The sequence below is a fragment of the Coptis chinensis genome, chromosome 4, assembly GCF_015680905.1.
Source record: "Coptis chinensis isolate HL-2020 chromosome 4, ASM1568090v1, whole genome shotgun sequence".
NCBI classification, from domain to species: Eukaryota; Viridiplantae; Streptophyta; class Magnoliopsida; order Ranunculales; family Ranunculaceae; genus Coptis; species Coptis chinensis.
In genome coordinates, this window is record NC_141459.1 from 22,003,622 (window position 1) to 22,056,027 (window position 52,406).

Sequence of the window (52,406 nt, forward strand, 5' to 3'; positions counted from 1 at the left end):
AACAACAAACCACAACACAAAGATTTACGTGGTCGCCAATGATGCCTACTTCCACAAGAGCGGTTCTTAATAAAATGGGAAGGAAGATTACAATCTCTCCTTCAGTCTCTCACCTTACTAGATCACTCTTATCTCTTTCTGAGGGTTGTATCTCTGTAAAAAGGTTCTCTCTCTTTGTTTTAGTGCGGATTCCAATCAACCGACTTGTTTGGTTTGTTAGGTTAGGTTTTCCAAAACCTTGATTTTGGTTTTATCTCCAAAACCAAATTTCGCGAATCTTGTAGCAAGGCCCACAAAAATATGCGGCTTTGGTAGCGCTCACTCACTGGAAGCGAGTCGTATTTGAAGACTGGAAATTTGGCGCTGGCACTTTCACTTTTTGTGGTTAAGCCCTATGTTACTAGAACTCGGCGGGTCGAGCGGGCCATCAATGGCTGGTATCTTCTAACGGCGATTTGAATTTGCCGTTTGTCGGCTCGGTTTCTCTCCTCATGTGAGGGATAACTCGACAATCTCCCCTCGAGCGGTGAGGGGATACCTCCATGCAATTGCCAAATCAGCGGGAGGAGTGTCGCCATTCGGCAATAGCACTGACAAACATCAAACTTACCTTCGGTAAGACTTTGGTCATCATATCCGACCCGTTCTTGTCGGTATGGATCTTCTCGATACACAAATGCTTGTCTTGAGTACTTCTCTAATCGATGATAGCAGCGTGTATGTGCTTGGATCTAGAATGAAAACTTCGGATTCTTGCTCAAGTGGATGGGCTCTCGATTATCACATAGAACTACAAACTGTTTTACGTTTTAGCCCGGTTAAATCGAAGAACCTCTTCATCCATAGCAACTCTTTGCAACACTTTCGATGGCTGCAATATATTAAACTTCGTAGTGGAGAGGGCAACACACTTTTGCAACTTAGATTGCCAAAGCTGCTCCCCGCAAAAGTAACGGATAACCCGGAGGTGGACTTCATCAGTCGACATCACGCCATATGCGCATCGGTGTAGCCTTCAAGTAAGGGCTTACTTCCACCAAAGCACAAACATGATTTGGAAGTGCCTTTGAGATATCTCAATATCCACTTAACACCTTCCCAATGCTCTTGACCGGATTTGTGAAATCGCTTACCACCCCACTGGCGAAAGCAATGTCGGTCTAGTACACACCATGGCATACATCAAAGCGCCCGGCTGCGGATGCATAAGGAATCTTTTCCATCGACTCTGCTCATGCTCACCCTTAGGACACATCTCTTTGGTCATGCGGGCCCGCCACCTGGCGGACAAACCGGTGGCCCGGCTTGATCCATGTTGAATCTCTTCAACACCTTACCGATGTAGCTTTCTTGAGAAAGCCACAACTTTCCACTCTTTACGTCACGGTGATCCATCCCAAGTATCTGCTTTGCTTGACCCAAATCCTTCATCTCAAAGGACTTACTCAAGTCTTTCTTCAGCTTGGATATCTTGTTGATGTTTTGGGCCAACTATCAACATATCATCCACATCTGACAATAGCCACAATGAAATCTCCATCACGGAAATCTCACGAACAAACGACACAATGATAGGAAGCGGACTTCTTGTATCCTTGCTTCACCATAAAGGAGTCAAACTTTATGTACCCTTTGTCTCGGTGCTTGCTTCAACCCATACAAGCTCTTTATTAGCTTGCATACTAGGTGCTCCTTGCCTTTGACCTCAAACCCCTACGGGTGGTCCATGTAGACATCTTCTTCAAGGTCTCCATGAAGAAAAGCTGTCTTAACATCTAGGCTGCTCAACCTCTAGGTTCATACTTGCGGCCATACCCAATACCACCCGGATAGAAGTCATCTTCACTCTGGGAGAGAAAATCTCATCAAAGTCGATTCCTTTCCTTTGACCGAATCCCTTCACAACAAAGGTGAGCTTTGTGCCTTGGGTGAGGATTGTTCTCTCATGCTTGACTTTGTATATCCACTTATTCTTGAGAACTTTTCTCCTGTGGGTTTCTCAACTAACTTCATAAGTGTGATTCTTATGCAAAGAATCCATCTCGTCATGCATGGCCTTGACCATTTTTCTTTATGCGTACCTTCAAGTGCCTCTTGATAGTACATAGGTTCTCCACCATCCGATGGTAGCGCGTGCATTATGTGGTGGATACTTGGTTGAAGCTAGTCTCTCTCTGTCGGACCTCCTTGCCCCATCTGGCGGTGCCTCGGGGAGGATGCACCTGCTTGCTCGGTGGTGGTTCATGCATCTCATCGCATCTTCTATTCCGATAGGTTCTATCCCATCATGAGCAATAGGATTCTCATCATGAGCTTCAAACTCATGGTTCTCTGCATTCTCAATGCATACGCATGTTCCACGGTAGGAACCGGTTACGAATCAACAAGATCATTGGTGAAAGCACGTAGCTTCTCACCCTCCTCAAAGTCTGCTATGGTTTGGTCTTCTAAGAACACAACATCTCGACCGGATTACCTTCTTGTTAATCGGATCATAGAGTTTGTAACCAAACTTTTCATCTCCATAACCCGGAAAAATGCCTTTGCTTGGCTTTGTCATCAAGCTTGGATCTCTCATCGCCGGAATATGCACAAATGCCCCGCACCCAATACCTCAAGTATCCATAATCAACATCTGCTGACCATACTCTCTGCGGATAATCACTATTGAGGCTTTCTTCGGTGACGGGTTGATCACATGCATTTTGACGCATTGCTTCTACCCGGTAGCTTCTAGGTAGCTTAGAGTGAGATAACATGCATCTTATCCCTCTACAATGGTGCGGTTCATTCTCTCGCTATTCCATTCATTTGCGGTGTCTTGGGAGCGGTGCGCTCATGGCGAATCCCATGACTCGGCAATACTCTTCAAATGGCCCAATGTACTCACCCCCATTATCGGCGAATACACTTCAACAACTTCCCGGTCTCTCTTTCCACCATCTTTGTGGAATTTCTCAAACACGCCAAAATACTTCTTCATCGGTGGTCTTGGACTATAGACCCATATCTTTCTTGGCGCATCATCAATGAATGTCAAAGTCACGAAACTCCACGGTGGGACTTCACTCTCATAGGACCACATAAGTGCGTATTGCACTAGTTCAAGGGCGGTGTCCTTTACGTGAAGACGGGAATCTTTGGAAAGACACCCGTGTTGCTTTCTACCAAACAATGAGTACATGTATTTAAATGTGTACCTTTAATATGCGGCATGGCCTTTTGCTTAGCAAGAACTTCCATCCCTTTTATGCCCATGTGACCGCGTCTCTTGTGCCCACCGGTTCGGATGAAGCTTCTTCTTACGCGCGATTTAAATACGCTTTACACAAACTAGCACGTGTTTTGTAAAGAGAGCAAGTTTTCTTTTCCTCGCGGGCTTCTGAATGGAACCTGCGCTTTCGTTTCCATACCCGTTACCAAAGCGAGTTTACAAAGCCATCATCATCTAATTTCCGGCCGAAATTAGGCTTAACCGTATGTCGGGGAACATGTCTTACATCCTTGAGTGTCAAGGTGTAGCCGACATTGGTTTCTATATGAACATCTCGATGCCTATAATCTTGAGGGACTCCTTGTTACCCATCCTCACTTCACCATATTCACCCACGGTGTAGGTAGTGAAGAATCCCCGTCGCGATTGTGGCGTGATAGGATGCTCTGTATCTATCACCCGCTCGTATCGACATGAGGTACTTTCGGGCGACACACACCACAATCGACCACAATTCCCACTAGGTCATCGACTAGTCGCGGTAGTATCTCTGCTGTGTTTCCGTTCCTGCGCACCATGTCTTCATGTACCGCGGTTATTCTTCTCATCCCTCTTGATTGTTACGCACTCATATCTGAAGTGGCCTTTGGTGGCACAATAGTAACATTGCCTCTACGCCTTAGGAGTTCTAGCTTCACCCCTAGATTTATACGTCATCACCTCTAGAGCGAGATGGTTTTCGCCCGACCTCTCCCCGTTTCTGCGTGAAAGGACCTGCGAGTTAGAAGAGTCGCTTCTTGCACTCCTTCTAGTCTCCTCATTCAACAAAGGCGTGGTAGCCATCTCCATGGTAACAATTCCATCCTTGGGCGCTCCATGTAGAAAGCGCTAATGTCTCCCAACTTTTGGGTAGAGAGCCTAATAGAAACAAAGCCTCAACCGTCTCCTAAATTGATCTTCATCAAATGCATCGATTGATGATATTACGTACTTCATTAAGATGCTTTCGGACATTGAAGAACCTTCTTGGTGCCGTGTGCGCAAACTTCTTAACGACTAGCACTTTGTTTCCACCGACTTCCTCTCATAAAGGTCTTGAGTTTCTTCCATAGACTGAAGGTGTAGTCTCTTGGGCCACATGGTGAAAGACAACGTCGTCTATCCATTGTCGAATGTACCCGATAGCTTTTTACGTCAAGCTTTTTCCACTTCGGCCTCATCGGTCTTTTACGGTTTTACTCCCTCATTCTCAATGGGAAGTGCCAAGTCCTTGCGGTAAAGCAAGTCTTCCATCTTGGCTTTCCGGATGGTGTAGTTCTTCCTATTCGGACTCATCAAATGCAGTGTTCGCGGAATGGTCCATCTCTACAAGTTATTTAACCTCAAATCTTCTCTCGGGAATTTCGTCAAACACCCCGACAAAGATTCGGATAACACCCTAGGCTATTCCAACCAAGGGCTCGATACCACTTGTTGGGGATTACACCAATACCAATCGGTTCCCCACTACCACGGATAACTTGTATGAACACACTTCAACTCCGGACAAAATCTAAATATCAACTACAACCTATACTAACATGCCCTTCACTAAACAACTATCAACAACATATAATAATGTAAAAGCGGTTAAACAACAAACCACAACACAAAGATTTTACCGTGGTTGGCCAATGATGCCTACTTCCACAAGAGCCAGTTCTTAATAAAATGGGAAGGAAGATTACAATCTCTCCTTTTGATCTCTCACCTTACTAGATCACTCTTATCTCTTTCTGAGGGTTGTATCTCGTAAAAGGTTCTCTCTCTTTTGTTTTAGTCCGGATTCCAATCCTTCCGACTTGTTTGGTTCTGTTAGGTTAGGTTTTCCAAAACCTTGATTTTGGTTTTATCTCCAAAACCAAATTTAGCGAATCTTGTAGCAAGGCCCACAAAATATATGCTGGCGCGGCTTCACTCTGGCGAAGTGTCGTTGAAGACTGGAAATTTGGCTGGCGCTTCACTTTGAGCTGGTAAGCCCTATGTTCTTGGAACTCGGGCTGGGCGCTTCATCTGGGCTGGGCGCCTAACGATTCGAATTTTGCCGTTCTGAATTTGCTCGGTTTCTCTCCTCATGTGAGGGATAACTCCAACAGTATCCTGCATCGTTTGAGCTGTAAACTATATTGCATTTCCTATTTCTGATATTCAGTCAAACCTTATTTGGCTGTGCCGGTATGTCCAGAACAACTCTCTTAGTAGGGAAATAAATCCAAAAGTGTTAATCAGAAACTTGAAATTCAAGTGCGTATGTTTTTCTCAGGTGTATGAGAGATTAATTCAATGAAGAATGGATTTGGCTTAAAATGGATGGTTTTTCTAAGAAGGATTCTAAGAAACAGTTGCATTATCTGAACTAGAAGAAGCTACACAAAATTTCTCAAAGAAAATAGGTAAACGGAGCTTTGGACCTGTCTATTATTGCAGAATGAACGATGGAAAAGAAATTGCGGTAAAGATCTTGGCTGAGGCATCAAGCTATGGGGAACACCAGTTCATCACCTTTTACATATGCATCAGAACGAAGGTCACATATTTCAGGTTGCATTGTTGTCAAAAATTCATCATAAGAAATTGGTTCCTTTATTAACTGGATACTGTGAAGAAGCATATCAACGAATTCTGGTCTACGAAAAACGATTAAAAAGGTTTTTTTTTTTTTTTGCACAAACTTTCCATTCCATTAACCAAGAGCAAAAAGTTCAAACAGACATGACTTGACATCATAGAACCCAAGTTTCACTGCCTAGGAACTTGGCTGTTACATACTATCGACAGATTAGATGACCGATCTTTGCCATAAGATGGGCATGTTTGATCGACTCTCTAGGACAAAAAGACAATTTTACGTAAACTGAAACTAGTTTTGAGATGATGTATCTCTTGCAAAATTCCAACGAAGACCAAGAAACATCTGGCGATACTCCATTCGGCTCTTGGACGATGCTCTTATTATCGAACGGACGACCACTTTGCTAACACTTAGCCGACGGGCTTGTTCAATCCGGTTTTCTTGTTTGCAGCTCTGCCTCTTGGCTGATCCCGCTGCTGACGGGCTTGCTTCCCGCGATAGCAAATATCAGAATTCCATCTATTCATTGTATAGCCCACACCAGCTTGCAAAGAGATGGGGTCAAAACTGCCATCACAAGCAAGCATAAAAAGCTCAGAAACATGCCCTTCTGGAATCAAATACTTCAAAACTATAGGAGGAGTGTTTGAAATAATACTCCTACGTGCTTGCTCAAGCATCTGAGTATGAGAAATGGCCTTATAATGAGTATCAAAAACCAAAAAATTTCTATCTAACCAAATCATATATGCGATAGATGCTAGAATAGATAAATTATGAATAATGCTATCTTTTGAGTTACCATTGGAGATAACTTTTCTAACCACATCAGAGACAGAAAAGTTTGGAGGCCAAATTTGGAAACGCATGGCAAGGGGGAAGCGAACCAAATCTTATCAAGACTAGGGCAGCTAAAAATAGCATACTCTAAACTCTCACACACAGACTGACAACGAGGGCAGATGAAAACAGAACATACATGCCTTTCAAATAACAACTTCCTAGTAGGCAAAATACCATTAAGTAGCTTCCACATGAAGAGCTTAATACGATGAGGAGTTTTAGTGTTCCAAACATGACTCCACATAGATTTAATAGATACCATAGACCTGATAGGACTACAATCTTGAGATTGACTCAGAAACCAACTGTAAATAGATTTGACAGTGAATACACCATTTTTTTCTAACGGCCAAAATTTTTTCTGGTCTAAATCCAAAGGAAATAACTTAGTTTGTAAAATCTCATCCACAATAGCTTTAGTGAAAATCGTATCTAACAAACTAGTATTCCAAGAATGAGAAACATTATCAATCACCTCAGAAACATATCTAACAAAGGTTAGAGGGTTGGGTTGAGGTCCAAAAGGCTTCTTAAAATGAAGAGAAGGGATTCAGTTATCATCCCAAATGCTAATATTATTACCATCAGCTATTCTCCAACAATGAAGGTGAGAGATATCATTTCTTACCTTGATAATGTTCTTCCACCACTTAGAAACAGAACTACTCTTTTTCGCATGCAAGAAATGAACATGACGAAAATATTTAGCCTTAATAAGCTTGACCCATAACAAATCAGGCTCTGTCAAGAGCTTCCAACATAACTTAGCTATAAGAGCTTTATTTTAAAACCAGGAATGCTTGAATCTGACACCACCCAAGCTTTTCTTAATTAATAACAAAGGCGACCCAATTTAACAGATGTAGCTTATGACTACCATGTTCATTATGCCCCCACCAGAAATTAGCATTTATCATGTCTAAAGAATGGCAAAAAGCCTTAGGAAACAAAGTGGTTTGCATAGAATAAATAGGGAGAGCAGATACTACACTTTTAATGAGAGTACTACGACCCGCCATAGACAAAAACTTGTTATTCTAGTTGTTGATACGAGAGAGCACATTTTTCATAATGCGAGAGGTACTAATATGATTAGGTTTCACCGGGTTAAAGTCTATACCTAAATAAGAATTATTAGTATTAGCTAAAGGTATTTTGAAAATCTTAGAGATAATTTTTTTAAGCTTATGATGCAAGTTATGACTAAAAATCAAGGAAGATTTACTAAAATTGACAGATTGACCAGACATAGCACAATATTGGGTTAAACTAGTTAAAAATTGATGTGCTTCTTCAATATTAGCACGCATGAAAATAAAACAATCATCAGCGAACATAAGGTGAGTAACAGGTACTGCTGATCGAGAAATATGAATACCATGAATATGCTTTGAAGTTAACAGAGAGGAAATCTTCCTAGATAAAAACTCAGAACATAAAATGAAGATGAAAGGGGATAAAGGATCCCCTTGTCTAAGACCTCTAGACGCAGTAAATTTACCAAAAGAGGAACCATTAAGGTTAATGGAGAAGGAAGTAGAGGTTAAACAAGTTGTAATCCAACTAATCCATTTTTGACAAAACCCAAATTGCTCCAGCATCTTCAAAATGAAAGCCCACTCAAGTTGATCAAACGCTTTATGCATATCTAATTTAAGGGCCATACAACCATGAGTACCTTTTTCCTTTTTTAGCTTGTGAAGAATCTCATGCAGGATGATAGTATTATCTGAAATCTGTCTCTGCTTAACAAAAGCAGACTGCATAGGAGAAATTAGCTTTCCTAGAAAAGGCTTAAGCCTATTAGCTAGAATTTTAGATATGATTCTATAAACAATATTACATAGACTAATAGGTCGATAGGAACTGACTTTATTAGGATGAGGTATCTTAGGGATGAGAGTAATATTTGTGTGGTTAAAAGACGGTAACAAATTATTATTAGTGAAAAAATCGTGTATAACATGTAGTAAATCATTTTTAAGCAAATCCCAGTTATCTTGATAGAATAATGGAGTAAATCCATCAGGGCCAGGAGCCTTACCTGGGTCCATAGCAAAGAGAGCAGCATGTATCTATGATAAAGAGATAGATTGCGTTAGCAATTCATTATCTTGATCTGTAATCATACTTTCTATATAGGGAATATGGTCAGGGATGGATGGAGTAGAGGAGGCAAAAAGCTTTTTATAATAGTCAACAATATGAACACCAATGTCTTGCCTGTTATTCAACCAAATATCGTTTTCATTTTTTAACAAAAGGATTTTATTTTGATTTCTCCTACCATTGGCTACATTATGAATTTTTTTTTGTGTTATTATCACCCAAAGAGAGCTTTAAAAACATGGATTTCTCACGCCAGTAGGTTTCCTGTTTAAGGTTAATCGCACTGATCTTGTGTTTGATCTCATTTTCTAGAGCAATTGTATTATATGAAGGATTAGATAACTGAATTTGACTTAAGATTTGTAAAAGATGTTGTATTTCGAAATGACTTTTGTTGAAGTGAGATTTATTCCATTTTAGTAGTCCACTCTTAACATAATTCAGGTTAGTAAGGAAAGTAGAGGCCTAAGTTATAGGAGACCAGTTTTGTTGAACAATTTCTTTGTAGGAAGGATCCTGTGTCCAGGCACTCTGAAAATAAAAGGGTTTCCGTGTTTTAGCTTGCTTTGGATTTGAGTAAAAAAGAATCATACTATGATCAGAGTGAATGATTGGAAAGGTGAAAAGAGTAGCATTTGGAAAAGATTGAAAAGCAAGTTCATTTAAAAAGGCTTTATCCAGCCGCTCTTTTATTAAACTGAGGAGGTTTTGATTGTTAGACCAAGTGTGAGTGACTCCAGAAAAACCAATGTCCTAGATGTTGGCATCATACACTAAGTTTGCAAACTCATTTGAAGATTTTGAATGGTGATAAGGTTTGCCAAATTTTTCCCATGGATGTAAAAATTCATTAAAGTCCCCTATCAAAAGCCAAGCATCCGTCATGAAACATTGTTGATGTCGAAGGTGTTGCCAGAAAACAAATCGTTCTTTTGGTTTTGGTGGAGCATAGATGAAAGAGACAAAGAAAATTGAAGGATTTTGAGGAAAAGACATTTTTGCATGAATAATGTTTTGGGAGGCAAAAATAATTTTCAAAATAATGTTAGAGTTCCACATAAGCCAAATGCTGCCACTGCGGCCTACTGCAGGAAGAATAAACTTATGAGGAAAAGGTAATGCATGAGTACGCGTCTTACTATCGGGTTCATTCGCTTTAGTTTCGATTATATAACATATATCAAATTTATGAAGTTGGAATTGCTGCTGGATATACTGAACTGTAGAGCTCTTTTTACTGCCTCTACAATTCCAAGATGCTATCTTTAAGTGAGAGAAGGAGGTGGCCATTGAGTGTAGTTAGAGGAGTCCGAAAAAAAGAGATTCACAGATAGGTATGCGTGATAATCAGAAGAAGTTGAGCTAACAGATAAAGGATTATTGGGTGTAGTAGTTACCTGGTGATTGGTGGGGAGTTGCAGTTCAAGATTGCTCGGAGTAGCCAGTTCTTTGCATGCAGCATCAGCATTGCCATAAGAAGGTTCATCAACATCACTCTCACTGGAATCACTGGCCAAAACAGACCATGGGAAATCCCTAACCACTTTTGAACGAATTGCATCTTCAGGAGTGAGAAATAGTCTCATCTTTTTGAGTGGAGGAGAGTACTTAAGAACAGTTTTGTAATCTTTGCCATCACGTGGGTGTTTGCGAGAAGTAAGAAAATGGGTGGGTGGAGTGGAAGCAGAAGTTAGAGAGCTAATGGAGGTAGTAGTGGAACTAGTGGAAGCAGAAGACATAGTCCTATGTCTTCTTTTAAAGAATTTTAAGGGCTTAGAATGGGGAACATCAAAGGGTTGGACTTGGGAACTGGAGGAGGCTTGCGAGGGTGTAAAGTAGTCGTCTGGGTTTTTGTCTGTAGGTAAGTTGAGTGAAAAATGGGCTTTAGAAAAGTGGAGGTTAAGAAATTGGTAATGATTAATGTGCAATTGTGCATGGTATTGGTCTGAAAGACTTGGTTATTAACGGTATGTGGTGAGGAAATGAGCGGTTTTTTACCTTTTTGGGTTCCATTGGCATGACATGACAAGGGCTGGATTTTGGCAGGAGCAATGATACTCTCCTTGGTTACCTCATCAGTTTGCATTGCATCAATCTGGTGAGCCAGAGAATAAACCTCTAGATTATGATTCTCTTCCTGCTCCCCATGTGATAGATTATCAACTTGTTGTGGGTCATCAACTTTCAAGCTGTCAAACTTTGGGGCTGCATGGGATAAAACTGCTTCCAAGTGTTCCTTAGAGGCCTGGCTCGAGGAAACACTAGAATTGCCCTTTTCGTGGGACAGTTGATTTTGTAACGCAGTAGTGTTTTGATTTTCCTTGATTATCAAGGAAGCAGTGCCACTTGGCAAGTGTGCATCCAGAGGATAAGCAGCAACATCACGTGGTGAGATAACAATAGAATTGCCCTTTTCCTTCTCTGTTGACAGGTGATTTTGGGACACAGAAAGATTCTGGTTTTCCTTGATTAACAAGGAATCATTGCCACTTGGCAAGAGCGCGTCCAGAGAATGATCTGCTGCATCACGTTGTGAGGGCTTGTTTGGCAGTCTTCTCGTAGTTGCCGGTGTGTCTTTTTGGGTTTTCTTGGCGACACCACCTTTGAGCCAGCTTGTGTAGCGGCGTTTGCTTGTGAGATTCTTGGCCCAGCTAATAGTTTCCTTTGCACTACAAGCGTTTTTTTCATGGCCAAGGCGTCCAAATTCATAACAGAAAGCCTCCAGTCTTTCGAGTTTGATGGGAAAGGATAACAAGTGAAAATCTTGATCTTGAGCCTCTGCGAACAGAGGAAGTGGCTTATTTGCTTGTAATATAACGCACACTCTCATGTAAGCACCATCAGTATCAAAATATTGTTGGGGATCAACTGAGATAACTTCTCCAATGGATGAACCAAGTTGTTTACCATTTTCTGCTGTAAATCGTTCCAATGGCACCTTGAAGAGTTGGATCCAGAATGGCATAAGAAAGAAATTCATCTTTTCCGGTGGTTTGTCCTTTTCCCACGCTTTGAAAGACATAACATGACCACCAATAATCCAAGGGCCATTGTGAAGGACAAAATCAATCTCCTGCTTGGACTGGAATTCAAACAGGAATAGTCCTGTTTTGACGATGCAAAACGTGAAGTGGGAGAAATTCCATTGAATCTTCAATTGTTGACCTATATAATGCTCAGTGAAGGTCCTGTGGGTGAGGAGTTTGCCATATGCTTTGAGTTTCCAGATTTTGATAATGGAATCCGCAATGGCGAGTAACTTTGGCAAATGCTGCTGCTTGCAATTAATATTCAAGGTCGAAGTAAACTCCGGACTCAAATCATCATCCAAGAACTGGCTACCAGAACTATTTGACTGCGACATCCCCACCAATCCCCAAGTAAAATCTGAAAGGAAGATGGAACGAAAGAGAAAGAGCAAAGATCAAAGATCAAATTAAAAACGTTGGATTTCACGTATTGTGGTATGAAAGGTAATGAAAGGTGGATTGCACGTATTGTGGTTTGAAGATTGTAAATAGATAGTGTAGAAACAGAAGGGAAAGGCTGTAGGGAGAGAAGGGGGTTGTGTTCTCTGAAGGAGGACGTTTCACGAAGAGGGGTTTTTCTCACTCAGAAGAGGAGGAAGCCATTTTTGGCCCTTAGAGTTATATTACTCACTTCCAGCCGCTGATTAAAAAAGGTATTGAACTTTACAAGTTTTGATAATATGTGGATTAAAATTTTTTTTCGGTCAATTTGGGAACTAAACTTTTTAATTTTTGCAATGTGGGGACATGTGTAATATGACATCTAAATTTTTCACACGGTATTTCACAATTCAAATTAATTTCCATGGTCATGAGGTTGTAGAATGTTAGCACGGTGTATAACAATGTATGTAACTTGTGAATTATGAAACATCGTGTGAGAAATTTAGACTACATGTGTAACTAGTTCCCACATTGCAAAAATTAAAAAATTTGGTCTCAAAATTGACCGAAAAAAAAGTTTAGACCCCATATTGTCAAAACTTGTAAAGTGGGATACCTTTTTTAGTCGTTTTTTATCTGGTCTATGAATACATGCACAATGGGACTTTGCAGGATCAAATACGTGGTACATTCCTAATTCCGACGAAATCATTTTCAGTTTCTTGTTTTTCCAACTCTTCCATCAGACTCGTAATATAATCTTTTGAGCAAGTTCAGTTACCATAACTGCTTGGACTGGCTATCTCGCTCGTCTATTAATTGCAGAAGATGCAGCTAAAAGTAAGGTTTTGAATGAAGCACGATAAATTTAAATGAGACCCTGGCAATCTCACTTTGTAGAGGAGAACGTTCATGATATAGGAAGCATACATGCAGAGAGGGCATGGACAATTTTACCACACTCAAGAACTTTCATGAGAGAATTTGCCTAAGAAGACAAATTTCATTAAGTATTCATTTAAGAGTCCTGATTCAGTGAGGGTAACCGCACAAGTCAACTTGTGTGGGCCGCAACTAATCCCATTAGATTAATTTTGAGATTAAGATTAGATAACGAGTGATTATTAACACCGTTTTCTATTACTTTAGCTGTCAAAATCTTTTATTTTGTTCACAAATCCAAAATTCAAAAGAGAGCCCGCCCAAAAACTCATCTTCTTCCCTCCTATTGGAACCCATGCAACTAACAAATGAGCCGACAAATTGATTTCGTAAACTAGAAGCTATGCACACCGGACCCCGTTTTTGCATTTCCCGCCCCCATTGCCACATCTTTATTTTTCTTGCATAGAAGTGTGTACACGCGTCTAAAAGACGTATCAATCAAAATCCCAACTGCTTAATAAACATGACAATTTTGCTGAAAATTTCTACCTACTAACCATTCAAACCAATTTAAATGGGGGTAGTAAGGGGGAAAATCTTCCCAATTATAAAGTTTCAATGATACATAGCAAGCCTGAACTAGAACAACTAATGGGTGCTCATCAGATACAAACAACAACAACAACTAATGGGTGCTATTAAGAAGCTCTCCAAGATTCTCATTCCATAGGCATCAGGTTCTAGCCTAAACAACGTACAATCCCATTGGAGAAAAAAAGATAGCTATATATCTCTGGTAAGGAGAATTAATTGATTTGATTCTATTTTTTCTCTTCTGAAGGAAACTTTCACCACAACAAAAAGTAGCAGCAATAGCGACCACAAGATAGCCTACCTCATGGGCACGCTATTTCAACTAGCAATAGTAGCGAACCTAACCTGCTCGCAATTAAAACAGTAGCACACGTAACCTGCCCGCTATTTCAACTCTTCCCAAATAAAAAAAATAGCGTGCCGCAAGTGAAACCAAAAAAAGAAATCACAAGCACAAATCACTCCCCGGGTTTCCAAACTCTTGAGACCAGAAAATCGAGAAAACCCATAAAATCAAGTGTCGCTATTTTCTTTTTCCTCTTTTTCACTCTTTACTCCTCACATAAAATCGAGAAAACCCATTTCTATTTTGTCTCAAAAAAACAGGAAAGAGAAAACTCATTTCTCGAAGCAAGCTTAAAACGAGGCGAGTGAAAATTAGGGATTTCAGATTTGATTATTTGGGATTTCAATGGTGATAAATTGATAATTAGGGATTTCAGATTTGATCATTTGGGACTTCAATGGTGATAAATTGATAATTAGGGATTTCGGATTTGATCATTACTAATTTCTTACATTTTTATGTAGATCAAATTGAATTTCGAGGCAGATCGATCTGTTTCTTCATTAAGTTCGAGGAGATTTCGAGCTGTTTGTGTTGATTGATTTTCTGCTGTGTAGGTAATATACATATTTCATATTTATTTCATTTCATTATTGATTTCATTTGGTTATTGATTTCATTTTATTATTTTGATACTAATATTGCTAGTTCAAACAAGAGTAGTGAGAGCATGTTTGAAACAGTTTAACTATATGCTTAGTATTGCATGGATTCATTGACATTGGTAGAATTGTTAGTTGTTTGAATTTCGAACTTTTGTTTGTTTGACTTTGAAAATTGAATAGAGAGAGAGAGAGTGACGTGAGAAGATAGACAAGGAGTGGATGTCATATGACAGGTAAAACAACACCTTGTGTCAGTACCTTCTCACTTCTTAAGTAGTTAGGTTGTTGATTCTGTTTGTTACTTGTAGAAACACCAATGAGTATAAAATTTGGGGTTCAAGAGTTTATATTGTTCGCTAGGGGAATGCTTTGAAAACCGGAGAAGACCTAGATAATATCTTATGCCCTTGCAAAAGCGATTGTAAGAACCTAAGGGCCGAGTTGTGAAACCGTATGGGATCACCTAATAATTAAAGGGATGGATATGACATATGATACTTTAAAATCGTCATGGGGAGAAACCAAATAAAGTCATACCAAATTTTGAAATGTCGAGAAACATATAACTTGTGTAGAGTCGCTTTATATGGAGAATGAGAGGAAATCGAAGTAATTGATGATGATCAAACCAATGATGAGTTTAAGAATTACATGGAAACTGTTGAATCACCTTTATATCTTGGTTGTACAACGTACACGAGATTATCAGCAACAGTGGTTTTATACAAACTTAAAACTATCAGTGGCTAGTCTAACAAGAGTTTTAATAGGCTATTTGACATATTGTGTGAAATGCTTCCAAATAACAATACACTACCAGATTCTCTATATTCGGTGAAAAGGTTACTAAAGGAGTTTGATTTAGAGGAGAGGAACATCCATGCTTGTGTGAATGATTGTGTTCTTTTTAGGGGCGATCTAGAGCTTGCAAATACATGTCCAAAATGTGATTCTTCTCGATGGAAAGTAGATGATGACAGATCGATAAGGTTTATAAGAAAGTTCGAAAAAGGTGTTGAGGTACTTTCCTATAATTCCAAGGTTTAAGAGGATGTTTGGGTCGGGTTGAGAAGGTGAACTTTTGAGGTGGCATTTTAATAATAAAAGTAAAGATGGTCAGTATCGCCATCCGGTGGATTCCTTTATGGGGGAAAAAATCAATAAAAACCGGCCTTCTTTCTCAAATGATCCCGAAATCTTAGACTTGTTTTTAGCGATGGAATGAATCCTTACCGTGGTCTAAGTTCTAAGTATAGTATTTGGCCAAGAATGCTAGTGATATACAACTTACCACCGTGGTTATGCATGAAAAAAGGAATACATGATGTTGGCATTATTAATACCAGGGGGATAAGCAACCGGGGATGAAATAGACGTGTACTTACAACCACTTATAGATGACTTGCTTGAGTTGTGGGATAAATGGGTTCAAGTTTATGATGCATTCACCAAAAGCTTTTTTAGTTTGAAGGCAGTTTTGATGTGGACTATAAGTGATTTTCCAGCTCTTGGAAATTTAAATTTGGATGTACAGAGTTAAGGGAAAAAAGCATGTCTGTGTGTGCCAATGAAACCTATTCATGCTGGTTGCCTTTTAGTAAAAAGTTTGCATACATGGGCAGTAGGAAATTTCTTCCCAGTAACCATCCTTATCGGCAGAAAAAGAGTTGGTTTAACGGGAAGGAAGAACTTGGAGAAAAGCCAAGTATATTGGCTGGCACTAAAGTTTTTGTAGAGGTTGAGAACATTCAAAATGATTTTGGGAAAGTCAGGATAGGAATGAAAAGAAAGAAGAAGTGTGGGCACATGTGGAAGAAGAGATCAATTTTCTTCGACTTGCCGTATTGGGAGGTAATAACTATCTTCGATTTGTATATAGTCCATATGTTTTTTTTTCCTAAGTTTGTAATAGATTTTCATTTTGCAGTGTGATAAAATAGTTCTTCATCCTGTTTTTCAGCATCTAGTTTTGTTACACAACTCGGATGTGATGCATATGGAAAAAAACGTGTGTGAAAGCATTGTCAGGACATTATTGAATGTGAAAGAAAAATCTAAAGATGGACTTCATTCTCGCCAAGATTTACAAGTAATGGGAATTAGGTGTGCATTGCATCCAAAAGATAATGGTAAAAGAACCTTTCTTCCTGCTGCACCTCATACTTTATCAAAGAAGGACAAAAATATCATGTTAAAGAGATTGACGGACTTAAAGTTGCCGGATGGTTATAGCTCAAACATTGGAAAAAGATGCGTTAAGATGGTGGAAGGCAAGATAATTGGTCTCAAGTCTCATGATTGCCATGTTCTAATGCAACAATTGTTGTCTGTATCTTTGAGAGGGCTTCTTTCAAGAGGTCCAAGAGACGCAATATTTCAATTTTGTGCTTTTTTCAACAAGTTATGTCAAAGAGTCATACATAGAGAAGAGATGGAAGCCCTTGAGGATGAAGTTGCTGAAACTTTGTGCATGTTAGAAAGGTTCTTTCCTCCTTCCTTCTTTGATATAATGGTGCACTTCACTATTCACTTAGCACGGGAAGCACGAGTGGGTGGGCCAGTTCATCTTCGTTGGATGTTTGCATTTGAGAGGTAATTACTTGCCTTTACTCAGATCAATTTTGTCAAAATAATAAAAATTAACATTATAAGTTACATCTTACATATTTCTTTAGATACATGAAGATGCTTAAAGGTTACGTTAGGAATCCCCGACGCCCCGAAGGTTGCATAGCGAAAACTATGTTGCTCATGAAGCTATGAGGTTTTGTAGTGAGCATATGAAGAAAGTAGCTGAAATGGATGTAAGAGAATCTCGACATGAAGAGTATAATGAAACGATACTTGAAGGACGCCCTACTTCTAAGGAGAGACCAGTTTCATTAACAGACGAGATGCTTGAGAGTGCACATCGTTATGTGCTATTTAACATGGCTGTAGTGGAACCATATGTAAAGTATGTATAACTAAATCTTTTCTATTATTTAATTTTTAACATCAAACACGTGCATGATTGTTTTTGAATTGACCAGATTACACTTAGATGAACTTAAGCATTTAGAGCCACGTCTCTCAAAGAATGAAAGCTTGTTGTGGGCCAGACATGTAGCAAGTTTTTCTAGTTGGCTGAGGCAAAAGATCACAGATGAAGAGAAGAAAACCAAGATATCCAACTTATTGAAGTGGCTTGCTTATGGTCCTCGCAATCAAGCAATGTCATGCTCGTGTTATATCATCAAGGGACAACGCTTCCATACCAAAGAGGGAGAGAAATCTACTCAAGATAGCGGCGTTTGCATCAATTCGAAAACATTGTGCCGATCTAGTTCAAAGGATACAAACCAAGTTTTTGAGACGGTTCCGTATTATGGTTATATAAAAGACATTATTTTGCTTGATTATCATACTTTTCGAATTCCTGTGTTTAATTGTTATTGGGCAAATGTTACCAGTGGTGTTAAAGTTGACGATGGGTTCACCTTGGTTAACCTTCACCAAGGACAAAGCCAACAGAAAGAGCCTTTCATACTAGCATCACAAGCTAACAAAGTCTTTTACTCTAGGAAAAGTGATTTATCTGCCTGGTATGTCCTATTGAAGGTTCTGCCGAAAGGTTTCATTGAGTTGGTGATGCATGAGAACATTGTTGACATTTTCCCACAAGCACAAGATGTTTCTAGTCAGAATTGGAATGTCAATAATGATGATGATGAGACTTATGTGAGAAAGGATTGTGAAGGCGATTGGGTATAATAGTATATGCATGTAATTGGTGGTCGATTTAGTTTTGTTCAGAAATGTAATAGAATATTATGTCTCGACTTTTTGTTGGAATTTCTTATATGCTATTTTGTATTATTGACAAGTATGTTTGATGAATTTATATTTTGTTTGATGAACTTTGTGTATGTATTATATATATTAAAGGTTGTTGATTGAACTTTATATAATGACTTCTCTGCCCTGGTCACATATTAGACATCATGGGTAAATCTCGGCTGTATCGCAATGGGGCTCATGGCAATGAGGAGGAAGAGAACAAGAAGAAAATGAAGAAAGGTAAGAATATTGATGATAGAGACCCTGAACCACTATCAAGCAGGGGCAAAAAGCGTGAGAAGGTAAGTTTATGTGAGGGTACTTGTCAATGTGATATATAGTTTTGTTTTTGAAGGTGGAATTAATTAATTACATTATATTGTGTGTGTTTTTTTGAAGGAGAGAGCTGATTTTAAGCAAATTCTTGCTGATAAAGGGGAGGAGATGTACATGAAGATGAAACAACGAGGTAAGGGTGTTGATAATGGGGAAAATCATGAAACACTTGCAGACATGAAGAGAAAGCTTGAAAAGGTAAGGTTATGTTCCGTACTTGTTAAATCTAATTTACTGAAATTGCTTTTGAAGATGAGGTTAATTCAATGTGTTGTTTGTGTTTTTTTTTATATTGCAGAAAGGAGTAGCATGTCTTGGTTCTCATAGTATATTGTCACAACCCAATGAGGCAGAAGCAGAGGTAAGTATTTTTAATGTAAACCTGAATTAGGAAGAACATATTTGGTGATCTAAGTCTGACTTATATTTTATAGAGTTCAAAGAGTGCAAGTAAAAGAGTTAAGAAAGAGAGAGATGCAATTCTTGCTGCACTGTTTGGACATTTAGACGGTGGTGTACACATTTCAAATTCTCGCAATGATGTCTTTACTTCAGGTATACATGCATCCTTATATCGATTTGTCCTCACTGTTGATTTCATGTTAAGTTTTTTATACTGTTTTGATGCAGACCAGAATATTAGACCAACTGAAGGAATTTCTAATCATCGATTAAATGATGAGACTCACCAAGGTGACTCTTTTGAAAGCGGGCTGAACCCATCTACAAAAAGATTAACAAAGAATTCAACCAAAGGGGGCCCTGCTGTATGCAATGTCATACCAGCTGAAAAAAGCAAACGGTTGAATCCTCGCAATGATGTCTTTATTTCAGGTATACATGCATCCTTATATCGATTTGTCCTCACTATTGATTTCATGTTAAGTTTTTCATACTGTTTTGATGCAGACCAGAATATTAGACCAACTGAAAGAATTTCTAATCATCGATTAAATGATGAGACTCACCAAGGTGACTCTTTCGAAAGCGGGCTGAACCCATCTACAAAAGGATTAACAAAGAATTCAACCAAAGGGGGGCCTGCTGTATGCAATGTCATACCAACTGAAAAAAGCAAACGGTTGAAAGTCACATACAACGAAAGGGGACAACCTAAACATGAAGAGTCTAAGAAGCTTGTGTCTTTCTTGGGAGCTCAAGTACGGCTGATGGTTGATATAAATATTGACAATTGGAAGAAAGTTTCAAATGAAACGAAAGATTCATTGTGGACAGTAACAAAGGTATTGTTTAATGTAATATTGCTAAATTTTGTTTAATGTTACATGGTTATTATCAGTGCTTAAAATTTACTGTACTTTTTTTTTATTTTGTTTTGTAGCAAAAGTTTGTCGTTCCTGAAAGTGCAAGACATATTACCATGAGAGAGTTGGGCTACTTGTGGAGATTCTCAAGGATAATAGCATCATGTGCAAATGAAGAGGAAAGAATGGAAAAAAGGCCTAAGAATATTAAGCTCGAATGGTGGAAAAGTTTTGTGAGAAAAAGGCTCTCCAAAGAATTTCAAGTATGTATAGTTTATTGTTCTTAATAGTTTTGTTCATAAGATTTTAAAACTTAAGAGGGAGTACTATTTTTTTCCCTAGACGATAAGTATGAAGTTCAAGAAGATGAGAGCAAAACAGAATATTCTACACACATGTAGTCAAAAGGGATATGCTAGATTGGAGGCTGAAATGGTAAGATAATTCAATTATGATTATGTCATTTCTAAGAGAATAGTTAGCTTAACATGTCTAGTTCATTGCTTAACTTGTTTAAAATTATATGTAGAAAGAAGAGAGTTCCAACCCATCCTCTGTATCGAGAGCTGATGTGTGGGAGAAAGCACATACTAAGAAGAATGGTGAACCTGCCAATGATGCAATTGCTGCGAAAGTGGTAAAATAATACCGTGTAAATATACTTGCATTTTTCTATTGTTTCATTTATTTAGTTATTGATGGTAAGCCAAATATGGATGTTCAGGAAAAGATACAAGAATTTAGAGAAACCCAAGCAGAGTCATCTTCCTTATCTCTCCAAGACGATGCTATTTCTCATTTTGTTTGGACCTCGAACGCCGGGTCGAAAGTGAGAGGATATAGGTTTGGTGTATGTCCATCGATGTTAGGACTTATTGCTCAAAACAACTAAACAAAGGCCCAACTGCAAGAAGTAGCTTCGTTTTTAAATGAGAAAGTTGCTAGCATGGAAACTTTGAGACAGACATGCAACACCATATAATTGAAAAGAGGGAAATGCAAGAACAAATGAAAAACATGCAACAAGTAATGATTTCGCCTTATGCAAAGTCGAAAGTGTGTAAAGTAGTTTGGTTCCAGTTATGTTTCTCGGTTTTAGATATTTGTCACATTATTACTGATTTACAATTAAAACAGGGCACTTCATCATTTGTCCATGCTAATAAATCTCCACCCTGTATACAACCTTCATTTGATGTAGTTAAGTTTGATTTATATTTGAAACCGGGTTTGATTGTCTACTTATATGAACTTTTGTGTATAATTGTATTTTTTCTTGCTCTTGTTTTATGATAGCCATCTTTTGAAGGTATTGAGTGCAAGTTGTTCAGGATGGATAAAGAGGATATAGTTGTCAAGGAACATGGCTAATAGATGATCCGAATGCAATCTGGCAGTGGTGTCAAACTTGGGCCGTGCTTGCAAGGTTTGGATAACTAATGCTTTGAACCTAGTGCAAAAGTTTGGAAACCATCCAATGGATTACTTAACGATGGAGCAGGCTGTGACAAGATCGATAGCATGGCCCAAAGTTGATCATATTATTAAAATGGGTATGCTTCATTTTTTTTTTGGACATGACAATGACGATGACGATCATCATCACCGAACCGCTCTTCTCACCGTAAATGATTTTGGTCATCCGAGACTTTGTCCGCTATAGGGTGTAGTTCTATAGGTTGTAGTTCTAAACAACAATGTTTTTGTTTGCTTTCAGTTGGGTTTTGTGGTTATTTTGTCTGACGAAAATTCTATTTTCATGGCCTGGTCACAAGCCATTGGACCTATGGATTCTCTTAACCTTCTTTAGTGAATCATCAAATAATTGATGTCTACAGTTTTATTCTTTAAGGAACATTGAATGTCTTGGAAAGAATCAGAACTAGGGTTTTAAATTTCAATGATAAAGTCCACGCCATCACGGCCAAAACAAAGTGTAGATAATTTTGATCGTCATTAAATTAGTGTAGATAATGGTTTGAGCTTGAATTTATATGGTTTAAGAATATGAAACATATAACCAAGAGGACTTTCAATTAGTGCAATGGGTATTTGCTTAAGAGCTCTGTTTCTTGTTTGGAATGCAGGTTGACCAATTGTGGTGATATGTGCTAGAACTATAGGCTGGCCTCTGTGGAGCTTGTTGTTTGTTGACGTTTTAGGTTGACCCACTTCGGTGATTTGTGACTTGCTGGAACTGTAGGCTGACCTCTATGGAATTTGTTGCTTGCTGAAATTTTAAGTTGACCACTATGGAGGTTCGTGGAAAAGTGAAGTATTGTGTCAAGGAACATAGTTGCAGATACTGTTAAACATTGTTTTTCAAACACCGAAAAGCATTTGAAAGTCAGATTTTTGTTGTTGTTATTGTTGTTGTTATGATTGTAGGATATATACATATGAGTGTATAACCATATATTATAGTTTTAGTGATTAATACAATTAGAATTTGAGTTTAAGTTGTCTTTGCAAATATTTAAATTCCAATATTTGTAGTGAACAGGGTAATTCAGAAGCCACTGCAGGACAAAAAAAAAACCAAATAACAAGTCAGTGATAGCGTGCAGTGGAGTCATCTTATTAATGGCTTGCACTTTAGGCTATAAGTGGTTCAGCAGCCATAGCTTGTCAGGGATGCTATGACTTGGCAGCAAAGATAGCAGGAGCTTCAATAGCTTGCACCACAACGCTATTATAGATCTTTCATAGCTTTCTTTGGAAGCTATCGTTGCTATCTTTTGTTGTTGTGTTTGAAGAGACTTCTTCATAAGCATGCCATTTGGACTATGCAGTTGAGATTGATTGAAGGTATGGTGATGCAGGTTCTGAATGAGAATCATGTGGACTTTCCAACTTTTCATCAGTTTCTCTCCTTGCATGGTATATGATTGCTCTGTCCTGCATTTAATTAAAATCAAATTATCAGTAAACTTAATCTTTAAACAAAATTATCACTAAACATTTGAATGTGAACTCCTCCACACTTCAATTTTTCAGGTCGATTTGGTTGTCACACAAATAGTTCAGGAGCACAATAGGAGGGAGGAAGATGAGTTTTTGGCGGGCTCTCTTTTGGATTTTGGATTTGCGATTTTGTTACCAAAATAAAAGATTTTGACAGCTAACGCAATAGAAAACGGTGTTAATCACTCGTTATCTAATCTTAATCTCAAAGTTAATCTAATGGGATTAGTTGCGCGGTTACCCTCACTGAATCCGGACTCTTCATTTAATTGATGTTTTCCTTGGATGAAAAGGTCGGTGCTCCAATAAAAAGGAAAGGAAAGGTTCGGTATTGAGCAATGGCTACTGCAATGAGAGCTGCCCGAAGAAGCTCCCTTTTCTCCACCACTTCCATTCTTGCTGCTGCACCTTACTCTTCATCCGCAGCACCTTCTCTTGATGAAACTAAAAAATATAATATCATAATCACTGGTCACCATCACTTCAACAAGTCTGATTATGCTTGGAATCCTCTAAAGGTTAAAACTTTTGGATCTTTGCTGGATGAGGCACTAGAAGCTCCCCCTAAACTTGGAGATAAAAATCATTGGCTTGTTCATGTGGATGGCGTATGCAGTAATTGTCTAAAGCATTTAGACTCCTTTTCAGAGGAAGAGTTGTTTGATTTTTATGCTTGGACAATAACTTTACCTCTTGCCATTCCCATGTATTATTATTATACCCTTCTTTTATCGTCATAATATGTTAACTTAACGTCTTAACCAACTTATTATATATTATTTGTGTTTCTTAACAGCGAACAAGCAAGACTGAAAATTTACCTTGTTTCGTGTGAGCGACCATATGGTTATGGCGCTGAGTTCAATGAAGCTACCCAAAAATGTCTTCAAGGTTAGTTGGTGCTGACTTCGATATCTCATGTGTATATATATATATATCATCATCATGTATGTAATGGCTTCTTCACAATTAAAGCTAATTATATATATTTTCCTCAATAGATTGCGGAGGAGTTCAGCTTATCAGGGAAGATTGCTACTATAGTGCTCGGATCAAGGACGGCAGTGGTAAGCTTTTACTATTTTACTAAGTGCTCTATTATGCTCTGTTTGGTTTGATACAAACAAGTGCAAATAGCAAACAAGTGTATTTGCATTTTAATGCACATTTCACTTCACCTGCTTGGTGAGACTGTGAGAGTAGTGCAAAGCACCTTATGTCATCTTCACAAATACTATACATAACTAAATAACCATATGATTTTCACATTATCTTATTAGTTTCAAATACCCACTTTAGAATTAGCATGTAATTATAACAGTTCCATTTAAATGTAAAGCAATTCATTTTCAGATCCCATCTAACTCAAGAATAATTGAAAAAAAAAACCCCAAAAAACTATCTCAAAAATCTAGTTTTATTTTAATTTTTGGTTTAATTTCGTGGGAGATACAAAAAAATTAGTTGGTTTGAGTTGGTTTGATCTTCATAGAGGGGAGATTAATTTAGATGTATCTAAGCTTTTATTTTCGTTGCTGGTTCGAGACGACATTGATGGAGTTTTTTTGGGTAACTGACATTGATGGAGTTGTGAAAGAGGAGAAGTGGAGAACTTGTAAATAGTTGCACGGTTTTTTTTGCTGCAACTAGGTGACTCCTCACTAGGCTGTCAATGGATCGGTTTGGGTCGGGTTCTAGAAAATCCGAACCCGAACCGATAAGAAAATTAGGAACCCGAAACCAAACCGATAAGAAAATTGAGAATCCGAAACCGAACCGATAAGAAATATTGCAAACCGAATCCGACCCGACCCGAAAACTACAAAATCAATTAAATCTTAAATTAAATCAATTAATTTCAATCACATAATTGATAAACATATACAAAATTAATCATAAATAGTACTAAAATACCATCTTATCGGTTCGGTGGAGGGCAAACCCGAAACCAAACCAATATTTTATCGGTTCGGTTTCGGATCGGTAGAAAATAAATCAAATTATTCCAACCCAAACCGTTTTTTATCAGTTTGGTTCGGATCGGTTATCGGGTTATCGAAACCCATTGCTATAACTCCCACTTTGCATTAGTGGGCCAAACACTAGTAAATGGGGTAGTTAGTGGGAAATGGGTGCAAATGCATCCCATTACAGCGAACCAAACAGAAGCAATCAAAAGTGACTTTGCTACGCAAGTAAAGCTGTTTCGGAAAAAAAAAACTGAAAATCAAAAGTGTGTTGACTAACTAACGTTTTTCGTAAGTGTATTTTCTAATAATCTTTAACACATGGAGTGGGAGGGAGAGGTAGTTGATCATGATTGATGGTGATGTTTAAGGAGAAACAAATAGGGTGGATATGAAGGAAGGGTGTTGGGCTGTTGGTGGTTGAAAGATGGTGGTCTGGATGATGCTGGGCTTTGAGGTTCTTTAGTATGTCTTGTATTCATGGTTTCATTTAGGGCTGTGTGTAATGGCGTGTGATACATTCACCGTACATTGGTCCTGGTAACTGGCCTTGGTTCGATCCAAAAGAAGAATAAAACAAATGGAGTGTACATAACCATACCGGTGAAGGACTAAGTGGAGCTATTAGATCACTTGTGTACCAAACATGCGTTGGACTAAACATCTGTGCAGCCTTTACCCCTTTGGGCTAGGCGTCTTACCAGCTTATAATGGCACTAGTAGGATCCATGGCCTTGAGCCTCATGATTTGGTCGGAGTTTAGGTTGCCCACACCCATGTTCTGATGTTGCGGTGACCCAAAACCAGTTGGTTGGTGGGGAGTGTTTGTCAGTCAGTTTTGCGTTTATTTTTGTTAATTTTGTTTGTTGTATTTTGCTCAAGTTGGTGTTCTTAATTTGGAACTATTATCAGTTTTGATTTTGGACTTGTTTCCTCTCTTGCAGTCCAACCAGTCGCTCGATTTACCGCGTTTAATCCGGATTATATCTCTTATAATGATCTCTACAGCTATCACTTTCTGTGTGAACCTAACATGGAGTGCAAATCTGATTATTGGATTGTTCATCTAAAGCAACCTGAATGTGTGATCTCAAATTACACTAAATGTATTCATTATTGTGTTAGATTGTTAGCCCAAGTTGTTGGAAGGTGAGTGGGAGAAACAGTATATTGTTTTAATTTATTTGATTTAGGGTTATATTTACAAATTCCACTGAGTTTTTAGCCACTAATTTATTCCCTTTTAATCTGTTAATTATTTTGTTTTCAAAATCTTGACATTTATCAGTGAAGATGAAGCAAAAGAGAAAATCTACATGGTTTGGTGTGCTCCGCCATTTGGATTTGCTGCTGAAATTGATAAGGAAACCTTAAATAAGCTTAAAGGTTAGTGTATTCCTGGTTTAGGAATGATTTATTAAATATTTTATAAGTTAAAGCGTTGTTTCTCTGCAGTATTGCAGGATGTTCTGGCACTGCTTCCGGATTATTCAGTTAGTCCTAAGACCGAGAATATCAGTAAGGCTTCTATGTCATCGTTTGTTTTAGTAAGGGACATTTCTACCAACCAACTTCTTTTGACTTTGTCGTTCACCATGTCACTGTTGTTTAGATCTTAAATTTATTTTTTTTGCTATTTCGGCATTATAAGAAGACAAATATGCCTTAGAATTTGAGATCGCAATTATCTTAGATGAATTTTTCGTTTGTTTCACATCTTTATTTGTTGTTTGTTTTATGGGTACGTCATCCACACATTTTTTAAAAAAAAAAGATATGTCTAATTTATAAATTTATAAACAATATTAAACTTTTTTTTTTTCTATTTTCTAAATTGAAAATTTATACTGACTTTCTTAATTTTCGTTGAATTTACTATCTATCTCTAATGAAATTTTTGCCTATAGTTGGAAATTACTCAGCTGTTTTGTGTTACTTCTACGATAGTACGATATACTAATTTTTTTGTGATATGCTAAAAGTGCTTCCTGAGCAAGTAAACTCTGTATTTTTTTTTCAATAATAGCAAGTTAACTCTGTTTAATATAATTTTTATGCAGTTTTACTTATTGCACCTCCTAAACGTAGGAAAATTCAACCAACCATAGTTTCTTGTTATGATAAAGCGGATATCTTCAGCCGCAAGTACGGAACACCTGTGAGTGACTCTGTCAGATTTTAGTTCACAAGATATGCCTGTAATAATGACGGTCAGATTTTAGTTCACAAGATATGGCTGTAATAATAAGTATACATTTAAATGGGTATAACTCTGGTTCCAATTCTGTTGGGCTTTAAATCCAGTCCTCAAGCTGTGCGATTTAAAATGATGACCGATGAGTATTTTATGGAGCTGTCTTCAGTACTTGGGTGTAATTCGTATTTTGTCCTAAGCGCAAGTCATTTTTTCCCATACTTTTATCATCTACGACGAGAATGGATTCAATGGAAACTGTTTGTTTTGCAAGTTGACAGAAACGATCGTGGGTCATGCCACAAGGCTATATACCACATAAGAAACCTCAATTATTGGAGGAAAGTTAAGAGTTAGCTGTGGCAATGACGAGGAAGTCGAGCAAATTATATAGGCAAAAAGATGGGAGATACGTTGAGATAACCCTTGTTTGATGAATGAAGGCAACGCACTTGTTCTGCCAACATATGGTGAAGGGAATACAGATCCCAGACATTAACAAACTTGTTGCATCTTTTAGACGTACCACCGAGTTAATTAATTACCCGATCCAAAACCAGTCCAAAACCAGCAATAGCAGCTGTATCTTCATATTCTAGAAGACTAGAAGAGTAATCTACATTTCTTTTTTAGATGCACTGCGAGCGGAAGTGACCGACGCATGTGGAGCAATATGTACGACATACTATACTTCTATACTACTATGCCATTTTAGAACTCCCTAGATATTTCGGTACTTTAATCAGGTCGTCCATATAAGCAATCTGTTTAAAGGAGAGGGTGGTTGAATTGTTAGTGTGGACCACTCGGAATATATAGTTTGAGGATCCCGACTACAGTCAGAGAACAAGAACATGTGTGGTTAGATTCCATTTGTTTAGCTTTCACGGTTCGCATGGTGGCACATGTTTAATTTCCTTGGTCCACTAGCAGCAGACTCTCCCTGTTTGTATGTCCAGACATTGATACCCTTTGCATGGCCTATGAAAACGCAGGGGTTTGTCCTAAATTCTAGTTCATGTTTGGTATATGGCTTCAACGAAAGATAGCAAGTACATTCAGAAGTATTCTGAAGGAAAGTATATTAATCATGTAGACTGCTTGAAAAACTTCAAGCCAATATTTCATATGTTCAGAAGAATGAGTCATGAAAGTTCTAATGTCATGTATTACACAACGATCTCATCTTCATTAGCTGCAACACATTTATCCAGATCTTCACCATCATAGTGATACATAACCATATTTGACAAACATCGATCAAACTACAGTTTTGTAAGAAAATCACAAATGGTATGCAACAGTGTAACAATTTGTAATTAACTAACTACTTAACAGCTAGAGGTGACCCCGCCTTTAAACATAAAACAATCGAAGTCAGTGAGATGGTTTTATTTAATTGTGCTTAATGTAAAACCTAAAAATCCGAATAAATAATCAAGAAAAGGGCGAGTGTAGCAACTTTTTCCACATTCGCTAATTCGTAATGGATGGAAAAGATACTTTCCTCATTAACCCAGCAAATTTACAATCTTCTTTTCTGTACGCTGCTTCATGTATACTACTCGCAATAGTTTACCAAAACCAATGCTATGACCAGGTACGGTAGCATATTAAGTTATTAACATTGCCATTGCAAAACAACCTGAAAGTAACCTCAGGAGACAAATAGTCCAATTGAACAACCCCCGTTCTAAATTAGAGCAACCCGCTGCAATGGAATAAAAGACAGTATATCATAGATGTGAATCAGAGACAATACAATGTTGACGTACAGTATAGTATAGTCTAGTCTGCTATTCAAATCTTGTTATCCACAATAAAATGCACTATAAAACATGATATATCTTGTTATTGCTGCTTCCGAAGAATACAAGCCTTTTGAAAGTTCCTAAGCACAGCATAGCAACAACAGTAGGACAACTTCAAACAAAAGAATGATCATCTCAGACTCTCTCAACTTGTCACAAAAACTCCTCGTTTCTAGAAAACATCTACATAAAATCAGTGGGGAACAACATATACGAACAGGCATTGCGGATATGAAAATTACAAAAAATAGTCGGGAGTCTTGCGTGTCGTGTCAGGTTCAATTTGTCGAGGGGCAGGATCAAATCGAAGAAAATTTTGATCCATGTTCTCTCCAATCTCAAGGATTGCTGCCATATTCCCACAACGGTAACAGTAATTTGGTGCACTAAATACTGTCACCACATTCTTCTCCTACAAAAAGTTGAGTAAGACAACTTAATAGACTTGAAAATAAACCAAGATGAAGACAACCTAAAATCTGCTGACGTTTTCACAGTACAGGGATATATGAGTTCACCCACCTGAGACCAGTTGTAACCTTCCATAACAAGCTGATGGGCCCTTGAAATGAGGCTAAGCCCATTGGTATGGTTAAACTGAGCAGCAATATCCTGTCCAAATGTGTACCCAGCTCCACGAGGTGATATTCCCCATCCACATCGATCGTCGGGGTCAGACCACAGCAGATCACACATTGGTCCTTCATGTGGAACCTAAAGCCCAAACAAATAGTCATCAGAAAAGTTATAGCAGATTTCACTTTTACCCCTCCAAAGGCAAATTGTACTACAAGAAATGTACCTCCTGTATACGGTCCAATGCCCTTATATTATCTAAAGTGTCCAAAGATGGGGAGAGTCCACCATGCAAACAGAAAACCTACAAGTTCCCAAAACATACCGATCAGTCGTGTTCATAAAACAAAGTCAAGACTGAAATGATATTCACAATTCTCAGACTCATACCTGACTTTCGATGAGGGCTGTGAGGGGTAGATAATCAAAAAGGTCAGTGAAATACTTCCAGACATTCGCATTTCCGTACTTTCTCAAGCATTCATCGTAGAACCCATACCTGAAAATAAAACCCTGGAAATTAGTAAATAAGTGTAATTTTCATTAAAAAATCCTACCAAATGAGATATTAAGGTCAAAGTTTTCATAGATAGACCAGCAAACTTGATATTATTTTATATCCACTGAAAAAGAATGATATTGTATTGCATTACCCAACAAAACCAGGAAGGGGAAGGCTGCTTAGTAATAATTTGTGGACATAGCAGGTGCCGACTAGCAAAGTCGGTAAAACCTTTGGGTGATGATACCAGAGGTCTGGGGTTCGAACCCCGCCAGCATCAAAAAGTTACTGATCTAATTTAAAACAGGCTTACCAATAAAAAAAATAATAATAATAAAAAATTGTGGACATACAAGGATGTGGAGCACTTTTCTTCCCACATACAGATGGTACAAACTTTTGTTTGAAGAATACCAAAACAACAACAAATCAAATTAATAAAGGACAAGAAACATGAATAACCGCACAATATTTGGGTCTCTACGAAAAAATGATAATAGAACCATGATTGACTTAGAATTTCTGAAGTTGGGTACCACAACAGATCATTACATTGCAATGCTCTGCATATGATGATTGATAAAGGATTCCATAAGACCATGACACACTAAACGGAATATTCGAGGGTATTAGCAATGAAAATGGGAGCCAATTGACATGATTAAGGTGTAGTTGATAACACCAAATGACCTCTTCGTCATGCATCACCAAAAATGTATGGTCAAGTGTTGACCCTCAGTATAAATAAATTGTAATTAAAAACATATTCAACTCCACCCCATCGATTCTCAAACTTGTTTCAACTCCATTATTTGTTCCAAGTTATTTTATACATCTTGAAGTTGAAGTACATCATACACCTCTTTAGTTATTTCAACATATCACTTAGCAAATTTTCTCATCTCCAGCCACAATAATTAACTCCCAGCAGGCCAACGCACTGCCTCTATGCCTTTTCTACGCCAATATATTATTTTTCTCTAACCTTTTCCAGAACTGCTGAAATCACACAACAGCAATGTCTGATTTATAGCTTCAAACCAAATTGATTCCTCAAAGTTTATTGCGTACTAAAATTTACTCCTGAAAAACTTTAATATATATTCATAACCCCAGCACTAAACTGCTTTTCCAAGGTGTCATTTGCAATCTTAAGACGCTGGTCAAAGTTAGCCAGTTACCAACATGTACAAACTGTCAACCAAAGAAGTGCATTTTGTATAGTAGACTAATAAAAACACTAGCACTAACACAACATCTGATTTCAAGAATATATTTCAACTGAAGACCATAAATTATTGTTTAAATCTAGGTTACATTGAGGTGCCAACTAGTAAAGTTGGTAAAACCTCTGGGTGATGATAATAGAGGTCTGGGGTTCGCACCCCCGCCGCACCAATGAGTTACTGATCTCGTTTAAAAACAGGCTTACTAATCAAAAAATATATATACATATATCTAAGTTACATTGACACGGATACGTGTGTCCATATCCGACATGGAGAAATACCAAAGAACTGAGGTAATTACATAAAATATGTACTTGTCGTGTCTGACACGTATCTGACATGGATTATCTTGTAAAAATGGTGTGCCCATGTAACATAGGTTTCAATTATATGGCACAGTGAACTTCAACCAAACACAAACCAAACTATGATTCAATTATGAGGAATATCAGCTCTCTTTAAGCAATTGGATCCTAGAAACCAAAAGGGAAATGTAAAAGTGCTTTGTCTTAAAAATGAGTTACTGAAACCGACTTACAATTGATTATCAAAAACCCCAATGGTCGCACAAGTTTTGAACTTCAATACTATAGTTCATTTTCTTTTTTTAGTTCCAACCATTTTTCTGTAAACCATACAGTCCCCGTTTGACCCCAAACCCAACCTTCAACAGTTCAAAGGCTTGAACAGTAAGCCACTGGACTACACAAGCTTTCAGTTTAAAAGAACAACTCCCCTGTCTCCTCACACACACAATGGAAATTCTTCCTCAATTAGCGAGGCAACAGAGTCCTTTTTCTTTCGTTTTTTTCTTACTTGTAAAGCAGTGTATTTTGGCAAAAGGCCACTGATAAAACAAATAAACAGCTATGCTTGAATATAGAATGTCTTACACTTGAGTTATTTGCCGACTTTCATGATTCCCTCTAAGAATTGTAATTCTATCTCTATAACGGACTTTCAAGGCAACCAAAAGTGTGACAGTCTCCACTGAGTAGTATCCACGATCTGCAAAAGCATGGAAAATTATTAAAAAGATGTAATCTTTTGGATCAGCTAAAATATAAAAATTGACATACCAACGTAATCGCCCATGAAGAGGTAATTAGTATCAGGAGAATTGCCACCAATACGGAACAACTCAATCAAGTCATGAAACTGACCATGTATATCTCCACACACAGTCACCGGACATTTAACCGGCTGAACATTCCATTCCTCAACTAGAATCGTTCTCGCCTGTTCACATAATGTTTTCACTTCAAGCTCGGGTAATGGCTTACACTCTTTTAAATGTGAGATCTGTCTGTCTAGATCCGAATTTGAAGGCATCCCCTTTCGACGATTCGATTCTTTTTTTTGTTCTTGGGGAAATCGAGGAAGACGATGGGGAAAATGAGGAAGGGTTTGTTTTTTCTTTGTTTATTGTGTTTAATTTTTTCCTAAAGTTAACTAATTTTAGCTCCTTGGAACGTTGACTTAATGTTGACCACTCAATTTGTTGACTGTTGTACAAATCCTGAGTCCTCAAAAAATAAGTAAAAATCAGTATCACAACCAACACAAAACTTGTAGTGTTCCGTAATTAACTATAAAATACCGCAGATTAGATTACATAATTTTAAAATCTTGTAGTATCTAATGTTTTGGTATACAAAATCCATTTTTTCTAGGGCCAACTATTCGGTAAACTTAAACAAAACTAAGTGTTAACTTGCTAGTAATACATGTGAAGTACTTTAAGCATTGCGGTTTTAGTGAAAGTGTAGAGCTTTCTTAGTTTGCTGCACAAGAATACTATGGGATGACTAATTCAGATACATTAATTATGTGTAATAGAAGCCAGAAAGAAAGTATAATATATAGATTGGTTCACGTATATTATATTGTAAAGGTGTGATATGGTTTTCCCTTACAAACAGTCTCTGGGGGACTGGAATAGACTATTGGATGAGACCGAGTTCGACTTGAGAGCTTAACCTCACGATCTTACCGGGTTGTATGGGGGAGAGTCGAATCAGGTCTGGCGTAGTTCATAGGGGAGGTATTTATAGAGGTTGAGAGTGTATCCTTGCTCACCACGTGTCAAGGATGTCCCAAATGAAGGGTGGAGATTAGGATCACATGTGAGAACCGCCTCCTAGGTCTACCTTGAATGATGTGGAGTGGCGGTCTGTACAAGTAGCTTGCGGCGCGATGATCGGTCGACGGTCAAGATATGTGTAAGTACACCTTTGGTCATGATTGCTTATGGATAGGGAATCCGTGTCACTTCCTCGTGTAGTTCGGCGGATATCGCGATCCAATGCGTAGCGTTCTACTAGCTTATAGATGCGACACTGATATACCGTGTCGATGTGTCATTCCCACCATGTTAAAGCGTGTTGGATATAGAATATCACTCCCCTACCACGACCCCTCGGTAGGGTTGTGAGAACGACCACCGAGAGAGATCGGTGAGCTTGGCGTGGAGTATGTGAGAGGTGGAAATCTCCAACGACCTGTGAGGAATGGCTCGTGTTAACCATGTGAGCTAGTGGGTGCGAACGTTTGACGCGTGTGCAAAGACGTGACATGATCCGATTCTGCAGAGAAGAAACGCGTGGCCCGTTTTTTCGGGATGTGAAAAGCGGGGATGATTGGTTGGAAGTCGTGGGGGCAGCTAGGGCTAGGGTGTAATCATGATGCCTTGAAACCGGAGGGCGGTTGCTCAAAAATTTCACTTGCTCGGTTGAGACTTCATTTGGTCGCTTCCGCCCGTAGAGATTTAACTTCATTACCGCATCATCCTTCAGGTTAGTTCTCTGCCATTTTTGAACCTCTTCTTCTTGTTTGGTGCTAAGCCTCTGTGCTAGAGTTGTTAGGATACCCTGTTAGATACTAGTAGCTAGATTTGTTAGGGTTAGAAGAGACAATGTCGGACTCCGATGACACTCGATCTAATGAGGTTCGCGAAGTTTTTCTTGACTGGGACGACGAAGGTGAGGAGAAGGATGAGTCTGCGTGTGAGATGGTTGAGAGTGATGATGAAGGCGAGGCGGCTAAGGGGGCTAGCAGTGAGGAAGATGTGGCTCGATCTGCGTCAGTAGTCTTTGAAGCACTTCGTGTCGTGGTGAGGGGTCGTCGTCTTCGGCCGCGCCGCGCCTGTAGTCGCGTGGATAGACATGCTTTGGCGTTCCCATATCCGAGAAAGAAATATGGGATAACCATGTTTATCCGGAGATCCATGAGCCCGATCGAACACTCGGGTTTTAGTGAGAGGTACACCCCACCCAATCATGGGGTGATCATCCGTGAGGGATACCGAGGGCGCACGACGACGATACCGTTCTCCAAATTTGGTTTTGCGAAGTTCCCGAACCGTTGTGGCAAAGGCTGTTCGTTCGGGTTTGTGGGGAACACGTGGCGATTATTTAAGGTTTTGACCTCTTGAACGCCCGGTGGAGTACCGAATCGAGGTCGTCGATGTGATTGAGCACTACCTCGTAAAAGCGATCTAGGTCATTTGAACTTTAGCCTACAAAACACGAAGCTACTGGTTGCCGATTACGGACGGTAAGAGTAACGAGTTGTGGGACAAACGACCGCTGCTCCTTGTAGGACGCTACTGTGCTAGCGGGTTCAGTGTGAACCATAAAATATGCAACTTTACTGGTGGGTAGCAGCGCGTTGTTTGATTAGGTCAACTTGGTTTTGTTGAACTTTTACTGAAACTGTTGTCTTGTTGCCTATGCAGATATCCGCCTGAAAAAGGAGTCAAGTCGACAAGTGATTGAGAAGTTCGCTAGCTTGTCGCGAGCTGAAAAATAGGCCAAGCTACCAGAAGTTGCACATTTCTTTGAAGAGTGCGGAGGACCTGCCATCCGGGAAAAAAGAGTAGAGCGCGAGCCCGAAAGGGGTAACGGGAGTGGGAATACGTCGAAGAAAGCTGTTATGGAGAAGCGTAAGAGCGATCTGGTGACGCGGGAAGACAGGCAGCGGGGCCGTACTGGGGTGAAGCGACCCGTTGGAAGTGCTGGGGCCTCTGGGTCTGGGGCGGGGAAGGGTCGAGAGGACGCTCCTTTTGATGTGAATGACGTTCTCTTCGACATTTCAGTATCGACCGCAAAGGCTGCGAGGGGTAGCCGAGACCGCCTTGGGTGGTGAAGTCGCTTAATCGGGAAAGCGGGCTCGCAGATCGAGGGCGAGGCCGATGCCCGACTTCAGCGTCCTAGGTGAGGACGCCCCAGAGGTTGCCCCGGAGGTCGCTCGACCCAGGGTTGTTGGAGATCCCTCTGGCAAGATGAAGGGAAAGGTCGGTGCAAGGGGAGATCGGTAAAGGGTAGTCCAAGATCGAAAGGACTTAACCGAGCGCCTTGACGATGTACATTGATGAGGTAACTGGGAAGAAGCGCTATGTGAGGAGGTCCGACTGCAGCTACAAGTCCGCCCCTATAGCTGCTTGCCTATTGGAGGGGATGACCCTGGACGGTGATAGGAAGGACTTGGATGCTAAGGAGCTGGAGTCGAACCTGAGGGGGATGGACAAGGCGATGTGCCTGGTAAGTAACCTTTGCGCTCTTCTTGACTGTGTTATTGCACTACATGCTATTGTTTGATAATAACGTGATATGTTGTGCGAGCTGTCGCAGCTGATCGCTGGGTACCAGAAGCTGAAGACGGCTGCTCAGATCGCTGAATTGGAGAAGGCGGACGTTGAGTCGCTAAGGGACGAGCTGTCGAATCTGCGGGCTGTGCAAGAGGCAGAAAAGGCCGAACTGGATGCGCTGAGGCCTCAGCTCACTGCCCTGACTCTGGAGAGGACCTCTGCGGTGAACGAGTCGATCGAGTTGAAGCATGAGGTGGAGGCGTTGAGGGGCCAACTAGCCGCGGCAAACACTTATGCTGAACGATGTAAGACTTCCACTCTGCAAGACAAAGAAGCCTATCTCGCCATCCGTGTTGAAGTGGAGGAGCTGGAAAGGAAGATGGACGACTGCGGAGGGAGGGAGCTGAACGCCGGACTTCGGCGAAGCTCGGCGCTTAATCGCCTGAAGTTGCGCCCTCGTTCTGCAGTCGTGTCACCCTCCCTCGCTGGTCTGATGAGTGAGCAGCTTCAGGGGTCCAACGATCTCCATGTGGTTGGTGCTAAGGCAGTTGTGGCGTCCTCCGGTGATCCAAGCTCCGTCTCTGTTTTGAATGTTACTCTTGGAGAAGATTTAGGTGAAAATGTTTAGAACATTTGTTTAGCACATGCGGTTGTAATGGGCCTCTGGCCGTAAACAATAGAGCTGGTTTCCTAGGTTGACCTGGGCAGCTCGCTTTTTTTTCTTTGTTATTGATTACGATGCTGGATGTTTAATTGTCTTTGGATTTCCGAGTATTCTCAAAGACGACGGTTGATCTGGAACTCAAGGCGTCCTTCTTGTCGTTAGGTCGCTCCTTGTATGAATGTGAATCTTGTTGCTCTTTCCCTTTATGGCTGGCCTTGTGTATGAGAGAAATATTTATATTTGTAAGCGTGTGCCTGCTGTTATGAACTAATTAGTGCAGGTCGTTCATCGATGAGGAGGGCCGGGCGTTTCGTACTGGGCGGCCCGAAGCTATAGTCGCGTCGCGGCACGGTCGGGATAATGGGCGGTCAGGGGGTATGAAATGATGGCTGCCAGGTTGGCTGGCGTTTGGTGTCTCGATGCCATAATGGTGTGCCTTGGGAAGAGACGTTTCGTGAGAATAAATACGACCGGTCTAGGGAGAGCAACGGCATTTGCCCTTCTTGTTCTTCCTACTGCGGCTGTTCTCCTTCCTACCTGCTTCGGTTTCTCTCTGCTTTGCCTTTTACTCAGGTACGTTTTTCTTGCTTTCGTTTAGATTGTGAACATAGAAGTTACTGGTCGCTCTGACCATCTTTGTTTTGTTTTCTGTGTTCAACTTTCATTATGGCTCGGTGTTTGCCCTACGTCAGAGGAGAAGGGAGTGTCAGAGCGAGTTCCCCTCTGCTCATGGAGGAGATGGAGTTCCATCCTCATGTGCATGGGGACCGCGGTAAGAGAAAAGTTGTTGTGTCTGGTGGCAAGAAGAGCAAACGATCTAGGGGGTCGGGTCGCTCGACGGGCGGCATTGTATTCAGGTCGCCGCAACGAGCGGAATGCTCCCATCGGGTCTCTTGAGGGGAAGCGACACACTGGGGCAAGGTCGCCACGTCGCTAGTGAGGTTCGCCCCCTCGTGGTGGGGGGGCGGGGAGCGAATTTACCATGGGGGAGAACGGGAAGAAGCGTCTTTGTAAAACGTTCGATTAAAAGCTTCCACTCGGTGCCCATAGCGACTAGCCCTGCTTGAAGGGGATCGTGGTTAGATGGGGACCGAAGTGAAGTCGAGGATGAGGACATGGACACATTGCCGGGGACCATGGATATGGCAAGTTGTTCGGTGAGTATTTATTTGTCGCCTTTGTCGCTTTATTTCTTAAGTGATTCGATTATGACTCGGTCCTTGTAGTTTCGGGCCGGGTATGATAAACTCAAGAACGCCAGGTAACGCGGTCGATATCGATGTCAACTCCCGGTCGAAATGGGATGCTTTGCGAGCTTACTGGGGGCCGACAAGAGGAAACTTGACGCGATGATCGCTGACCGCGTCGCTTTGTTGATGAGAACGCTTAATCGGGTCAGCCGCGATGCGATCGAAGCCGCAAATGGAGGTAGCGAAGTCACCGAAGTATGCTAAGCGATGTCACCGGTTGTTTCATAAAGCTCAAAAGCGTGATACCACGACCAGAGTGAGTATGCCAAGCTGGATGAGAAGTATTGTCACCGACTAAAAAGCAGGTTCAAAGGGGACGGGCGGGCTGGCGTGCGTTGTTCGCTGGGGTCGCGAGGCATGTTCTTCACCGACGGTACCGCTCCTCAGGACAAACATGTGGTTGGTGCTCCATGATGTTGATTTTGCTTCTTGGTAAGAGATTTGGTTCGTGTTTGTAATGATCATGCTTGTTCTTTGCCCCTACGAGGGTTAAACATTAGAGCTGCGCTTTCAGGCTTGCCTGAGCAGTTCGCCCTTTTTGATACAGAGAACTGGTGTCCACGAAAGTGGCAGTTCGTTAATCCCCCTTGTTTTTTGTTGTTCATCGGTCCGATCTGGATTTCCTGGGTAAACCCAGCAGATCGGTGGGTTTGAACTGATTATCTGGACCTGGTCGTAATGCTACGTGGTAACTTTATGCTTAATGCTTATCTTTTGCTTGACTGATTGTAGCTATTTCTCTTTTACTCTGTTCATTTGGTTTGTTTCTGAGATGTACTCTCGTGAAGCGTTATGCTTGTGTACCCTTGTTCGGAAGGGCGATCTAGGAGATGTAGATGTCCAATTAGTGTAGACTTAGGGGCTCGGGGCCGCGTGACTCGAGGGCGTGTTGGTCGCGGAGAGTGTTCTTTCGTAGGTTCTAGGAGTATAGGTTCTCCACGAGTAAAACTCGGAGGGGCGAGGAGCCTGTACGCTCCTGAAGCGTTCTACGCTTTCGCTCGAGAGCGTGTGTAACCCCTGAGGGCGTGTTGCTCTTGAGAGCATTCTCGCTGAGTTGATCCTAGGAGTATAGGTCCTCAACTTAGCGAGACTCGGAGAGGCGATAAGCCTGTAGGCTCCCCGAGAGCGTTACGCCGCCGCTTTGAGAGCGTGTGTAGCCCCCGAGGGTCTGCTGCGCCGAGGCGTTTTCTCGAAGTTGATCCTAGGAGTATAGGTCCTCAACTTAGCGAGACTCGGAGAGGCGATGAGCCTGTAAGCTCCTGAGAGCGTTCTGCTCGCTTGAAAGCGTACATAGCCCCCGAGGCGTCGCCGCCTCGAAGCGTTCTCGCTGAGTTGATCCTAGGAGTGTAGGTTCTCAACTTAGCAAGATTCGGCGAGGCGATAAGCTTGTAGGCTCCCCGAGCGTTACGCTTTGAGAGCGTGTGTAGCCCCCGGCGTCGGCCGCTCGAGGCGTTTCGCCGAGTTGATCCTAGGAGTATAGGTCCTCAACTTAGCGAGACTTGGAGAGGCGATAAGCCTGTAAGCTCCTGAGAGCGTTCTGCTCGCTTGAGAGCGTACGTAGCCCCTGAGGGCGTGCTGCTCCTGAGAGTGTTCTCGCTGAGTTGATCCTAGGAGTGTAGGTTCTCAACTTAGCAAGATTCGGAGAGGCGATAAGCATGTAGGCTCCTGAGAGCGTTCTGCTCGCTTGAGAGCATGCGTATGATGCTTGTGGTGCGAGTGGCTTAGCTTGGAGATTCGAGTAAAAACCGCAGTTTATGATAACAATCTTCAGTAGCTTACACTTGAGCTTGTAGTACATGTGGACATGAATTACAATACATAATGCACCTACTGGTAAAATTGTTTTAGTAAGTATGTGTTCCAAGGTCGTGGCAGCAACTTCCCTTCCTGGGTTTTAATCCAATACGCTCCATTGCCAACGACGCGTTCCACTATGTAAGGGCCTTCCCACGTTGGTGCTAGTTTAGAGTCATCTTGAGTTTTCTTTAAAATGAGATCCCCAGGTTGAAAAGATCGAGGATGTACTCGTTTGTTGTAGGATCGCTTTAGGACTTGTTGGTAGGATGCTACTCTGATGGTCGCTAGATCGCGTTCCTCGAGGGAGGTCGACCTCTCGAGCTAAAACCGAAGTCATTCAGCCCGACTCGACAAGCTCAGATCGGGTTGTCGTGATTGTCAGCTCGGTGGGGATGACGGCTTCTGTACCATAGCATAGGGAAAATGGTGATTCGCCGGTGCTGGAGCGAGTTGTAGTGCGATGAGCCCATAGTATGTTCTCGAGCTGATTTGGCCGTTGGCTCTTGTTCTTTTCAATTTTTTCTTCTTGATTCTCTAGAATGGCTTTGTTCTTTGGCCTCCGCTTGTCCATTGCTTTGGGCATCGGGCGTAGAAGGCATGAACGATCTTCCACTTGGCGTAAACTCTTTGATCGATTACGCCTTTGAACTAGGAGCCATTGTCCATAACCGGGGGTGTGTGGTAAGCCAAACCCGGTGATGATATGAGTCCAAATGAAATTCGACATGTGATTCTTTGACGGTGCCAACGGAATTGCCGACCCACTTAGTGAAATAAATGCGGGCGCGAAGGGACGAAGCGGAAGCCGGTGCTCTTCTGAGGGATGAATGGTCCCATAATGTTCATGCCCCACATGTGGAACGGCCAAGGGCTCGCAATGTTGATCAATTCGCGGGCTGGCTGTATGATGTTGTGACCAAATGTTTGACATTTGATACACTTGAGGACATACGATTTGGCATCAATCTGCATACGGGGCCAAAAGTATCCTTGGGAGATCGCTTTGTGGGCTAATGAGCGACCTCTGGCATGATTGCCACATTCTCCTTCATGGATCTCGGCGAAGATTAACTGACCTTGCTCTGGACTGATGCACCTCAGATGAGGTCCTCCTGCGGACTTGCGGAATAACCTGTCATTCAACAAACAATAGCTACATGCATGGTGTGGAACTTTTCTGGCTTTGGTACGCTCGTTTGGAAGTGTGTCGTGCTGGATGTATTGTATAATAGGCTGCATCCATGTTTAACTCATCTAATCTTCAAAGAGTGGGCATAGGTCGCTGATTGCCAAGACATGGTCCGCTTGGTAAGCTGGTCGATCGACCACTTCAATGGTCAGTTGTCTAGGGGCACAATTCGGTGTCTGAGTGGCTAAGTATGCTAAGCTATCTGCGTGACGGTTCTCGTCACACAAAAAATGGTGTACCGTAGCTCTGCTGAAAGAAGGAAGCAAATCATTAACAACTTGAAGGTACTTGGAAAGGTTACCTTCGCTGGTAGTGTACTCTTTTGCAATCTGGCGAACAACTAGTTGCGAGTCACTAAAGATTTGGATCTCCCTTACACCGAGCTGGATTGCTGCACGCATTCCCATTATTAGTGATTTCGCATCGCCGTTATTGGAAGTTGCGAAGTCTATGCGGACTAATTTCTCTATCATGGCTCCCTCGGGGGATACTAAAACGATTCCGATACCACTACCTCTGGGGTTGCTGGAACCATCGACGTAGAGGGACCAAACTGTTTTTATGTTCGCTTTTGTGGGTGCGACCTCTGTTTCTGACTCCCAATTGGGGTCGTCAACTGGAAAATCTGCTAGGAAATCTGTGATGACCTGACCTTTTTGCGACGTGCGGGGGACAAAGTCCATGTGGTGCTCGCCCAACTCTTCGGCCCATATCGCTATCCTAGTGGTTTTATTTTCCTTGTGAAGGATCCTCTTCAACAGGAGATCGCTAAGTACTCTGATTGGATGGGCTTGGAAGTAAGGTCTGAATTTTCTTGCCGAGTATAACAAAGCAAGGACTGCTCTCTCTACGTGGGAGTAATTCTCTCACTGGAGTGAGTGTCTTACTTGTGAAGTAGATCGGCTTTTCTGAATGTGTTCCTCTTTGAATAGGACCGAACCGATGGTATAAGTCCGACATCGCCGGATAAAGCCCGAGTTTCTCCGTCACGCGCCTTAGCTAAGACGGGGGGTGTTGTCAGGTATTCCTTAAGAGTGGAGAATGCTTGGTGGCATTGATCGTTCCATGAAAAGTGCTCGCCTTTCTTTAGTATCTATAAGAACGGTCGACATTTGTCTGATGCTCTCGATATGAATCGGTTGAGTGCAGCGACCATACCTGACAACTTTTGTATCTGTTTCTTTGTTTGCGGGTTGGGCATGTCGAGGAACGCCTGAATTTGGTCTGGATTTGCTTCGATACTTCGCTGCGAGACCTGATAACCGAGAAATTTTCCGGAGGACGCTCCAAAAAGGCACTTCTCTGGGTTCAGCTTCATTCCGGTTCGTCGTAGTCTGGAGAACGCTTGCTCGAGGTGAGTGAGGTGGTCGTCTGCTTTCTTGCTTTTGACAACCATATCGTCGATGTAGACCTCCATGGTATCTCCTAACATGTCCTGGAACATGTCAGTTACAAGTCGTTGATATGTTGCCCCTGCATTTTTCAGTCCGAACGGGAGAACATTATAACAATAAATTCCTTGCTCAGTGATGAATGAGGTCTTCTCCTGATCTTCTTCAGCAAGTGGTATTTGGTTGTATCCACTAAATGCATCCATGAATGATAGCAGCTCGTGCCCACAAGTCTGGTCGATTCTGGGTAGTGGGAAGCTGTCTTTTGGAGTTTCTTGGTTGACGTTGATTGGTGAAGTCGACGCACAAGCGGACTGTACCATTCTTTTTTGAAGCGCCACTATGTTTTGCGACCACTCACGGGTAATCAACCTTCTGGATGAAACCTACTTGTTTAAGTTTATCTACCTCATCGTTGACTGCTTTTTGAAGGCGTAATGACAATCTTCTAGGTCGTTGTCGAACTGGTTTGGCACCAGGGTTGACGTTTAACCGGTGGTATGCAACGCTAGGGTCTATACCAGACACGTCGATATACGACCAAGCGAACACATCTTTATTCATGGACAGAAAATTTACAAGATGAGCCTTAAGTGTGGGGTCGAGGTTAGCCCCGACATAGACGAGTTTAGGGTCGTCTTCAGTTCCCATATTCACTTGCTGCTTTTCTGGAGTCGGTGTTTGGTTCTGCACGTTCTGAGTGCTCTCTGGAGGATTGCACTTTGCCGATGCTGGGCTGGTCTGATGACTGGTTGGAATAGCCGTAGGAGCTGGAGCGTCTTCGTGGGTTACGGACAATAGGGTCGAAGTATTTCGCTATTGCCGTGACAAAGAAACCGGGATGGTTTGTCGCAACTCAACTCATTTGGTTGTATGAGAGCCGGTAGTGCGACCTCGGAGACTTTGTTTGCACGCCGACGTTCTCCACCGGGCTTACCTCAAGGATTTGCAATGCCGGGTAATGATACCGCCTTTGGCGGCGGTCGGGATCCGGGCCGGTGAGAGGAAGTTCTTGTTGGAGCCCCCGACATTCTGTTTTGGTCTTGGGCTCACCTCACCTCGGCCACTAAGTCTTTGGCCATCAGATAGTGGTGGGCTCGTTCGTCGACGGTGATGATGAGAGGTTCGGGCGATCTTGTTTCTTCGCGATGATCGATTACAATGATGGGCCTCGAGCCGGTTAGCCGAAGCTCCATCATTCCCGTTGGGGCGGAAAATGGAGCATTTGGTGCAAAGTGGACTGATGATCGCTTGCATTTGATGGATCCACCGTCTTCCTAGAATGGCGTTGTAGGACGACTTGGTATCTAGGACGCTGAAACGCGTATTGAAGCTGACCTTGTCTTTTCGGGAGCCCACCGAGACTGGGAGTATGATGTCTCCTATTGGGTCAGCTCTGGAGCCATTGAATCCGAAGAGGGGTGCGATTGGGTCTATGAAGACCGACTTTGGCAGGTTCATCTCTTGGATCGTGTGGTAGAACAAAATATCGCAGGAGCTGCCTGGATCGATCAAAACTCGCTTGACGGTCTAGTCGCTGATTTTGACGTGGACCACGAGTGCGTCATTTTACGGGAGGCAAACCTTGTTGAGGTCGACCTCTGAGAAGGTGATGTCTCCTATCCTGCGTCCTGAACTGCGTGGCGCGGGTGCGGCTTGTGAAGAAAAGTTGTACACTTCATGGAGGGCACCAACGCGCCTTCTTTTTTCTCGCGAACTCGAGACGGAATCATCCTGGAGTAAGATCATGTGGATGGTTCTGTCATGCTCGCGACCTCTTGATGTCCGACGGCGATCTTGGCGGGGCGTTCTCTCGAACGCTCTCTGTGTGAGGGCGACTTTGGGACCGCTGGATCGCCTCCGGCGGGGTAGGGACCGCTTCAGATCGCGGGCCATGACCTTGTGGCGCAGTCGCCGGGTATATTGGTGTATCGCTTGATGTGCCCGGCCGACCCGTGTCTTGCAAATAATGCTTGAGCCCCCAAAGACATCGTCGGTCTCATGGCATCAGTGCGATGAAACGCGTAGATAGGGTCGGTCGGGCGATCCGGCGGGCTATCTTATATCCGGTCGGTAGAAGGCGTATTTCGCTTTGATCTTCTCTAGTATGTAGCTAGGAGATCGAGTGAAAGCACGGCGAATTTTCGGTTATTGCTTGGTTTGGGTTTGGAGGTTTGCCCTTGTTGTCGGGGTCGCTTTTTAGAGGATGATGTTACCTCGTAAACTTCTCCTTCTTCTGTTTCGTCTTCTTCTTGGTTATGCTTTTTCAAACCCTCTTGCGCCTTTGATGTATTTATCAACTCGCGTCTGGCTTCCGCCGGGGTTTCCGGGTCGGTCTTTCGGGGCGATCCGTTAGGTCAGTATTGCGGGTGCGGCAGGCGGTTGTGAAAGCCACTGCGGCAAATGACTCTTTGAGTCCGTTTTCCATGTCCAAGAGTTCTGTTTTGAACCGGCTTAGGAAGGAGTGTAATTTTTCCTCCTTACCAAGAGCGGTTTGGAAGAGTGAGTTGAGGTCACCCTTCTTACGCCTATTGTGGACGATTGGCTATGAACGTGTCGCGAGCCGCTTGAAGCTTTTTATCGAAGTCCGCCTCGAGGGAGAAGAACGGTCGAGTGGGCCATCTTTTAGACTCATGGAAAACAATCTGAATGGAGATGGTCGAACTCTGCAGTGCTTTTGTAGAGTGCAAGACTTTGAACATATCGTGTTATATCTTCGGCTGGGCATGTCGCGGCCGTCGACATCGGAACCGTGGTTGGACAAAGTCCGGAGGAGAGACTTTGTGAAGTATTTCAAAGAACAAATGGAGATGCGCGGTAGGTTTTCAACATCTTTTGCACTATCCGGGTGGAATCTTTCTTGACCGCGTTTTTGTCGAGCCTTTGGTTCAAATTTCGGTGATCCGTTGATCGACGTTGATGACGCCGTCCCTCTGCGGTGACTCTAGTGGGTTACGTGTGTCCACCCGCGGCACCGAGTGTGATGTTTTCTTGCCCGAGCTCGCCTATTTGCTCGCTCAATCGTCCCTAGTTGGCTCGCTAAAAGGTGGAGTTGAGCTTCGAGGCTTGCCATGCTTCGTGGGCTTGAGAGTTTTGGCTACAGATTTGGTTGGAAATGGTCTGGTTTCTCAAGTAATCGAGACCACAGACGGCGCCAATGTAAAGGTGTGATATGGTTTTTCCTTAAACAGTCTCTGGGGGACTGGAATAGACTATTGGATGAGACCGAGTTCGACTTGAGAGCGAACTGCCTACGTATCTTACTCTGGGTTGTATGGGGGAGAGTCGAATTAGGTCTGGCGTAGTTCATAGGGGAGGTATTTATAGAGGTTGAGAGTATATCCTTGCTCACCACGTGTCAAGGATGTCCCAAATGAAGGGTGGAGATTAGGATCACATGTGAGAACCGCCTCCCAGGTCTTTTGTAATGATGTGGAGTGGCAGTCTGTACAAGTAGCTTGCGGCCGTGATCAGTGGCTGACGGTCAAGATATGTGTAAGTACACCTTTGGTCATGATTGCTTATGGATAGGGAATCCGTGTCACTTCCTCGTGTAGTTTGCGTGATATTGCGATCTGTCTGTAGCGTTCTACTAGCTCATGGATGCGACCTGGATACACAGGTCGATGTGTCATTCCCACCATGTTAAGCGCGTGTTGGATATAGAATATCACTCCCCTACATATATATTTAGGGTGATTGGAACTGCATGTGCAAACACACTACGAGCATGATGTTGAGAACATTAATTAATTATAGAATACATACCTCTTTTACATCCTCTCCATCCGATCCCCAACAATTTTTGAGGAATCTAGATAATCTAACTAGTATACTGCTATGCAGTAGGGGTGTGAGTGGAGAGGGAGAGTGGAGAGAGAGAGGGAGGAGAGGAGAGAGAAGAGTGAGAGAGGGAGAGGGCGTGGAGAGGGAGAGGGAGAGGGACGAAGAGAAAAGATGAGGAATGAAGACAGACAGACAGAAACCAACCAAATGACTTTTTATCCACATAACTCCCTCATCCCATAACGTCCCATAACGTTCGCTCACTTGATTACAATAATTCGTAGTCCTTCTCACAAAATGAAAATGATGAACATATGTAACATATTCTTCTATATCCTTAATCTTTATTTCCATTTTGGTTGTTTAAAGTCAAGGTTCATGGTAATAGGGAACATACTTGCACACTGCCATGTACATGTTTTCCAAACAAGAATCCAAGAATGTCAACAAAATTGCTTCCCTCTTGTACAGAAACTGCTAAGTATAGATATAACCTATATAAACCCGATCTAAAGAAATATTTCGTTGTTTAAACTACTTGAACTTTAGACTCATGGATTTGATCAAACTCTTTGAAAATTATCAAAAATGTTCCACTGTGCAGGGAGGAAGGTCCAAATTCTCTACATGACTACATGTGGTCACTACTCGATCAATAGTGCATCTCAAATATCAATATGAAATGAAGGTTTATGTTCCACAGCTTAATCATTTTTTTGCACTCAAGAGTGTCGTCTTGACACTTGGCAGTCACATACATTTCGAGCGCCACCAATTGTTTTGTTAATGATATAAACACCTCTTTCTGGGAGAAAAACACATTTGACTAAATTGCTTTGATTGTCTTTTTCATCAAATACATTGAATCATGTCTTCATCAAATATCACAAAAAATGAACTAGGACTAAGTGGTCAAATATGTATTTGTGTCGACGTTAGAGTTGTTGCAAACACTGATAGATAGAGAAGTGTGGCCCGACTTGAAGGTGATCTATTTGAAAAACGAAAAAGAAAAAAGAACATGTCTTCTCATGCGATTTATGAGATTATCCTTACTTATCTGAAAGGAGGAGAGCTAGCTCAGGTTTTGGCATGGTTGATGCCCCTTGATGGTTCTTCAAAATTCAAATTCTATCTTTAGCCATATATGATTCTTTTGGGCCGGGTTAATTGCAGGCCCGAGTATACTCTGAACTTTTTTTACCCCAAGTCTTAACTACCTTAATAATGTTTGTTGTGATTTGTGAACTTTATTAGGCATGCCGTCGTAGAACTATATATACTGTAATGCTGTAAAGTAACAAAGGACTTGATCATTGGTCTTGCTGAAATACATGTTCCTATCAGGATGAGAGGCATAATTGGATGGACCCCTCACTTAGACGATCTCTTTTGCAGAAATGGACCTTCAGTAATGATTTTAAACATCATTATATGTGTTATTAAGATTTCAGAATAACATTCAAAAATTCATGAAGTTTCTACCTAGCCAACTCAATTTGTGAGAGATTTTGAGTTGAAATTAAGCCGAGTAGTGAGAATCCAAAACGCCACTCTTCGTTGGTTCACCTAAAGAGCAATGGCAGCTTGAACTTGTACCATTTCAACTCGTCTAGGTGACTCAGCAGAATTCGAGTTAGTTAACATAAATAATGTACATGAAAAATTAGCGTCACTTTCATAGGGTATGCAAACTGCAAAGATTGTACAACCTATAGTCCCTATAGAATGCCTTTGCATCTTTCATATGGCACGGGTTGGGCTCCTGTATCCATGCAACAAAAGGGCTTGAATTTTGAATCTCACTCGACTTTAGACCAAGTCTTTGCTCTCGATCCATTCAAAATCAAACCAAGAAAAGTAGTTAACAAAAAAAAGTGAAAAAGAGATGAAACAAAAGAAAAGCTTGGGGAAGCAGAGACAGAGAGAGGCCTTTAGAAGCACTCTTACTTTGTTTTCACTTTGGAACTTATATTTGTTTTTATGATGACCATGAAGAATCTATTTGCATTTTTACAAGTTTGAATGGACCAAAGACCAAATAGTGTTACACACTTACACTCCAACCAAAGAACACAAAAAAAATTAACAATACCAATGAAATGGAAACACCTTTAAATTGCTTTAGTTTTGGAACATAATATGGCACTAAAAAAGAAAGAAACCATACTGAAAGATGCTTGATTGATTGATAGAGATTGTTACAGGCCATCTTCATGACATGTATAGTTACTAGAACATTTCTTGGTTTTTGTTCCATTTGCATTTGTTTTACATAAAATAGCAGTATCTACTTAGCTTGTTCTGTCTTTACATGCAAAGATGATACCAATCTCTCTTTCTCAATCTTCACTCTTTCTTACATAAAGGAAGAAGCTAAAGTAGAGTTCTTCCAAAGGCTGTCTTCTCTTTCTCAGGATTCTTATACTTGAGTTATGTGTAAGAGAAGCTTCAAGCTTGGCTATCTTTACATCCCCCTATAACCACCTCCCCATAACAAATATGTGTATAGTGGAACACTCAGCAAATTGGGACTTTGATAATAACTCGATCAAGGAGGTAGCTATAGTCCCAGTAAAAAATTCATGTAAATCATTCTTCTACAGAAACGAAAACTTTGGTGATTAAGCTCTACCTGGAGTTGCTCCAGACTTCCCTGCTCTCCTGGACAAAAAGCAAGCGAAAACAAATGAATAACATTATATTATGGCATGAATAGCTTAGGCTTTATTTTACAACATGCAATTCTGATTTTGGCATCTCTAAGGATTTTCCTATAACCCAAAATATTATTGATTTTTCACCTGTATATATTGTTTTTGCTACAACCAGGTATCGATATGTATAGCGCTATATGGTCGTATTCAAAAGTTTTATAACTTTTTTCATAGGATCAGGTAACAGAAATATGTATTGATTGGTTAGGAACCCTATATATATATATATATACCCTGATATGGATGTTGTGTACTTTGCTTTAGGGCCCATGAGATTTCCCGGCTTCCTCTGCGTCTACATTCTATAGTGTGGGACAGTGATGCATTCTTATTTGGCAAACTGGTTTTAAACTCTTATTGAATAATCTAATTATGTAGTGCAACTATGCCTACTTACGTTTAAAAGCAAAAAAGAAGAGGAAAAAGGAGAAAGAAAGAAAGGAAACATGTAAAAGGAAAAAGGCTCTACAAATGAGGAATAACATAATTCAGTGATTTTTAAATTTGAATTAGCATGTGATTAAGTGATGGGGAATTATGAATAAAGTGAAGAAGGTCTTTCTCTTTTTCTTTTGTGACAATTCACTTGGCCAAAACAAAGTTAACACCAAAACCTATGATAACATTGGGTCCATGAAGACTCAAAAGAAGATCTAGTTGAACAACTGCATGAAAACTCTCAAAAGAAGATTTGATCTTGTAGGGAAAACACATTGAAGGAGAAGACCTTCTTTCTTAGCTACTTTGATGAATGTTGAAGTTCGACTATGTACAATTTTCTTTTTAAATTATGGTTTTAAAGCAACTACATGCATTGGCATATCCCTTTCTGTTTAATAAACTTTACGTCGATAGATAAGAATAATTATGAATTAGAAGACAGGTAGTATTACATTCCCCTGAATTTATTATGGAAGAAATAATTTTGTTGTAGTTATTCCCAAATTACAATATTAGTTGGGAAACAACTTCATAAGTTCTTTAGTTTGTATGAACTATATTTCCTAAACCTGAAGAGTAATTAGTGAAAAAGTTGAAGTTTTGGCTATTCAAAGAGCTAAAACAATCTTCATAGGAAGAATGATAAAATAAGAAAGCTACCCTGGCCCTTGACCAAAGCTTTTCCATCTCTCCCTAATATATATCCTCTGCGCGCCTCTTCCCATAATTGTGATATATAATGATGCATGGACAGTTATGTAGTATGTATGAATGCTTATAGTTCTTAACAACAAAATATATATGAACAAGCTAAATTTCTTTTCAATATGCCTAGACCATGATGTACTAAGAATTATCCTGGTTTCACAGTTTAGGTGTAGATCATGGTGTCAAAGGTCACCACTGACACCAAAGGATGTAAGTGGGATTTTGTTGTCATGATAGAAAAGCTACAGAGTATGGTGAGAAAACACACAGTTAAGCTCAAACCATTTCAAGATAAAATGCGCTAGCTCGTAATAGTTGTATGTGTTATAGACATAAACAGATAAAGTGAATTAGGTTGGTACCTGTTATGGATTGGATCAGGACCATTAGGAACTTTTCTCTTGCTCATGAAATTAAGGTCAACATGACTATCTCTTGGAATTACATCCAAACGCTTGAAACTTTCATTTGCTGTTCTTGCACTTAGAGTTCCACCACTTGTTACAATCTCAACTAGCAGAAGCAAAATAAAACACACAAGCACAATAGCACCAAACAAAGTCTTCATAACACCACCAGTTCTTGTACTCCTAATACTAACCATAGTTCTCCTTCTACATACCCTATATGGCTCTCTCCCTCTCTCTCTCTCTCTCTCTACTGTACCCTGCCTTTTATGTGGTACGTACTATATGATGAAAGATGCACAGGGGATCAAAACAACGATATCCTCGTCATATATGGAACAAGAATATAAAGGAGAAGAGAAGAGAAGGAAGAGTGAGCTAAGGCAGGTATAATATTTGGACGGTGGGGGTTTAAATTTTAGTTGGTGAGTAAGGAGTACTAAGGAGGGGGAATTGAGGGGGCTTCTTTTTATGATAAGTAAAAGGGATTCTGTTGCACCTTTGTCGGAGCTTGAAGGGATGAGAGGAACAAAGAAAGAAAGAAGGGTTAGCTTAGCTGGGTTGGAACGTGACATGGAGGGAACCACCTTGCTTTATAGTCTGATTTGGGTCCATTCATAACATCTTTCCTTTGGTTTGTGTATTTTCATGCACTTACTATAACCCAAAGGAACCTCACTATCTCTATCTCTCTTTTTCCTTCTTACGTACCTTCTTAACAAAATACATACAAAAATGCATAGTTTTGTTGGTTTTCGTGCACCAAATCTTGCAAAGCTTTAACAGTTTTAACATTGGACTAAATTATTTTTCTTGATTGATGTTTTGTTTCTTTTCCAAATAATTAAGTTGATCGATATCGTAGGTAACATTATATTAGGAGTTATAAAAGAATCATTACATTATAGTAAGACTACGAATTAGCCACGTACCAAGCCAAAATCAATTTTTTTTGTTTTTCACTTCAGCTCAAGCTAAGCCAACCATCAGTACTATCTTCTTCTTCCTCTTGATTTCTATGGCTTCCCCCTTCTTTTTAAGACGAGTTGTGACTTGTGAGGACACCGATTCCGTTTATAGAAAAACGAATTGGAAATCATACCAACATAATCCAATTCGGTAGAAGATGCATGTAGTCATGAACTACTATACTATTATCAAATTTCTTCTACTAAAAATGAACAATCTCTTTCAAATTCGTCTCCTCTCACTTGAATTTGTTTTTCTTTTTGTGCCTTACATCCCACAAATTCCATGATCCTCAAAATCCAAGCCCCATTTGGTGAAATCACAGTCCTTGATTTTAAACCCATCTTACGGTCAACAACTTGAGTCAAACTAAGTGTCACTTATATATGTCCCTTGATCCCCTCCCATAATATAATTAGACAATTTTTATGGGCATAACAATAAACTAACATAACGGCCCCTATATTTAATCGTAAATTACAAAACATCCAATATATTTTACACAAAATTATGCATATAATTATATATATGCTCCGATATTTTTGTTTAATGTCCTCTCTTTTTTGGGCTATAAACATGTCTTAAAAAAAACATTAATTAAAATAGACATATATAGATAAAGAGTTCTCATAGATAAACTCACATTACAACATTAATTAAAATAGACATATAGATAAAGAGTTCTCATATATAAACTCACATTACAACAGTCTATATAACCCTACTATCATGTGGAGAAAACTATAAAAGATTAACATTGAAAGTAAAAAATTAAATTGTTTTTTTTTAAGTAAAAATTTTATTGATAATGATAACGAGTTTTACAAATAATTAGGATAAACGTACAACAAGCTGCGCCATAAGTCCGTTCTGAATTTGTTTTTGTTTTTTTTTGTTTTTTTGTTTGGGTTGAGTTCTGACCCTTGTTTAAGAATTGAGAGTGAAAGAAATGAGGGAAAACTTACCAGTTTAATTTGTTATCGGTGATTAGAATTATACAAATGACCGGTTGGGTTTTGGGCCTTTGACTATTTATTTTAGTCTCATTAACCCATCAAACATTCAAAGACATATTTGTTAATCTTTAATGGTTTTGGATTTAAAATAAATTATAAATGATAATTTTATAAAAGCAAAAAGAAAAGTAAAAAAAAATGTTGGTTTATGGAATGTTTTTTATTAGACTTTTTTTCATACTATTTTTTTTTTGTTGATT

At 40.6% G+C, this 52,406-nt stretch overlaps 4 protein-coding genes across 4 annotated transcripts; 3 read left to right on the forward strand and 1 right to left on the reverse strand.

The window, feature by feature from the left end:
* The first annotated feature begins 18,562 nt into the window (after positions 1–18,562).
* LOC147502613 (uncharacterized) lies at positions 18,563–20,327 on the forward strand. The gene is made up of 7 exons (XM_086603688.1): positions 18,563–18,741; positions 18,839–18,973; positions 19,074–19,136; positions 19,210–19,330; positions 19,406–19,609; positions 19,685–20,019; positions 20,118–20,327. The coding sequence occupies exons 1-7, from the start codon at positions 18,604–18,606 to the stop codon at positions 20,325–20,327; spliced, it is 1,206 nt and encodes a 401-aa protein (XP_086459814.1). The 5' UTR covers positions 18,563–18,603.
* Positions 20,328–22,933: 2,606 nt separating this feature from the next.
* Positions 22,934–27,274, forward strand: LOC147502614 (organelle RRM domain-containing protein 1, chloroplastic-like). Its single transcript, XM_086607437.1, has 7 exons — positions 22,934–23,710; positions 23,801–23,895; positions 24,006–24,071; positions 25,916–26,120; positions 26,260–26,357; positions 26,427–26,489; positions 27,032–27,274. Exons 1-7 carry the CDS (start codon positions 23,343–23,345, stop codon positions 27,151–27,153), a joined length of 1,017 nt encoding a protein of 338 aa, XP_086463563.1. The 5' UTR covers positions 22,934–23,342; the 3' UTR covers positions 27,154–27,274.
* Positions 27,275–28,990: 1,716 nt separating this feature from the next.
* On the reverse strand, positions 28,991–32,724 carry LOC147502615 (serine/threonine-protein phosphatase PP2A catalytic subunit). The gene is made up of 6 exons (XM_086607439.1): positions 32,363–32,724; positions 32,177–32,291; positions 29,943–30,051; positions 29,779–29,856; positions 29,499–29,690; positions 28,991–29,388 (listed from the first exon to the last, which is right to left on the reverse strand). The coding sequence occupies exons 1-6, from the start codon at positions 32,613–32,615 to the stop codon at positions 29,215–29,217; spliced, it is 921 nt and encodes a 306-aa protein (XP_086463565.1). The 5' UTR covers positions 32,616–32,724; the 3' UTR covers positions 28,991–29,214.
* A 2,920-nt stretch (positions 32,725–35,644) lies between these two features.
* LOC147502616 (uncharacterized) lies at positions 35,645–36,499 on the forward strand. The gene is made up of 2 exons (XM_086604574.1): positions 35,645–35,824; positions 35,915–36,499. The coding sequence occupies exons 1-2, from the start codon at positions 35,645–35,647 to the stop codon at positions 36,497–36,499; spliced, it is 765 nt and encodes a 254-aa protein (XP_086460700.1).
* The last annotated feature ends 15,907 nt before the right edge of the window (positions 36,500–52,406 follow it).

Bases quoted from the DNA above. Each gene is read 5' to 3' on its own strand.
- LOC147502613 (XM_086603688.1), top strand. From the start codon at position 18,604: ATGGGTAAATCTCGGCTGTATCGCAATGGGGCTCATGGCAATGAGGAG. The intron at 18,742-18,838 runs GTAAGTTTATGT...GTTTTTTTGAAG, and splicing joins GGGGCAAAAAGCGTGAGAAG to GAGAGAGCTGATTTTAAGCA. The intron at 20,020-20,117 runs GTATTGTTTAAT...TTTGTTTTGTAG, and splicing joins CATTGTGGACAGTAACAAAG to CAAAAGTTTGTCGTTCCTGA.
- LOC147502615 (XM_086607439.1), bottom strand. From the start codon at position 32,615: ATGCCTTCAAATTCGGATCTAGACAGACAGATCTCACATTTAAAAGAG. The intron at 29,857-29,942 runs GTATGAGTCTGA...GGGAACTTGTAG, and splicing joins CAGCCCTCATCGAAAGTCAG to GTTTTCTGTTTGCATGGTGG. The intron at 29,691-29,778 runs GTACATTTCTTG...TTTGGGCTTTAG, and splicing joins CATTGGACCGTATACAGGAG to GTTCCACATGAAGGACCAAT.
- LOC147502614 (XM_086607437.1), top strand. From the start codon at position 23,343: ATGGCTACTGCAATGAGAGCTGCCCGAAGAAGCTCCCTTTTCTCCACC. The intron at 23,711-23,800 runs GTATTATTATTA...GTTTCTTAACAG, and splicing joins TTACCTCTTGCCATTCCCAT to CGAACAAGCAAGACTGAAAA. The intron at 26,358-26,426 runs GTTAGTGTATTC...GTTTCTCTGCAG, and splicing joins AACCTTAAATAAGCTTAAAG to TATTGCAGGATGTTCTGGCA.
- LOC147502616 (XM_086604574.1), top strand. From the start codon at position 35,645: ATGTACATTGATGAGGTAACTGGGAAGAAGCGCTATGTGAGGAGGTCC. The intron at 35,825-35,914 runs GTAAGTAACCTT...GAGCTGTCGCAG, and splicing joins TGGACAAGGCGATGTGCCTG to CTGATCGCTGGGTACCAGAA.